Raw genomic sequence first — 72,089 nt, forward strand, 5'->3', positions numbered from 1 at the left:
TCATCAGGTAGTGTACGTACCTGGATCTGAGACGAATGGGGAATCATTCTAGCCACGATATGAGCGCGAAGATGGGGAACTCCACTGACATAATATCTGATATCTGAACACATTATAGTTTTATGCTCCAAACAACTAAGAGCATGTAGGGCGGTAATCGGACATCCGTCATTGAGACGATTGTAAGCGCTTGCGTTCAGTTTTGCAGAAAATTATGCAATTATTTTTAGTCACGTCGCCGTCTTTCATTCTGGTTACGCCCACAATTTCCTTGTTCGGTCTGTGTCTCTACATCCTTGCGGCTTGCAGTTCCGTGCATAGTCTTTCATGCTATTCACATATTATTCACTTATGACAGTATTCAGTCATCTCCTTATTAACGGCGTGTGCTTCCACATCATCATTTTTTACTAAATCTCTTATCGTGCAGCCCTCTACTCTCCTCAACATTCCCATCTCTGCTGTTTGCATTTTGCTGTCATCTTTCTCTTTATGTATTCAAGTCTCGCTTTCGTTCAACGGTAAAGTTATCGCCATAGTTTGACAAAATTCATTTTTCATGTCTTTTCGTGCTGTACAGCTTAGTGTTGTGTTTACTGTTGCAAATATTGCTTGAATTTTGTGCAGCGTTTCATGGCATCGTTATCATTATCGTATCTCGTGTCGCAACCCAGGTATTGTGAATGTGACACCTGTCCAATTACTTCGATTTTAATTCCAGTCTTCGATGGCAAAAGTAAAGCTGAACACAACCACTAGGTTGGACTGAGCAGTGCAGCACTTTACTCGGCGTGGTCCTGCTGCATGTGGTATACCGTTGCCTCCCTCCGACCCTCGAACTGACTTACACTGACAGTTATCCTCCTCTCCTGAGCTTAGATTTTATGAATGATAAGTTTATGTGGGTTGTCCATGTACTGTTCTGAGACTAAGTGAGATCAAAATATTAAACTTAAAAAAGCTTTAGAGTGTGTTCGAAGCGAATACTACTTATATTAGAAAATATTCAGAAAACCTAACATTAAACGCCTAAAACTATGAAAAAGTGCCACTAGAATGTGAAAGTATAGGTCGTTGTTTCATGTAGTTCCAATGCTACAATATATATATATATATATATATATATATATATATATATATATATATATATATATATATATCGCTGTATTGTCATGATGAAACCAACAATCACTTATTCGACAGTGTAGGATATATTAATATATTACAGCATTTTCTAAAGATATCGTAGTTCAGGATTACTAAAGACAAACATTGCCTTTCTTTCTCTAATACATGCTGATACTGCGATTAGCAGCTTTCTTTAAGCAGCTCTTACAATCCACTTTAAGCAGAGATGAAAAAAGAAGTGAGACATTAAAAACAGAAGGTGTGAGGTATATGTTACAATCAGGCACAGTGAGTTTACTTTATTACCGTAGCTAAAAGAAGTAAAAAATAAAATAATTAAAGGAAAAAATTATATGTAGTATGCATGCTACATAAGGACAGAGGAATTTATAGGGGCAACTACAGTCTAAAGTGGACTCCGAACCATGCATTTTTCGCATTAACAAACATTAAAAAAGGTGAATAAACAAACATTAATAAAGGTGAAAAAAGGATAAAAATGTTAAGACTGTAAGAAATCGAATCCAAGGCCCGGCCATCCACAGTCTGGCACGGTACCACTGAGCTACCGTTTCGGAGATTTATCTTGAAAGGCCGTATAAGTTGCGTTATGTAATGAAATTTCAAGATTGTATTCTGTACGTATTTGTTTTAGCCGATTTACCGCTAACTGGAGGTCATCTTTGTCCTGCATCAAAAACCTTGCCGCCGATACTTAACTTCAGCGCAGAAACAGTTGGATGTAGAGGTGGGTGCTACCAATGTTTGCGTTACGTCATCCCCGGTATAATTTCACGTACTCGCTTTGCAAGACCGTTTGGCGGGAGAATAAAAAAAGACTTGTAAGGAAGGAAACCTGCTGCCATTCGTAGGCTACCATAACAGGAGAAGCTGGATGTGTTCCAGACAGTCGCCGACACTCCTGTCTGATCGCTTATTATGCGGAATCGGCGGTTAGCGGGGTCCGGCATAACGAGACCGTATTTCTCTGCATGCGCTACCAACTCGGCCAGTGATTCGGCCGGACGCCGCCGTATCAGCTCCATCTCTTGCCGCCATCGTATTTTTATAATCGCCGCGCGAGGGACGTCCGGCTGTGGTGGAAATCACTGCCTCTCCACTCCTACGCAAAAGACAGGTGCGCTCTCTGCAAGTCCGGCGACCGGCGGCGCCAATTTCTTGCAAAAGATTTTCACTCTCGCAGCTTGGCAGCCGCCATCGCCGTTTTTACTGTCCGTATTTCACGCCTAGTAGCAGAGAACTGGACACCCCCCGCCCCCTACCCCTCTGTCTCTGGAGCAGCTCGACTGCGCTGGCGGTCTTCCAGGCCGTCTGTCAGAAGGCTTTGGCCTCGGCGGGGAGTTGGCGCTAGCCGCGAAGCCAGGCGAGGAAAGTAGGCGCGCTGCTCCGTCTAGACTCTATCCTAGACCGCTGCTGCCCGGCTGGGCGCAAGCGTCGAGCCCGTTTCACAGTGCCGGGATGATCCAGAGTACGAGGGCGTCTTAGAAAGTAATGCCTCACAATGTTTTATTCTGTTCTCAGTATCAGTTGAGGCATTAAAATATCATGCATACCACAGGGGTTTACCAGTTCTCCTTCCAGCCTGTCTGGTCCTATCTCCACCAGTTGAACCTGTCGTAACGGAGACACAGATGCACATGTATGCTGAAATACAGTTTTGGAGCAGGTCAGCCTGGGTTTCCGCGAACCTGGCAAGTTTCACATACCCGCTCAGCCTGCAGCATCTGACCGCAGGATGCAGTGTCAATCCAACGTGACTAGCGAGGTGTATACTGAGGTGACAGACGTCAGAGGATAGCAAAATGCATATATACTAATGGCAGCAGTATCGTTTACACAAGGCATAAAAGGGCAGTGCATTGGCGGAGGTGTCAGATGTACTTAGGTGATGTTGTTTTTGTTGTGGTCTTCAGTCCAGAGACTCGTTTGATGCAGCTTGAAAGGTGGCTACACTGAGTCACAGCGCCAGAGATTGCGCCAAAGATTATTATTCCGCCGCCTCCTCTGGGCGCAGTAGTAGTTCAGAGGATGTCGAGAGCTGTCGTTGTTCTGTTGGGCGAAGGAGTAGACGATCTGAGTGTTGACTGAAATGTTGTACTGTTCGGTTGGTGTAACGTATAGATGTAAGAAGATACAATTGTTGGGATATATTTGAGAAAGGAGATGGGCTTTTGATTTATGCTGCAGGTGTAATGGAAAATTTTCGTCGATATATAATGAGGTAAAAAGGTATTAAAGTTTTCTTTAATGACAATGCCTCTTGCTTACAGGTACAGTCAACAAGGTATCTGGCTCGTGTTCATTTATTAGACTTGTAATTCTGGTTTCTGTGTGCAATTATAGTATTTCTGGTTTTTCAGTTAGTTCATTGTAAATGGTGTTTAAAATATTTTGTCGTATTGAGAAAGAACCGAGCCAAATACACGTACGTTGAGTCACACTACGACACATAGAACAGTTACACTTGTGCTTTGTTGTTTCGTAGCTTTTATAGTTGCAGGGGGCTTACTTAATCAATTGTGTTAATGGAAATCGCTTGTCATTCTTTATTTTTATTTTTTGCAGTCAGATTGCGTGCTAATACTAGTTAGGGCCAAGCAGTTACGAGACTTCGTAACCGGTCACACAGCTAGTAAAATTATTTCATTTATTCATTAATATTAGTCTTTTCTAATTTAATTAATCCCCCTTGCAAGCTCTCCATGCTACTCTATCATGTGCAAGGTTCTTCATCTCCCAGTACCTACTGCAACCTACATCCTTCTGAATGTACTTAGTGTATTCATCTCTTGATCTGCCTCTACGATTTTTACCCTCCACGTTGCCCTTCAATACTAAATTGGTGATCCCTTGATGCCTCAGAACATGTCCTACCAACCGATCCCTTCTTCTGGTCAAATTGTGCCACAAATTTTTCTTCTCCCCAATTCTATTCAATACCTCCTCATTAGTTATGTGACCTACCCATCTAATCTTCAGCTTAGGTGATTCAAAGTAAAAAAGTTTCCGACGTCATTATGGTCGCACGACGGGAACTAACACACTTTCAAAGCGGAATGGTAGTTGGAGCTAGACGCATGGGACAGTGCATTTCGGAAGTCCTTAGGGAATTCAGTATTCCCAGATCCACTGTGTCAAGAATGTGGCGAGAATACCAAATTCCAGGCATCACCTCTCACAACGGGCAACACAGTGGCCGGTGGCCTTCACTTAACGACCGATGTCAGAGGCGTTTGCGCAGAGATGTCAGCGCTAGCAGACAAACTACACCGAGTGAAACAACCGCAAAAATCTATGTGGAACGTACGGCGAACGTATCCATTGAGACAGCGCAGCGAAATTTGACGTAATGAGCTGTGGCAGCAGACGACCGACGCGAATGCCTTTGCTAGCAGCACGTCATCGCCTGTAGCGGCTCTCCTGGGCTCGTGACCATATCGGTTGGACTCCATACGACTGGAAAACCATGGGCTGGCCAGATAGTGACGATTTCAATTGGTAAGGACTGATGGTAGGTTTTGAGTGCGGCGCAGACCCCACGAAGTAAAGGACCCAAATTTTCCGCGACCAACTGTACGAGCTGTTGGTGGGCTATATTTACACAGGCTGTATTTACATGGGATGGACTGGTTCCTTTGGTCCAGCTGAACCGATCGTTTACTGGAAATGGCCATGTTCCGGTATCTGATGACTATTTTCAGGCATCCATGGCTTTGCGTTCCCAAACATGTCACCAGGCCACAATTCTTCGCGATTGGTTTCAAGAACATTCTGGAGAATTCGATAGAATCATTTGACCACCCAGATCTCCTGACCTGAATGCCATAGGACATCTATGGGAGGAAATGGAGAGGTTAGTTCGTGCACAAAATCCTGCACCAGCAACACCTCAGCAGTTAAGGGCGGCTCTGGAGGCACCATTGGTCAGTATTTCCGGATGGACTTGTTGAGTCAGCAGGAGGTCCGACACGATATTAGGAGGTATTTCATGAGTTTCAGCGTATGATCAGCTCGAGCGAGTGAAAAGAGATATCGGCCGAGGGCGCAACGAGGTTGGCAGCGGCCACACGCCGTCACAGCAGAGCGTGGGTGTCGCGTGTGATGCTTCCGTTTCCTGCCTCGCACGCTCCTAATGCGGCTGCAACGCGCGCCTGATAATGTGCGAAACTTTCGCAACGCTTCGCCAGCGCCTTCGTATACCAACACGTACGTGTCGTACGTATCCAAGTCGTGCCGTGAAACAGCCGGCGATATTAGACACAAGAAGGGACAATTCTCCTGTAATTCGCGGCAGTGCGTGCTGTCGCTGTTCATTGGCACAGAGGGAGGAATTCAGGTAGCAATGCGGTTTTCGGAAAAAGAACGGTATGAACAGCCAACTAGTATGGCACAGTTTTGCACCCAAACTAGCCTGAAACCCAACTAATGGGCACAGATCTTAAGCGATGGTCAGTGTGATTTTTTTATACACTGAAGTAAAAACGTAATGACGAAAGTAGCTTTCGCATGATGTGCTACTGTGCAAAGAAAGTCCTGTTTCTTTTTTTTTTGAGTCATCAGTCTTCTAACCGTTTTAATGCTGCCCGCCACAAATTCCTCTCCTCTGCCGACATCTTTATCTGAGATTAGTACTTGCAATCTACGTCCTCAATTATTTGCTGAATGTATTCCACTCTCTGTTTTCCTCCACAGTTATTGCCCTCTACAGTTCCCTGTAGTACCGTGGAAGTGATTCCTCGATTTCTTGACGGGTGTCCTATCATCCTGTCCCTTCTCCTTGTTAGTGGTTCCCACATATTCCTTTCCTCTGCGATTCTGCATAGAACCTCCTCAATCTCACTTTATCAGTGCAACTAATTTTCAACATTCGTCTGTAACACCACATTTCAAACGCTTCGATTGACTTCTTTCCGGTTTTCCTACAGTCCATGTTCCACTACCATACAATGGTGTGCTCCAAACGTACAGTCTCAGAAATTTTTTCTCAAATATCCTGCAAATATCAAAGAAAAACTAAGTAAAAATAGTGGTCCCAGATTCGCACAGCAGTCACTAATGAAAAGAAACTAGGCACTCTGGAATTAATTGAAAATAAGTATTCGCTCTGTAACACATATTGTCACAGTGAAATAAACGATCTACCGTTGAACTAAGAATCTGTACATATTCTGTCAATACTAATACGATTGCTGCACCTCGTAAAATTAACACTCTATGTTTTTGAAAAATAATGAAAAAGTGCAATATCTGGCGCGCATACAGGGTGAGTCAGAAGGGAAGCTACAAGTTTTAAGGTATGATAGTATTTGTGACCCTGAAAAAAGAAAAAAAATGCAACTTCATACGTACATTTGCCAAATTCCCAACAGTTTACGAAGTAAGATCTGTAAAGTCAGTTTCGTACGTTTTTCCTGAATCACTCGACAATCGCGACCTGTAGCGAAAACGTTTCGCAGTACAAAATTAAATTACATTAAAATGAAAACGAGAAAAATTAAAACACGATACATATAGTGGCCATTTTCGCAGCAGTTGTACATAAATTGCAGTTGTTTCAAAGAAAATGCCTTTTTCATGCTGCGCATTGAAATTTTTATTTTTATTTGTGCACCCAGACGCGTCTCGCCTTTTTTTACAAGGCATCTTAAGTGGGTGTCCTGAAATATTACATGCCTTGTCATTTTTACACATAGGTTACGGTTTCACATCTAGGTTATAGACTTAAAAATAGTTCCTTAACGTGTTTTTACGAAATGGAAAAGTACTTACAGGTAACTTCTAATTCACTGCATCCAAGCAAACTGCTTTTCTCATCTTGCAACCAGGTGGACATCTTACAGTTCACTTTCAGTTCACTGTTTTCGTTGCACATCACTGTAACTGCCGTCTTTTTAATACAGAGATTCATTTGTTTTTCTAAGTGTTACCAACTGTTTTGTGAATGTATGTGTGTGTCTCTGTGTGTGTGTGTGTGTGTGTGTGTGTGTGTGTGTGTGTGTGTGTGTTAGAGAGGGAGAGAGATTTTTTATTTTTTATTCTTAAAAATAATAATATTAATAATAATAATAATTATTATTATTATTATTATTATATTTTCCTGTATATACTTATGAGAGGAATCAGATGTGTACTCGTTTGTTGGGATTTCTGTCTGTTATATGATCAATCAGTGTAAACAGTGAGTAGTTAGTCATATTTACTTGGTCATTTAGTAGTTATTTCTTTTCAGCCTTTTTTTTGTATATATGATAATTTTCCTGTAATGTTAGGAAATGTCTTTCATTATTTATTCTAATTATTTTCGTATCATTTTCTCTTGTAGTAGGTTTGCGGTTATTTTCTCTCAAATGTTCTCTAAAAGTTGAGTGGCTCGATCCATATTTCCATGCTCTGATATGTTCTTCGTAGCGGGTGTCAAATGTTCTGCTGGTTTGTCCTATAATACCTTCCATGAGCAACGAAAACAGTGAACTGAAAGTGAACTGTAAGATGTCCACCTGGTTGTCAGATGAGAAAAAGCAGTTTGCTTGGGTGCAGTGAATTAGAAGTTACCTGTAAGTACCTTTCCATTTCGTAAAAAAACGTTAAGGAACTGTTTTTAAATCTATAACCTAGATGTGAAACCATAACCTATATGTAAAAAGGACAAATCATGTAATATTTCAGGACACCCACTTAAGATGTCTTGTAAAAAAAAGGCGATACGCGTCTGGGTGCAGAAATAAAAATAAAAGTTTTAATGTGCACCATGCAAAAGGCATTTTCTTTGAAACAACTGCAGTTTATATACAGCTGCTGCGAAAATGGCCACTATAAGAAACGTGTTTTAATTTTTCTCGTTTTCATTTTTTCTCTCATTTCCTCACTTTTTATGATGCTCGATTTGAAATTAATTTTCTCCCTAGGTGGCAACCTAGTCTTGCCTGACGGTAGAAACGGCCTCGATAGGGAAGCGTGCAAGTAGTTGCCTCCCTACAGGCATAAAGCAACATCCAGTCGGATACCAGTGCGAGAGCATTTCCGCGGTGTTGGGCGGCAGTCGATATTGATTTGGAGGTCCGGCCGAGCGCGAAGGCCGGCGGGGTCAGTCGACCGTCATCGATTAGCCCGCGCGCAGCCGTGCGGCCGCCGGCGCGGCTCTGGAGGTCGCGCGTTCGAGTCCCCGCGGGGCCCCTGCTTGCGCCCCCACCACGGCCCGCGGCGCGCCGTCCCCCACTCCGGGCCCCTGGGCAGCAGCGGCAGCGCGCAGCACACGCGGCCACCTCCTGGGGCCGGCTGCTCGCCTGGTGCGCCGTATGCCCTCCTAGATCATACGGCTGCCGGCGAGGCGCGAGTACCAAGGCGTCGCGGGCGGTGGCGGGGTGCGGGGAGCCCGACTGCGGCGCCTAGAGCGCCTAGATGCACCCTGCACTTTGGTCTAGGACAGTCCGGTCCCCTGTCTGTGGCCACACGCCGCCAGAGACCGTGTTCCTTGCCGGGAAAATCTCGGGTTCGCTGCCCGAATGGTGCGTTTTCCGCCCATTCCGCTGCGCCGGAACTCTTTTTTGCGGTCGCCAGTGCCCCCTGCCGAATTCTTTTCGGAGCCGGGGCCCGCGACTAGGTGGGCCAACTACCGAAAAAGGGTCACTGCACACACATTACCGAATCTGTCTCGCGTGGTCCGTCCCAGCAGAAATTTCCTCCAAGTGCCGCTCAGTTCGCTCGCGATTCCTAGGGATCGTTTCGTCACTCCTGCCAAGTGAAAGAAGGCGGGCCTGCTGATTTTTAATCGGCGACGGGCAATTTTTTTTCTGCAATCGATAGGTGTTGCCGAATTTTATTTTGACGGCGATTTTCTCTGAAGAGAGACGGGCTGGGAAGAGGATCCACACGCGTCTATGTAGAGGAGTACTCGCGAAATTCAGAAGAGTCGCAGCTGGCAATTTTCGGGGCCACCAGAGTTCGCCAGACTGCCAAACTGAGAGGGCCAACTGCCGAAAAACTCTCGTCGGCTTCGCCCCGGGACGTATAGCTGACGAGGCAACGCTTCAGAATTATCGGCGAAACTTTGGGCGTGTTTAGGCTTGTGCTGGGAACTGTTGGTGCAACGCGGCGAAGCCGACTGGCCGTCTCTGGCAGGGCCAGGCCCCCGAAATGACCAGAAGAGCAATGTCGGTGCGGTCCGGGGAGTAATTGTGAGGCGTACGCGCGTGTACCTGGCCGCCAGCGCTGCATCGCGCGCCTACTTGCCACCAGGCGAGCAGCCGGTGCCGGGAGGTGGCGCGCAGCGGCTGGCTGGCCGGCTGCCCGGGCCGCGGCCGTGACGTCACGCCGGCTGCACCGAGCGCCGGCGGCGCTGGCGCGGGGCTCGAACGCGCGACCTCTCGCCGCGCGTGGCCGCCTGGCCGCCGGATGCAGCCTCCCGGCCCCTCGCCACTCTGCGGTCGATAAATAAACAAACAAAACTGTTCAAATTAACTCACTGGGAACGACGGACTGACGCGTTTGTGACGCCCTACGCCTACAGCTATACTCCGCGAGCCAACAAGCAAAGTGTGTGGCGGAGAGAGCTTCTGCTGTCAAAAGGATTTGCCCACACCCCGTTCTTACCTGTTCCATTAACGATTTGTCCGCTGAAGGAACGGCTGGCTGTTGTGATTGGTAAACCTCCGTCATCATTTTCATCATCACGTCAACGGCCGTGCCGATTGCTCGTTTTGTTCATCTTGTTGCCGGTGTGTGTGTGTGTGTGTGTGTGTGTGTGTGTGTGTGTGTGTGTGTGTGTATGTATGGTGGATGGGTGTGTAGGTGGGTGCGGGGCAGGGGGGGGGGGGGGGAATCACTCCTTTACCTTTCAGCATGCTTACTGCATACTAGGAAACAAAACACGTCGTCAGTAAACATAGATTTATAAAACGAGCATTAAAGATGTATATATTTTGTACACTACTTAGAATGTGACAGGCTCGATGATTTGCCGAGCCTTCAGAAACGAAATAGCTAGATGGTGGGATCTCCAACACAAATCACTGATCTCTCCTATTTTCTGCTTCTCCTTATTAAGTAAAAAATTCTTGTTATTTTAGAAATTTTTCCGAAGTTAGAATATGTCAAAAAGTGATAACTTGTCAAACCTATTTCCATCTTCCTAAATTTCTGTCTTTCGTTCATAAATCTTTAATGTTAAGATCTTAATTTCTTATTTGCTTTTAAGTTAAGAAGTATTTATAACTGCAGTTACATTATTCCTTGATACAAATAAGAATATCAAATTAGATTCACATTCTCTCCATGCAAAATTTCATATTGCGAAAAGATGACCTTTCTAAGCGGCCAGGTGGCAAGTTGTAAATGGTAGTAGCAAATAAAATAATAAAAAATGACGGAACGTCTCGCAGTTGTACCGATACCAGGACATTTTTGCTAACACGCGGAATAAAAAAAAAAAAAATGGCTCTGAGCACTAGGAACTTAACATCTGAGGTCATCAGTCCCCTAGAACTTAGAGCTACTCAAACCTAACTAACCTAAGGACATCACACACATCCATGCCCGAGGCTGGATTTGAACCTGAGACCGTAGCGGTCGCGCGGTTCCAGACTGAAGCGCCTAGAACCGCTCGGCCACACAGGCCGGCCTTGCTGAATAAATCTCATGTTTACCAGACAGGGTGTGGCCCTTATACGACAGAGATATCGAGCTGTCCTACTGGGGCACATGATCATTACTTTTCTCATTTCTAACTTTGGAGAGCGACCTCACTTATTGTGCTCTGTTATATATAAGAAGAAAAGGAAACAAAGAAAAATAAATTCGGTTAGCGTTGAAGCTCTGTCGTCCGTGGATTCAAAATTAGTTTATTGTTTCGTACCTATGGAGTTTGAGGTACCGCGTCTATATAGGGACGCGTGTGTCTGCGTCGCCAAATAAATAAATAAAAAAAAAGTAAAAGGAAGTTTGAATGGTAGAGGAATAGGCTTGGAAACGAAGGGTTGAAGAGAACAAAAAAGAAAATAAGAAAAAGGCGAGTAACCGCTTGTTTCACAGGCGCTTGTCTTTGAATCGAATCTCACTGCTGCTTTTTTTTTCTCATTTTTGTGTGATTCTGACAGCAGCCATGCGTGGTAGGCCCCGACAAGAAGAACAGGTGTAATACTCTGGTTCCTGTCAGATCACTGAAGTTAAGCCCCACTGGGCATGGCCCTTAGTCGGATGGGTGATCTTTCGGTCGCACCGCGTGGTGATAGCAATTTTCCCTTTGGATTTACGGCAGAGGAGCTAGGGGAGGTGGTACTGCGAAGTCCGTGATCAGCAGTCTCCAAACCTCTCATGAAGTGAGGGCATGTGACACTGTCGATAGCCCTCCGTCCTTCGAATGGTGACGACACTTTCGGCGGCCCACCTTGGGGCTATTCGAGGGCAGGCCCTCACACTTCGCGACGGAAAGGTGTCCGCGGGCGTGAAACAATAGGGAAAAATAATTTCCTATTAGGTGGCTGAACCTTCCTTTCGGTGTCTCGCAGCCATTCATAGCACATGACTTCACATTTTTATCACCATCATCTTCGCTTCCATGGATCAGGCTGACTGCTCGAGCAGTCTTCCAAGAGTATTGTAGAGCCCACCTCATTTTGAGCCTTGCAGAATTTCTTCTTCATCTCGGCCTTTAATTCCACAGCCGTTTCGTCAGCCTGTCTTCTGGAATTCTGCTCACTCGCTCTTTCCAAATGTTTCTGTATGTCTCTGTTGCTTTGTTAACCCCTTCGGCATTTAGTCCTTCTCTAATTTGTTCATTCCTGATCCGATCCGGGAGTGTGCAGCTTATCTCTGTTCTTGGAAACCTCGTTCCAGCTGCCTGTACCTCACTCTTTTTCCTCTTTGTTAGATACCATTTCATTCCCGTGCGGCAGAGACGTCAGAGACTTAGTTACATAAAACTTTATTTTTGTTTCCTTCCTGTGCTATTTGTTGTTGTGGTCTTCAGCACTACTTTAAACTGTGCAAGCCTCTTCCTCTCCGAATAAGTACTACAACCTTCATCCTTCTGAATCAGCTTACTATATTCATCGCTTGGTCTCCCTCTACGATTTTTAGCACCCAGCCCCCATACTTCCCAACAATAATAAACTGGTGATCCCTTGATGTCTCAGAATGTGTCCTATCAACAGATCCCTTCTTTTGGTCAAGTTGTGCCACAAATTTCGTATCTCCCCAATTCTGTTCAGTACCTCCTCATTAGTTATGTGATCCACTCATCTAATATTTAATTTTTTCTGTAGCACCAAGTTTCTAAAGCTTCTATTCTCTTTTTGACTAAACTTTTTATCGTCCATGTTTGACTTCCATACATGGCTACACTCCAGACAAATACTTTCAGAAATGACGTCCTGACACTTATATCTATATTTGATGTTAACAAATTTCTCTTCTTCAGAAATGCTTTTCTTGCCATTGCCATTTTGCTTTCCAAAGAGCAAAACTCGTCTGCTACTTTAAGTGTCTCGTTTTCTAATCTAATTCCCCTAGCATCACCTGATTTCTATGTTCTTTTAGGTTCTACTAACACTTTGAAGACCAGTCGCTTAGAAGAACTTCGAGCTAAGAAAACCCCACGTTTATGACATTGTTTACAATTTTACTCCCACATTTCTGTTTGAGACATCTGAAAGAGCACAGCATACTAAAAAAAGACCAAGCTTCAAGTTTTATTTTTAATATCTATTTTATTTTTGTGGTAGATGACAAATTTTAAAATAATTTGACAGAAACTATAAGTATTCTTTAAAAAACGAATAAACAGATAAAAGTGTGGTGTGAGATACTGACTATTTTCACAGCAAGTGGGTTTTGTTTCTTTGAAAGATTCTGAAGTACTGTGACACGCAGAGAGGTATGTCGCAATCAAGGCAATAATGATTTGTTTCTTTCCTGCTCGTTTTGCCAGTAAATCGTATCCTTCAAACAGACCTTGGTAACTATTGCTGAGTGCTGCTTCGTCATGCTGGAGTATCCAAGAAGCGATGAAGAAAAGAGGAATAAATGGGATGGGGATAATGGCGAGATAGAGTTGTATGGCGACAAAGATGCGGGATGCGGCGACATCTGTAGGACCCTGGAAACAAGAAGAAGACACGGAAATAATCCACGAAAAGAAAACCAAGAAGAGGACCAAGAACATCCATATTACAAAGCATTATCAGTGGAATGAACTGCGGTAACTACAACCAAATGGCGAAGATGATGAAAGAAAGTAAAGAATCGCTACATAAAGAAAGGGACTGCCTTTAGCGTCATGACGATGATACTAATAAAGAAACTGCGAGTTTCTTAAGCATTTCTGTAACGCTTTCGTGCTAATGGATCCCGTGATGAGGCGTGCCGCACTTCGTTGTATCTTCTCTATCTCTCTCTTCTATTAATCCAACCTGGTCAAGGTCACAGGAGGATGAGCGGTACTCAAGAATCGGTTTTACAACTGATCTGTGCCTCACTGCTTTCATCGATGAATGAAATTTCTCTGAGATTCTCTCAATGAATCTCATCCTGACATGTGCTTCTCCTACAGTTAGTGCTACTTGCTCGTTGCAGTTTAAGTCGTGCCGCATGGTTATTCCTGGGCATTTCACGATGGTTCCAGTTTCCAGTAACTCATCGCCAGTAGTGCAATCGAACGGTACTGAATGTCTTCGCCCATTTATGAAGAACACGCAACCTTTATTCACGTTCAAAGACAAATGTCATTCCCTGCATCAATCATTGACGTTTCGCATGCTTTCCGCATTTCGCTACGGTATTCTGGAGTTGCAATAGCTTTGTAGAGGATTCAGTGTTGTGTCTGAACCCTGTCCCTGCTGAAAAGGTGCGTTTCGTAGTAATTAGGTATATGTATCCGAGGATGCCTCTGTAACGGATTTCCTAATAAAAAGTCGCCGAGTTGGTATCTTTCCTCGCTATAACAGATGAAAAAATTTAGTACATAATCATTGAATAGTGTAATAACTTCCCATGGAATCATATTCTTTGGCTTGGGCAACTACTAATCAAGTTACCCCCTTTAATGTTACCTAGAACTGGGGTTAAGATATACACCAATGTACTATCATAATCTTCACTCCAATCAATGGCTTCTTAACGCACCACATTCCTTAGCTCCGCCAACTCAAGACTAAAGAAATGAAAATGCAAAACCGTGTTACGCATGTAATATTTACGAAACAATTACTCATGAAGATTTGTTAATAAAGGCGAAACGTGTCTCTTGTAACAATCTTAAACTACTGTATGCTGAAGCCTGAAAAAGTGAAATAATAATAACTGAAATATGGAGGTACACAGCCGTCCAAAGGTGCACCTCTCGGTTCAGTGCCGCTAAAAGCTCTATTTTGAATTAATAGAGTAGTTAATAGCGGTCATTACTGTCACTAGGAAAACAACTGGGATTTTCACACTGACAGTAAATGCCACTTATGCCTGTGTTCGACAAGATAGCAACCTACTTAACTCACAGTTTGGAGGTACGTGATGTGAGAACACAAAGGAAAGGCAAGACGAAAAGTACCTTACGTTGAGCTATTGCAACAGCTAAACTCCGTCACTACATGTTTCTTTGTTAAAAGGTTACAGCCATCGTTCAGCCTGGCTTTTATCGACCAGTGGATATGTATCGAAACGTGTAGGACAGGATTATGTCCTCTGATATCTTTCGTATCTTCCTAATATCATCCAAAAATTACCTCTCGGCCGAAGTTGGTCAGTCGTCATACGAAAATAAATTACAAGTAAATAACAGCTGCCGAGTCTGATGTTTAAAAGTAGCGAAATCGGCTAATTGATGTTCTTGTACTGAAGCACGGCACGTGTCGCAGTTACAAAATTTTCTGCACCAAACTTCGAAAAGGAAGGAAGACTGAGATGTAACGTCCCGTTAATAACTAGATCATTAGATATGATAAAGGAGCTCAGACTGACGAACGACAAGGGAATACATCGGCCGTACCCCTCCTTGTGAAATCATTCTGAAATTTGAGGTGAGCAATTTAGGGAAATTATGGATAACACAAGTTCCTTTCAGACGCAGTATTCATCACCAGAACCCACCCAAAAAACATCCAGGGCTTCCTTACACCTCCCATACTACTGATCTCACGTACTCGCAGCATCGTAGCATTACCCTTGAACACTTAAACAAATTGTTATGCTGAAAATTTTGCCAAGGATCGGAATATTCGAAATAATGTGCCTCGCTACATTCTACGTGTTTATGACAATTTGAAATATGAATATCTGCATTTTTTTAGCCCTAAAGCTGAACAGCTGGCTGAATGGTTTTGGTTGAGTATAATTAAGCATTTTAATTCGTGACGAAATTGGTCTCATCTTTTGTAACCCCGATAAAAATTAACAGGTTTATAGTTATCGGCCTATGCCACAGAATAAGCGCAACAAGCAGAGCATTATTCCTAAGAACCATCCGTTCAAATGGTTCAAATGGCTCTGAGCACTATGGGACTTAACATCTGAGGTCATCAGTCCCCTAGAACTTAGAACTACTTAAACCTAACTAACCGAAGGACAGCACACAACACCCAGTCATCACGGGGCAGAGAAAAGGAACCATCCGTCTGATTTCTACTAAGGAAACTGCACGAGATTGGAAAGTTACACTTTTTCCTCAACCTTAAAATGCGAATGCATCAACTTACAGCAACTATCGACCTAATCTTAATTTTCGTGGCTCAGAAAAAAAAACCATTATCCATTACTATATGACGGACTAACGGATGCCAAACGTTTGAATTAATCAATAAGAACGCAATCTTTTATTCCTGTTTGGAGTCATCTGCCTTCTTATTGGTTTGATGCGGCCCGCCACGAATTCCTCTCCTGTGCCAACCTCTTCATCTCATAGTGGCTCTTGCAACCTAACTTCCTCAGTTATTTGCAGGATGCATTCCAATCTCTGTCTTCGTCTACAGATTTTGCCCTCTACAACTCTCTCTAGTCCCATGGAAGTTATTCCCTGATGTCTTAACACACATCGTATAATCCTGTCCCTTCATTCTACATTTTTTTCCCCTTGTCGGATCTGCAGGGAACTTCCTCATTCCTTACTTTATTGGTCTACCTAAATTTCAACATCCTTCTGTAGCACCTCATCTCAGACGCTTCGATTCTTTTCTTTTCCTGTTTTCCAACTGTCGATGTTTCGCTACTATACAATGCTGTGCTTCAAACGTACATTTCCAGAAATTTATTCCCCAAATTAAGCCCTGTATTGGATACCAGTAGATTTCCCTTGCTCAGGAATGCCCTTTTTGCCGGTGCTGGTCTGCTTTTAATGTCCTCCTTGTTCGTCCATCATGAGTTATTTTGCTGCCTAGGTAGCAGAACTCCTTAACTTTATGTCCTTCGTGACCCCAACTCTGATGTTAAGTTTCCCTGTATTTTCATTTCTGCTACATCTCATTATTTTCGTCTCTCTTCGTCTTACTCTTAGTCCGTATTTTGCTGCGCATGGAGCAGAACTGGTAAACTTTTATTTACTTTGTGACCGCTTACCCTGAGGTTAAGTTTCTCGCTGTTCTCATTTCTGTTACTTCTTATTATTTTCGTCTTTCTTCGATTTACTCTCAGTCCATATTGTTAGCCATTAGACTGCTCACTCCATTCAAGAGGTCCTGTAATTCTTCTTCACTTTCGATAAGAATAGCAATGTCGTCAACGAATGTTATCACTGATACCTTTTCACCTTGGATTTTAACCCCCTCCCCCTCTTGAACCTTTTTTTTATTTCTGTCATTGTCTCTTCTATCTATAGACTGAACAATAGGATCAGAAGACTGCAGTCCTCTCCTGCATCCTTTTTAATTCGAGCACTTCTTTCTTGGTCTTCCAGTTTTACTGTTCCCTCTTGGTTTCTGTACATATTGCATATTAATCACCCGTCTTTTCCCGTAGTCTGCGCTCCTAGTTTTCTCAGAATTTCGAACATTTTGCGCTATTTTACTTGTCAAACGCTTTTTCTATGTCGAAAAGTAATATGACCCTGTCTTTACTTTTTATTAGGTCACAATCGATTATCGATCACAACGTGAGAACTGTCTCTCGTTCCTTTAGCTTTCCGGAAGCCAAACTGATAGCCTCAGTTTTTTTTCTGTTCTTCTGTACATTATTCTTCTCAGCAGCTTGGATTCTTCAGGCGCACAGTTGATTATGCGATGCGCACGTAACTTCCCTCGCTATCTTCGGGACTGTGTGGATGGTACTCTCCCTCAAATCCGATTGTACGTCTCCATACTGACAAATTCTAAACACCAGTCTTAGAAGTCGCTTGTCTGCCACTTGTTAGGAGAACGAAACAAGTCGTCGTTGTGTATCATATGATTGTTTAAAACGAGATGCTTTATACAAGGTCTCACGACTGTCAGTTTTGGTTAAAAAGTTACTTCAGTCAATGCTCAGATAAACTGTATAATGGCTGCAATGATTTCAAATGACTAGTCATAATCAACAGCGCATAAGCACTTCTTAAATGATGGCTGCGTTAGTGCATGCCTCGATTCGACGTTTACTTTAGGCTTATGCTGTACGAACATGTGAAGTTCCAGGGATTATTCGATTTTTGAAAGTTCGGATGTTGAAACGCGCAGAAATTTACCGGCAACTAAAGGCAGCTATTGCGATGAGATAATGGGAGAAAGAAATGTAAGAAAGTCGTTTGAAATGTGCAACAGTTGACAAATCAGTGCGCTTCACGAAACACGTTTCTGACTTAGGTTACTTATCACAGACGACTCCGGACATGGCTCTTAGGAAGCTTTGTAACGAAAGTGAAAGACTTCCAATGTGCAAAATGTTTCGGAAGTAATATCGAGGTGAAGAACGTAATGAAGAACAAGGTTAATCATCTGCTGACTGCCGACGTTGAACAAGCATTCTAAAACTTCGGGACAAATATAGCAGATTCTTAAAATAACAATGGTGATACAGTAGATTTCTAAAGTAAGCTCTAATTTCGTAAATGCCATATCTTTTGCTAGTTACATTTATTTCTTGAATCTAACAAAGCAAAATGTAGTTACATCCCGGAGTAACGCCGTGTGCGTAATGTGCTCGCAGTCCATTCCGTCGTCTTGATGTGCGGCGTATTTCAAACTGACGGAGTGGATTGCTGGCACACTAATTAAGATATCTTTCTGAAATTCGCCTGGATTACTCCTTGGGCATGCCCTCGAAGACTAATAGGCTATTTTTTATTTTCAGTATTTCATTAGTTATTGTAAAAATGTTACCAAAACCATGCGAAAAACTGTGCTGTTTCAACGTGCACAATATCCTATAGATTTAGAAAATTGTTTGCTTTTTTATTTAAGATAAGATTTTCCGACTGCAAGACTTGGTCATACACACCTCATTTTGGACAGAGCAACTGTAACTCCTCGGTTGGGAGGCTTCCTGACGACTAAATTTCTTTTAAAAAATCAGAACATATTTTCCAAGAATCAATAAATAACGTGTAAAAAGATTTACCTAGTTTGCTTCATTAGTTTTTCCAGAAAAAAATTGTAATAAAACGCTTATTTTATTGGCTGACTGTGGAGAATGGACCCGTAAAGTATGAGAGGAATTAGCTACGAGCTACTTCTCTTTGATTCCATAATGGTCCAAATTCTGCACTAGTGTATTTCTGATCAACAGATTGTGACATCTTAGTTAAATCAAAGAAGACACCTAGGATCCGCTACTTTTTGTGTAACTCGTCCAGAGCCTCACACAAAAGACAGAATATAACATTTTCAGTTGTTAAATCACTTCTCAAACTAAACTCTATATTTAACAGCAAATCATCTGAATTTAAATGATCAATTACCCATATATATTCAGTCTTTTCAAAAACTTTAGCTAACACCGATGGCATAGAATTACAGTAGGTCAAATAGAATAGGTACATCATACCTTCTCCTTTTCTACAAAGTTGTTATAGTTGTGACTAATTGAATAGCTCAGGAAACTAACTATTCTTGAAGGAAAAATGAGAGATGTGGCTAATTATTCGGGCATATAATCTATCATCAATAGTATATACTTGGTGTTTCACAATTCATGTCACACATTTCTAGAGTTTGTACACTGGAGTTAGTAGATCAAATTTTATCTAGGAATCTATGTCCGGAAACGTCATCCAACGACGCAACAGGACATCAAAGCTATAGTCACTGGCCCCTGTAAATGAATGTATATCTAGCTGGGTGATTCCGTGATGATGTTACAAACTTTCCAGGGTAATGGAGACGGACAAATATATCAATTTGTGGGTCCCTGTACCGAAAACGAACGAGTCGTAAGTTACAAGCGAAAACCTTTCTGACACCTCTGACAATGAAATACATGTAGGCTACTGGTATTGTTGTTGCTAAGACTATAGGATATGAAACTTTCAGAGATGGTAGTATGGACCAAACAAAACAACATGTCTGTTCTAAAATGCAAACCTTAAGAGCTATGAGTAATTGTTCAATAGAGGAGATTCTTTTCACAGTAGCGGAGATGAACAAGTGATTATAACTCCTCAAGTATGCATGTTAGAGCCCACGTTTATTGACATTTTTTCCTTGTTTTCGTCCATACTACGAACTCTGTGAAGTTGATACCCTACAGTCTTAGCAATAACAGTACTAGTATATGTGTTCAACTGCTAGAACTATCAGAATGATTTTCGCTTGTCACTTTCGACTCGTTCTTTTCCGAACCAGGAATCATTAACTCAAATTGATACATTTATCCTCCCCGATCATCCTTGAAAGTTTGTAACATCATCACTGAATCAGCCTGTACACGCACACACATACAGTCGCCGTCGTCTGTAACTTTGGCGCTCCGCAGCTTCGTTGGATGACGTTACCGGATGTGGCTTACTACGTAAAACTTGATCTTCTTAAGTCCCAACTACAGCCTCTAGAAGCGTTTAACATGAATTGTGAAACACCCTGTATTTTCTGTATCACGCGACGTCTATGTCGAGTATGGAACCTTTATGATTGTCGAACTGAGGTGGAACTGAGTGGTACAAAGGTTGTCGTTTGTACTCGTTATAGCTGTCCATCAATAAACGGCCTTGTTTATCGGTCGAATTGAATGGGATTGGCAACTAAATACTTTTACATGCACGTTGTGGCATACAGCAAGGTGTGTTTTAACAATTACTTACGAAGTACTAGGCACCAAGCATAGACGACTTATATGTATCGTGTTCGCCTGCTGGACAATCACAAAATATGTTCGCCATTGCACTCGAAAGTAAAATAACAAATGAAGTTTATATGGATATAGTTTGAACAAGTTGGATGCTATATTAACGAGATGAGTAACGGTCTTTTTTTCAGTTCTGAGAAGAAGAGTCCAAACGAAGCGCGTCCCTTTCATCTAGTTTCTTATATATTGTCGTGTTCTAAGTCCGGAAGGGAAACTCGTGAAGGGGGACAAGACGATTTGGTGTTGGGGGACGTCCATTAATTACATGAGGTCGAAATGGGGTGAGAAATTTTAATTTAGAGAATATACATTTTTAAAATGGACAATATTTTATTTTATATAATTAGTTCTGAGCCTAGACAATATTAAAGTGCTCACCAGTCTTTGCGGCCTCTCTGAACATAACTCAGTGCTTTACACAGTATGTCTGGGATTCCCCGATTTGAAACAAATGCCACGCAGATGTTAGATTTGATTGGGGTGGGGGGTGGGGGGGATGTCCTCTGCCACGCCGGTCAGAATCACCGCAAGTGATATTATGCTAAGCAAATAAAGTCGATGTTATTGTGTTCAACGTGGACTTGTATCTAAGCTTTTAAATGTATTTGTCAAGCGATATGCCGAAAAGTCAAAACAGATGTGCGAGCAAGTCGTTATTAGTTTGTGGAGGAAGCAAAGCCAGTGTTCACTGACAAGAATGCTCTCAGTGTTCACATAAATCTAGAGACTCAAAAGCTTTGTAATCGTACAGTTCAAAGGAAGGTACGGACAATGTCGTCTTTCATGTGCAATGTAATTAAAGGTTCAATTGCATTTGAAATTGAGGAAAAAGGGTACTATGAACAAGTGTCCTGAAATGGACGGTGCGCGTGCAAGGACAACAAATCGTCCGAGAACACAGTACAGGGCTGCATCGCATCCACGTCTAAACACATGTTCAAAGTGGCCTCGACGGGATGCAACGCACGCTTTCTCGCGTCATGTCGTGGACTCCAGCACTCATTCACAGTAGAGATACAGGCGTAGAGCCCGGTGCTCCAGATCTGGTGTACCCACAGTCCACCACCTCCCTGCTCCTCCATCTACCTGAAAGGACCCATGATAACAGAAACGGCCAATGTGTGATGTGGTTGGTGCCTGTGAGGCTAAACGTTTCGGCAGAGCCGTGCTGCCTCTTAACTGTTCCCATGTGCTTGGTCGCACATCTCGGCTTGTTGCTGACACGAATACCGGACTACTCTGCAGCTTACATTACGCTGCGTCAATCACACAGCCTGCAACGCACGAGGAACACACAGCACGTGGCCAGGGGAACTTTCTGTCGTCAGCGCCATCTAGCAAGGCAACGAGGCATTCCCGACACATATTCATAGGACCTTTCCTCTTCCACTTCCAGGCAAGAATCCGTCCCTGCAGTTTGTCGGGTTTATAAATGTTCACCTTGTATATTATATATCAATAAAATGTTAGTTCCTTAGGAATCCGCCAAACGGTCGATGCTATTTTCGTGGAGCCTCTTTGTCCACCTGCCCCTTGTCTGTCTGTCAGTCCTAACACTACTCAGGATTGACATGTTTAAAACAGTGTTTTTAATCACGTGTTAAAAAAAAACGATCTCATACACTCTACGAATGAAACATGTTTTTATTAAGGTTTTTAATCAGTGTTTGAAGCAAATAACTATTCCTTGTTACGTTTTTTTTACCAGATTATGGGTTAAATTTCATTTGAGAGGGAACGGTTCGCACCACATCTCACCAATGTGGAAGTCCAAATTTTAAAGTAAACGCCTCACGTAATTAACGGACGTCCTCTTGCCAGTATTCTCGCAGAAGTGGTAGCTGTAACTTCTTTCCACTCTCCGACAGTTTCTCCTATTTTTCTGTTTTTTTTTTTTTTCGCCAAAATGGTGCGCTGCGCAAGTAAACACCTCCTGCGAGAGTCTAATTTTTCGGTTTGCGCTACCGGTCTGCAGCAGTCTGCGCAGGTTCCGTGACGTAGCCGAGGGGTGTTTCCCGGCCCCGTGTGTACGACCGTGGGAGGGGCGGTGCTAGGGAGCTATGCAACTATTGGCGGCGCAGAGGTGGGGCGTGTGTGCTAAGAGAACGCGCCCGGCCAACTCTTCGCGCGGCATGTTTTCCTAGTACAAGTAACTATTCTGCAATATGCACCGGCCTGCAATTGCACTTACTCTATGAAAACCTAGACCGCTGCAGAACGCGGCACCTAGCATCTACGATCGTACCGACTGAGCCGGCGCGGAAATGACTCGGCCTATGTCTAGCGATCCCGCCACTAATTAAACACGCAAGAAATACCCCTCCGTTAGCTTGTCGATTTTCCTGCGGTCTCCCGTATTCTCATTTCCTTCCCCTAGCCGTATCCGGTACGGTAGTTACTGGGCCAGTGGTGTTTATCAGTATTTTTTTTGTCAAGCATCTCCGTCGGAGAAGAGGAAATCAATTCCCCAGTACGAAACGCATATACCGCGCTGGCTTTGAAATCCCGGCTCTGGTGCATCGCTGCCACGCGGCTATTGGCTGGTCCCGCTGCTGTGGTGGGGGCGAGATGCAACGAGCGAATGCACCCGGCCGCGGTGCATGTGTGTGTGTGTGTGTGTGTGTGTGTGTGTGTGTGTGTGTGCTGCAATCGCCCGGTCCACCTCTTTAGCGCACGTGCTACCCTGTTCCGCGCAACTATTTCCAAGGGAAAACTGTGTCTCCTTCGCTGCGCTTTTCGACGGCTTGAGAGGGTAGGGATGGAACTCCTTCGCAGACGTCACAGTTCATAACCCTGCAACCCGTAAAAACAGAAATATACTTTCTTCAGCAGATATATATGTATCCGACGCCGCATGTTCTTATTACTAAACGAAAATTAGAAGCAAATATTTACACACTTTTCTTTCTTTTCCTAAAAAGCTTTTTTTCTTTCGATTTGAAGAATTATATTTAATAGACTGAGAGATATTAACGGTATTAGCATTGTATGCTACAGAGCAAACTTGGAGACGTGGTTGTTTTTTAACGAACTCGAAGGAAATATGCACTTCACACAGAAGACGAGTTATAAACGTGTTCAATTATCGCTTGCAGTATCTGAAAAGAATAAGTGTAGCAATTAGAAATTACGTCTCGGCCTTCCTCATTAGCAAGGGAAGCAGGAGAAATTCTCACCATACGTAGAATACAGCACTGAACTATTGAACAGATGACGGAATTATATTCTTCGCAGAAATGGGCCTTTTTAACTGTTGAAACTGGAGAAAAGAGTAATAAGAAATAGTGAAGACGCTATTGAAGAAAATCACAAAACGGTCTTTCGCAACACCCAGAATGGACGCTCTTAGCAAACTTGACCGTGCAATATCGCCAAAAACCAATCGTCTTATCATCCACAGATACTAAGCTTCTCTGAAGTCTATATACCTACCTAAGACAATTTCCGCGCAAGTTTAATACGCCATATACTAATTCCTTTTTGTTCCGCGTCAAAGAAATGAAAGACATAGAGACCATTTTTTTTAGGCGAAAATCCGATTTTCTGGTTTATTACGACTGATGTGCCGCTCCCATGGATTGAATCGTCATTTCGAATGCGTGGCGATGTTACCTCCTCGACGGTCATGTTCCCCTGGTCGCTATTAATTTATCTGCACATTTGGAATAACAGCTATTAATTGTTTACAACAAAGGCGCTCAGTACTTGCAAGTCAGCAGATGGTAAACAAGTGTTAGCTTCAGATACTTCCATCCATATGTGACTTTTAATAAGCGGAATTACATTTTTATGCTGTGTAATTGTTCTCCACAATAATTTGTAAACCTCTTTCCGTCAGAGACAAATGACTACCTAAGCTATCGGTCTACGTTTCACCACACGGAAGAAAATGTTCATTACTTTTGCTTCGTTTACCTATCAACAACGTGTGCGCGTTTTTTTTTCCTCGATCCTGAAAGACGTTTCTTAAGAACATGAAAAGTACTCAGTATGACGAATGCGAATTTATGACTTTGTTATTGAAAGCGATGTAGTATTCATCTTTTCGGTTTCATTTCTGGAACACATTAGGGTCTTCTTACAAATTTTTAAATCACAATTTTTCTCCATCTGTTTCTTTTTCTCTTTCTTTACTTTTGAAGCCGAAAAATATTTTAAGTTCCTTCCAACACTACGCATTATATTTTTCACGAATACGTTGCTTTGCTTTTAAAAGGTTGAAATTGCTAACCCTCCGGCTGCCTGAGGTTTCTAAGACAAATGTTTCTTTAAGAAACAGTAATTAAGAAGCGTTCCTTCTCCTTATTTCAGCTTTTTCAGTACAGAAATTTTTATTTTAGGAATCTTATGCGGCCGAAGTTGGTAAAAATGAGTGTCTTCCATCCGCGAACGCAAACACGAGGAAATTACGGTGTTGCTTTGCGTCGGAGAACGGCTGCTCGGCGCATGCGCAGATGCAGCCAATGTGCAGCGCAAACCGGTCTCGCGGGACAAGTCTAGTTTTTCTCACTGTCGGCCAGGCTCGACTAGTTGCACGCTCAACTTTCGTACACCTCTTCCCCTCCCGTGTTTTCCTGTCACATCTAACTATTCACTCCGCCGACGGGGTCTGTTTCTAGCGCAGTTTTAGAGTTAGAAACGCTGGCGGGGCGGGCTAATGCTGCTTGCTACTGGCTGCAGCAGTAGTTGCAGTAGCTCACGTAGAGCCGTGCAAAACTAGAGAAACCTCTTCGGCTAGCATGTTTCCCTGTTCCGTGTAGCTACTGCCGAGGGGTGAGAAGCACGAATTTCTATCCTAGACCGACGCCACAGTTGCGGCAGACCTCTTCGCTCCTCGTGGTTTCCTGATATGCCAAACTCCGCAATGTGCAAGCTTTCCGTTCAATCACTTGCATGGCGGTTTCGTTCTTTACAATTTCATACTTACTCTTACGATATAGGGCTATAATTTTTTTCTGTAATTGTGTACATCATCCACTGTGGGTTCAAAAGAAATGGAGAACGTACAGGTAAGAAAATATCTTCTTCACTTCACGCGTTATAGATTTGTTGTGCCCCTCTGCCGCTTTCATTCTTTCAAATGCAAGCAGATATTAATATTCGATTTGTAAATGAGAAACTCCTTTTTCTCGCTCTGTTGTATTTTATTTGTTCCATACTCGTTTCGCCGTTTACATTGAGGCACCGTCACTGGAGATACAGATTTGTTTTGATATGCGGTACTTGTAGACTATAAAACAGTTCACAGCTTACTGTAACTACTGAGTGTTCTCTTTACGTATCTTCCTATTTGGTTTGTTTATGTACTTGTTGCCAATGTTTCGAATTATACGCTCAAACCTATTGTCTGCCTAGTTCTGTTCCTTTTTTATATTCGAATGTGTTAAAAAAAATGGCTCTGAGCACTATGGGACTTAACATCTGAGGTCATCAGTCCCCTAGAACCTAGAACTACTTAAACCTAACTAAACTAAGGATATCACACACATCCATGCCCGAGGCAGGATTCGAACCTGCGACAGTAGCAGTCGCGCGGTTCCAGACTCAAGCGCCTAGAACCGCTCGGCCACCACGGCCGGCTATCTGTGTGTGTGTGTGTGTGTGTGTCCATGGCTCGTTAAACTTGAAGAGTGCAGAGAAGTTGTCTTAGATAGGTGTACAGGCTTAGGATGTGCTTAACATCTTTAGGTAACAACTATATCTTTCCTTGTTTTTTTTTTCATTTGTCGGTCATTCGTCATTTTTCTGCTTTGATGCGGCGATCCCTCCACTGTGTCAACCTCTTCGTCTCACAGTCCCACTTGCTCCCATCGTCCTGGATCACTTGATGTATATGTTCCAAACTCTGTCTCCGTACATTTTTCACCCTCTACAGCTCCCTCTAGTAACCTAAAGTTATTCTGCGATATCGTAACACATGTCGTTTCATCCTGTTCCTTCTACTCGGCAGTTTTTCCATATATTTCTATCCTCGCCCATTCATGTGGAGAACCTCCTCGTTTCTTGTCTCGTCAGTCCACCAAATTTTCGACTCTTTCTATAACATCACACTTCAGACTCTTCGATTCCCTTCTTGTCATCCTTCCCCACTGTCCATGATTTGCTGTCATACGATGCTGTGCTTCAGACGTACATTCTCGGAAGCTGTCTTCGTATTCCAGAGAGACATTCAGTATCTGTATTTCCTTTCAAACTGCTTCAACTTGAAATTGTGCAATGTTCTCTACCTCCTTCTCTTTTTTTTCTCTCTCTCTCTCTCTCTCTCTCTCTCCCTACAACTTAAGACGCGTGTCAGACGTGGCTCTGAGCACTATGGGACTTAACTTCTGAGGTCATCAGTCCCATAGAACTTAGATCTACTTAAATCTAACTAACCTAAGGACATCACACACATCCATGCCCGAAGCAGGATTTGAACCTGCGACCGTACTGGTCGCGCGGTTCCAGACTGTAGCGCCTAGAACCGCTTGGCCACTCCGGCCGGCGTGTCAGATGTAACCAGCCAATGTATCCGTAGAAGAGATAATAATACTGCTCACGGAAAAAGGCCCTCTGATGCCTCCTTTCCGAATTATGTGTTTGGATTTCAGTAATAAGGGTGCAGATAAGTACCATTACACCACAGCCTTAAACTACATTCCTAGATTGGAATGACGTACTCTTCTGCTTCCAGAATACACCAATTAATCAAATGACTGGACTAGTAATAAACGAGTTTTCCCCTGACAAATATAGCTCGCAGGAGCTTGTAGATGGCCTTCATGTTTTCCTGCAGAAAAGTATTGCATACGTTATCTGTTCTTCGCGACTTCTCAAGGATTCCTTTACAGTGCCGGTTTCCACCACTGAAGGAAGACGGGGAGGGGGGGGGGGGCGGGGTAGGAGGGGGTTAACATTTCGTCGATGACGAAGTCATTAGGGACAGGAGCATAAACTCAGATTGGGGAATTATTGGGAAGGGAATCGGCCGTGCCCTTTGAAAGAAACCGTTCCGACATTCATTAGCGGAGTCATGGGAAACCTGGGTAAGAATGGCCGGATGGTGATTTTAAACGCTGCCCTCCCTAATGCAATTCCTGTGTCTTACCAGCTCACCCCACAACTAAAATACTGAGGCAGTTTAGAAAACAAAAATGGTTCAAATGGCTCTGAGCACTATGGGACTCAACTGCTGTGGTCATAAGTCCCCTAGAACTTGGAACTACTTAAACCTAAATAACCTAAGGACATCACACACATCCATGCCCGAGGCAGGAGTCGAACCTGCGACCGTAGTGGTCGTGTGGTTCCAGACTGTAGCGCCTTTAACCGCTCGGCCACTCCGGCCGGCGCAGTTTAGAAAAGATGGCCGTGAAAAGAATGCGGCAAACGTTCGGTACTTTTTATACATGTGACATTTCGTAAGTTAAATTATTTTATTTATTCGGCTTACATGGTCATTTTACAGTTTTATTTAAGGACTTATTATATAAGCGGTTAAATAAACACAAAAATATACGAGGGTAAGTCCTTGCATGTAAATGCCACTCTTGCCTTTGTTTCCTACTTCTTCCGCCGTCAGCGCTGAAGTCGTGTGTGTGAACGAAAATAATATCGGGTCCCATGAATAAAATAGAGGACGCACGTAATTGTCGGAATTTCGTAGAAGACTCTCAGATTCCCACGAATAAAGCGACTCGGAGAAAATACTTCATCTCAGAATATACTCAGTTCGTGTAAAATGTGGAGGAAATTGCTCAACGCAAAAAAAACATTCTCCGATTTTGTACTAATAAAATTAGAGAGAACAGTATCCGGACTTTTTTAAAGTAAGCGCTGTAGATCCTTCAAGCTAAATAAGTTCTGCTGAATACAAGTTTTATAATGTTTTTTATTTATTTATTTATTTAGCAAAAATGGCACAACTTCTGTTGCTCGGGAGGGAAATAATGATATGGGCAGCTCGAAGAAATACTGAGGAGAGAAATTACAAGTTTATACAGGTTTAACAACAAAGACATGACCTGGCTGGCGAGCTTCCTTCTCGAAAATCATGTAAGAAGAGGGAACGACCATTCAATCGAAGCGAAAAGGAAACCATTTATGAGCTCTTCGGCAGACCCAGATTTTCAGACTGGAGTAGGAGAACAGGTTAAGTATACAACAGACAACTGTGTCACTGACATTTTCAGATGTTCATCACTACATTTTCTCAACGCATAAATCTGATATTTTACTACGTTGGAAATAAGTAGATGGATCAGAAACATTAACGACTGGTTCATCAGAAACCTAGCGATCTATTTCTCGAAACGAAACCGCAGGGGCAACCGCCTAAGTTGTAAGTAAGCTATTTAGGTTCTTACATTGGTAACGCCACCGCCACGTAGCGCTCTGTATGAAAATCACTGGCTGTGCTGTGTGCAGTCTGTGGCTGGTTTGCATTGTTGTTGGCCATTGTAGTGTTGGGCACCCGGATGTTAACAGCGCGTAGCGTTGCGCAGTTAGAGGGTGAGCCGCCAGCAGTGGTGGATGTGCGGAGAGAGATGGCGGAATTTTGAGAGCGGACGTGTCTCATTAAGAAAGAGTAGATTTGTAAGACTGGATGTCATGAACTGATATATATAATATGACTTTTCAACAATATTAAGGTAAATACATTGTTTGTTCTCTATCACCGCGCGACTGCTACGGTCGCAGGTTCGAATCCTGCCTCGGGCATGGATGTGTGTGATGTCCTTAGGTTAGTTAGGCTTAAGTAGTTCTAAGTTCTAGGCGACTGATGACCACAGATGTTAAGTCCCATAGTGCTATGAGCCATTTGAACCATTTTTTTGTTCTCTATCAAAATCTTTCTTTTGCTAACTATGCCTATCAGTAGTTAGTGCCTTCAGTAGTTTGAACCTTTTATTTAGCTGGCAGTAGTGGCGCTCGCTGTATTGCAGTAGTTCGAGTAACGAAGATTTTTGTGAGGTAAGTGATTTGTGAAACGTATAGGTTAATGTTAGTCAGGGCCATTCTTTTGTAAGGATTTTTGAAAGTCAGATTGCGTTGCGCTAAAAATATTGTTTGTCAGTTTAAGCACAGTCATGTATAATTGTTCAAAGGGGACGTTTCAAAGTACCTAACGCGTATCGGACCATTATGCGCCGTATTTAACAAAAATCATCTCGTGTTAGAAATCCCGCACGGCGTTGCGGTTTGGAGTGGATTAAAATATGGTGTGTTCTTAAGATTTAGTTCGCATAATGTGTTTAATCAACTGCAATAACAAAAAGGTTTTCCTAATGTGGAAAATTCGACAACATCGTCAGAAAACGCATTTTCGTAAGCTGTGCGTAATGGTCTTAATAATTAGTTGTCGAATACAAAAGTAAAATCGAAATGTAGTGCAACTCCTCCAGAACACATTGAAGCCAGTTCCATATTTGTATACTGAATAGGTCGTCTGTATGAGCGCGTTGAATCGAGTGTAAAGTTAAGCGTGTGGCTGTGACAGTGTGTGATGTCCTTAGGCTAGTTAGGTTTAAGTAGTTCTAAGTCTAGGGAAATGACCTCAGATGTGAAGTCCCATAGTGCTCAGAGCCATTTGAACTATTTTTGACACACACTGTCAACCTTCTCAAGGAGGAGACAGTTACAAAGAATTTCTTCGATAGAGAGCCTACTTGGTATTTGTCTTTCATATGAAACTGGGAACTTCCTTGGAAAATTTTATTTTGCTCTAAAAATCTTATGCGAAGAATGTTCTCATTTTTTTAATTCGTATGACCCGACATTCCGTTTTTGCTCGATAGTTTGCACGCGTACATGTTGTTCTGTTAGTTGTGTATTGTGAAGAGGTCACGTACAGCAATGGAGAAGTGGACAAACGAGAGAACTATAAATGCGAATCACCCACGACCAGAGCTATGGGACGCCAAAAGAAATGTATACAATAACCGCATTCTGAGAAAGGACAGTTCACAAGCACCTGGAATTACGCTCAACTTTGTTGCGAGGTTAATCACCTATGTTTCCGTGTACTGGCGGGTGAAAACAAAATGTATTAAATGAATACACAACTGCAAATACGTATAACTATAAGCTGTACAATGGAATGACGACAGTGAAATTTTGTGCCGGACCGGGAGTCGAAGCCGTATTTTTTTTTTTTTTGTTCTAATTTCGTTCGTTGTTTTTCGTTCGGGCCAGACATCACATGACGCTCTTTCATGTTCATCGTTGATCCATTAACTCAGTATTTTTAATTACAGAGGGCAGCTAACCCTCTGACCGAAAACGCTGAGCTACCTTGCAGGCTGCCATTTGGCTACCCGTGCACGACTCACGGCCCCACCCAAACTTCCATATCTCCTGAACCAAGCTTCTACGACCTGTACTAGTAGCCGGCCGGTGTGGCCGTGCGGTTCTAGGCGCTTCAGTCTGGAACCGCGTGACCGCTACGGTCGCAGGTTCGAATCCTGCATCGGGCATGGATGTGTGTGATGTCCTTAGGTTAGTTAGGTTTAAGTAGTTCTAAGTTCTAGGGGACTGATGACCTAAGATGTTAAGTCCCATAGTGCTCAGAGCCATTTGAACCATTTTGAACCTGTACTAGCACATCCATTATGTGTATTCCCGTACAAGTCAGACACTATACTTGAAACTCGCTTGCCCGGTGTCGGCAGATAAATAGGGTACTGCAGTGCCTGTGTTGTTGTGATTACGATGCAAAGTTCCTTTGGACATGCATGCATGTCCAAAAGAGCAGGTACTGAGGCGACGACAGCCGTTACGAAGTACATTAAACGAATTCGCAATTGCCAACAAGGACAGTAATCTTCGGCATAAATTTTCATTGTCGTCGTCCCATTCTACAGCTAATGGTTGTCCTTACTGGCAAAAAATGGTTCAAATGGCTCTGAGCACTATGGGACTTAATATCTGTGGTCATCAGTCCCCTAGAACTTAGAACTACTTAAACCTAACTAACCTAAGGACATCACACACATCCACGCCCGAGGCAGGATTCGAACCTGCGACCGTAGCGGTCACGCGGTTCCAGACTGATGCGCCTAGAACCGCACGGCCACACCGGCCGGCTCCTTACTGGCAACTATGAATTCATTTAACGTACTTCCTAACAGCTTTAGTTCCCGGCAGTGCCTGCTCTTTTGGACACAGGCACTGCAGTATCGTAAAAGAAAATGTGATCCTACTACTATTCCAGGCTTCCGTGATGAAAACCTTCAGTCCTTCTACCAAAGCACTGCATATTTCAGATGCCATAAGGCTTGTTGATGAACAGCGAGTTTTAAATAGGTACGTTAAACTTGCGTACGAATCACATGTTGCTAAAAACAAAAGCGTGATCGCCGATCTGGTTATAGCTGACATACGGTCTGTGATATTTCTACCGGTTTAACAATTCTCGGAGCAAATGCTTGTACGAGATATTCGAAATCGTGTTCCGAATTCTGTTAATATTCTGGAAAATGGTATACATACAGTATCAGTTCATGAGATACATTTTCTGAAGCATTCTGTTTACCTAAGAGAGAACACATCCACCAAGCAAGAGTTCTCGAGGCCTTCTTAACTTCATTTCTTGCGTGATGTAAAAGTATAACAGCCGTACTCACTTCCACTATAGCTCGCGTTCGTCTATTTCGTGCCAGTTCTGGGACCCCAGAAACGTACTGCCGCAAAAATTGCAAGGGCAATAGCAACCGTTAGAGTTGTACTGCATCTGGCTGCAATTAGTGCAGCCGCATTGTTCCCGGACAACATCGTCGGGATATATTGACGGCAATATATACACTTTGTTTTTTTTGCGTGTGTAAACGTAACTACAGCTAGCGGCTGTCTCCTTACCCTGTTGCGCTAAGGCAGCTTCTCCACGGCCGGCGCTCTTGCATTGCACTCATCTGGCTCGCAAAACGTTGAATCACGATTCCTCGAAGACTAGAGCAGTGTTTCTCATATTTAAACCATGCGAAAGATGAGGAAAGTCGGTAATGGGAGATCTACATGCTTCACCTGCTAGCGAAATCAACAGTTCACTCGTTTGCTGAAACTCTCAGCTAACATAGAAAAATTGATTTGAATAACTCTGCTTCAAATGTATTTTCTCTCATTTTCACCAGGAGAACATTAGCAGTCGTACATATAAATTCACTGAAGAGCCAAAGAAACTGGTACAGACGTGCGTATTCAAACACAGAGATATATAAACAGGCAGAATACGCCGCTGCGGTCGGGAATGCCCATATAAGACAACAAGTGTCCGGTGCAGTTATCAGATCGGTTACTGCTGCTACAATGGCAGGTTATCAAGATTTAAGTGAGTTTGAACGTGGCGTTATAGTCGGCGCACGAATGATGGGACACATCATCTCCGAGGTAGCGATGAAGCGGGGATTTTCCCGTACGACCATTTCACGAGTGTACCGTGAATAATAAGAATGCGGTGTAACATCAAATCTCCGACATCGCTGCGGCCGGAAAAAGATCTCGCGAGAACGGGACCAACGACGACTGAAGAGAATCGTTCAAGGTGACAAAAGAGCAAACCTTCCGCAAATTGCTGTAGATTTCAGTGCTGGCCCATAAAAAAGTGTCAGCGTGCGGACCATTCAACGAAACATCATCGATATGGGCTTTCGGAGCCGAAGGACCACTCTTGAACCCTTGATAAATGCACGACAGAAAACTTGACGCCTCGCATGGGCCCGTCAACACTGATAATGGACTGTTGATGACTGGAAACATGTTGCCTGGTTGGACGAGTCTAGTTTCAAATTGTATCGAGCAGATGGACGTGTACGGGTATGGAGGCAACCTCGGGAATCCATGGACCCTGCATGTCAGTGGGGTGTCCGCAGCTCGTGGTCGTGCGGTAGCGTTCTCGCTTCCCACGCCCGGGTTCCCGGGTTCAATTCCCGGCGGGGTCAGGGATTTTCTCTGCCTCGTGATGACTGGGTGTTGTGTGGTGTGCTTAGGTTAGTTAGGGTTAAGTAGTTCTAAGTTCTAGGGGACTGATGACCATAGATGTTTAGTCCCATAGTGCTCAGAGCCATTTGAACCATTTTTTTGTCAGTGGGGGACTGTTCAAGCTCGTGGAAGCTCTGTAATGGTGTGGGGAGTCTGCAGTTGGAGTGATATGGGATCGTGATGCTTCTAGATACGACTCTGACAGGTGACACAATACGTAAGCATCCCGTCTGATTCCCTGCATCCATTCATGTCCTCTATGCATTCGTGCAGTCTTGGGCAATTCCAGCAACAATGCGACACCCCACATGTCCAAAATTGCTACAGAGTGGTTCCAGGAACACTCTTCTCAGTTTAAACACTTCCGCTGGCCACCAAACTCCCCAGGCATGAACATTATTGAACATATCTGGAATGCCTTGCAACGTGCTGCTCGGAAGAGATCTCCACCCTCTCATACTCTTACGGATTTATGGACAGCACTGCAGGATTCATGGTGTCCCCTCCAGCACTACTTCAGACGTTAGTCGAGTCCATGCCACGTTGTGTTGCGGCTCTTCTGCGTGCTTGCGGGGCTCTACACGATATCTGGCAGGTGTACCAGTTTCTTTGTCTCTTCAGTGTAGCTTTTTCTCCTCGTGCTTTCCTTCCGTTTGTTCCACTTCCTTGCTCTCACTCGCTGTTTGGAAATAGTTCAAACGGTACATGCTTCACGGCTAACAGCAAAAAAGACTTGAAAAAAGGAGATGAAACCACAAGAGGCAAGCCAGGCGCCATCGCAGCGTGAAAGCGGCGCTTTTGTTCGCGTGCAGGGAGGGCAGTTAATGAGGCGCAATAAACTGTGCATTACTTACGCTCCGTTCGCCTACCTGACTTCTGTCGCAGCCTGCCCCGTCATTTCAGCTCAGGGATCATTCCTCACTCGAAGCGACGCTAATCTACACACCGTGTGGCGAGTGACACATCACAGCCGTATTCGTGAACACTCCGCTCCATATGGAAATTTTTTTTTTTTTGAGCGCACCTTAACACTTGTCCTTTTCCAACGGCAACGTGTGACGTGGTAATAGCATTCATGTTTATTCAGCTCGTCAGCTGAATGCTTTCAGATGATTCCAAATGAATGGATATCAGTAGAGAACGGGAGGACGAGGGCTAATTAGAGACCGTTTATTGCAAGGCGTGGAGGTGCAATTTGCCACGGTATTCCTGACTAGTAGGTTCTGCAGACATACGATGCGCCAGCATATAATGTAACAGGAACACATAGATGTTTGCCAGCTACTTTCGAATGTTTTGTGAATTTATTCCCGTCTAGGTTTTCTATATGCGCTGATAGTTCGTTAATTATCATCACTTAAAGATTTTGAGTCCATCGAACAATGAATTTTACTGGGGAATATTTCCAGGATATTATTTTTTACCATTTTAAATCGTCATTATCTCCTAAACAATGTGAAAATCGCCTTAGTAAGCCGTCTGACGAAGAAACCCAATCTAAAGCAGATATTGATATAGTTGATGCAGCGGATTCAAAACTGATCGGTGTTTCCCTTAGTGATAAGTTTCGTGAAGCACCCACAAGAACAGTTGTTACTCATTCAGATATTGCTGCTGTTCGAGCATGGCTTGAAGAAGATCAACGGACGTCTTATGACTTTGGGAATTGGCATCATTCAGATCAAAAACATTTTACGTGAATAGTCAGACGTGAAGAAACTATAGTGCCGATGGATTCCACATTAACTTATTTCCAATGAACAACAACAACCCATTATCTGACTCACGAAAACTCTGCAAAAATTCCAAGGTGGCTCTTCAGATTTGGTTTGGAATGTCATTGCTGGTGATGGATGTTGCAATTGTTACAGTGATACTGGAAAGGAAAGTCAATCTGCTCAACGGGTATTTCCAACAGAAATTAAGCCTATAAAAGTACGACGAATTTGCAATGCTTGTAAGAAGATGGTTGCTAGTATTTTTTTTCTGAAACAGACTATATTGCTACTACTGACTGATACAAGCTACAAAAATGTCTGTTTACCGCAAAGTTTATAAAAAGCACGTGAAAATCACGCAAAATGAAAAATAATTTTACGTCACGACAACGCATCGTCGCATACAGCAAAACTACCGAGCGAGATGGAGCAGTGGTTAGCACACTGGACTCACATTCGGTAGGACGACGATTGAAACCCGCGTCCGACCATCCTGATTTAGGTTTTTCGGGATTTCCCTAAATCGCTTCAGGCAAATGCCGAGATAGTTCCTTTGAAACGGCACGATCGACTTCCTTCCCCATCCTTCTCTTATCCGTTGGGACTGATGACCTCGCTGCTTGGTCTACATCTACATCTACTTCCATACTGCGCAAGCCACCTGACGGTGTGTGGCGGAGGGAACTTGCAGTGCCTCTAACGGTTCTCCCTTATATTTCAGCCTCGTATTGTTCGTGGAAAGAAAGATTGTCGGTATGCGTCTGTGTGGGCTCTAATCTCTCTGATTTCATCCTCATGATCTCCTCGTGAGATATACGTAAGAGGGAGCAATATACTGCTTGAATCCTCATTGAAGGTATGTTCTCGAAACTTCAACAAAAGCCCGTACCGAGCTACTGAGCGTCTCTCCTGCAGAGTCTTCCACTGGAATTTATCTATTATCTCAGTAACGCTTTCGCAATTACTAAATGATCCTGTAACGAAGCACGCTGCTCTTCGTTGGATCTTCTCTATCTCTTCTATCAACCCTATCTGGTACGGATCCCACACTGGTGAGCAGTATTCAAGCAGTGGGCGGACAAGTGTGCTGTAACCTACTTCCTTTGTTTTCGGATTGCATTTCCTTAGGATTCTTTCAATGAATCTCAGTCTGGCATCTGCTTTACCGACGATCAACTTTATTTGATCATTCCATTTTAAATCACTCCTAATGCCTACTCCGAGATAATTTATGGAATTAACTGCTTCCAATTGCTGACCTGCTATATTGTAGCTAAATGACAAAGGATCTTTCTTTCTATGTATTCGCAGCACATTACACTTGTCTACATTGAGATTCAATTGCCATTCCGTGCACCACGCGTCAATTCGTTGCAGATCCTCCTGCATTTCAGAACAATTTTCCATTGTTACAATCTCTCGATATACTATAGAATCATCCGCAAAATGCCTCAGTGAACTTCCGATGTTATTCACAAGGTCATTTATATGTATTGTGAATAGCAACGCTCCTACGACACTACCCTGCGGCGCACCTGAAATCACTCTTACTTCGGAAGACTTCTCTCCATTGAGAATGACATGCTGCGTTCTGTTATCTAGGAACTCTTCAATCCAATCACACAACTGGTCTGATAGTCCATATGCTCTTACTTTGCTCATTAAACGATTCTGGGGAACTGTATCGAACGCCTTGCGGAAGTCAAGAGACACGGCATCTACCTGGGAACCCGTGTCAATGGCCCTCTGGGTCTCGTGGACGAATAGTGCGAGCTGGGTTTCACACAATCGTCTTTTTAGAAACCCATGCTGATTCCTACAGAGTAGATTTCTAGTCTCCAGAAAAGTCATTATACTCGAACATAATACGTGTACCAAAATTCTACAACTGATCGACGTTAGAGATATAGGTCTATAGTTCTGCACATCTGTTCGACGTCCCTTCTTGAAAACGGGGACGACCAGTGCCCTTTTCCAATCCTTTAGAACGGTACACCGCTACAAGAATGGGGAAAGTTCCTTCGCGTACTCTGTGTAAAATCTAACTGGTATCCCATCAGGTCCAGCGGCCTTTCCTCTTTTGAACGATTTTAATTGTTTTTCTATCCCTCTGTTATCTTTTTCGATATCTACCATTTTGTCATCTGTGCGACAATCTAGAGAAAGGAACTACAGTGCAATCTTCCTCTGTGAAACAGCTTTGGAAAAAGACAATTATTATTTCGGCCTTTAGTGTGTCATCCTCTGTTTCAGTACCATTTTGGTCACAGAGTGTCTGGACAATTTGTTTTGATCCACCTACCGCTTTGACATAAGAAAAAAATGGTTCAAATGGCTCTGAGCACTATGGGACTCAACTGCTGTGGTCATAAGTCCCCTAGAACTTAGAACTACTTAAACCTAACTAACCTAAGGACAGCACACAACACCCAGCCATCACGAGGTAGAGAAAATCCCTGACCCCGCCGGGAATCGAACCCGGGAACCCGGGCGTGGGAAGCGAGAACGCTACCGCACGACCACGAGATGCGGGCTCTTTGACATAAGACCTAAATTAATCAATAACCAACAGCAAAACTAGCAAATGTGTATCTGAATGCACTAAATGTCACCACCATGAAACCTCTGCCATACAGTCCTAAGCTGTCGTTTATCATTCCTTAAAATACGTGGAGTCACTTGTTCGTCATCAGATGAAGCAGTAGAGCTAAAAAGAAGGGTGTGCTTTCTGATACGAATCAGGAAGACTGAGTCGCATCATTGCTTTAAGGGCTGTTTTCATCGAATGAAAGAAATATGTCAATGTTAAAGAGAAATGAGAAAATTGGAAATTTTTTATTTCGTACGTTTCAGTTCCATTAATATAAAATTCTGCTGCAGTGGTTACCGGTTTCGTGCTCCAAGCCCAATCTCAAACCACATATCTTGCTACTAACTATAAATTATTCATACAATATGGGGCCAAAAGGCTTGAACAGCTTCCTACATCTACATCTATATCCATACTCCGCAAGCCTCCTGACGGTGTGTGGCGGAGGGTACTTTGAGTACCTCTATCGGTTCTCCCTTCTATTCCAGTCTCGTATTGTTCGTGGAAAGAAAGATTGTCGGTGTGTCTCTGTGTGGGCTCTAATCTCTGTTTTACCCTCATGGTCTCTTCGCGAGATATACGTAGGAGGGAACAATATATTGCTTGACTCCTCGGTGAAGGTATGTTCTCGAAACTTCAACAAAAGCCCGTATCGAGCTACTGAGCGTCTTTCTTGCAAAGTCTTCCACTGGAGTTTATCTATCATCCCTCTGTCTCCCAGAAAGGATATTATGGGCAACAACTACCCTGATTGACTTTGCTTCTATGTCTGTTGCAACTGACTGATACAGCCAAAGAGAAATACATTGAGGAACAATAAAATCATTAAATTCTTTAAAACTAATCCTTATTTTATTTACCAAAAATTTTCAAAGTTGCCTTTGTAACCCATGCTCGCTGTTGACAGGGAGCTGCTTGTGGCCACCAGAGCCGTGTAAGAGGCGGCCTGGACCGCCGAGCACAGGGGGATCAGATATTCTGGCGGGAAGACCCCGCCTCTCCTTTTCGCACCCCTGCGGTTCCGACCACCAATTCACGTCGTATAACTCTGGCAGGGCAAAAGGCGCCGCCCGGGTGGCGGCCTGTGCCAACAGGCAACTTTGTAACCGAAAAGTTTTGTAACACAAAGTCGTCGCCTCCCCACGTTCTGTTCCCCTTGCCGACGTCTAGTCTACGGCCATCATAAGTTGTCGGCAGTCGGCCGCGGTGGGCCCGCTTCCAAGTTCTGACCCTCCCCTCCACTCTCCTCCTAATATCCCATCCCCCCCCCCCCCCCCAATCCTCGCCCACTCGAACTGCTACAGCTATCCAGCCGAGAAGCCAGCTCAGCGATTGAGAAAGAAAAAGAGAGAGAGGAATTCGTGTAATGTGTCCATTACGGCAGGCCATCCTGTCACGGTCGCCAGTCGCACAGCTCTGCCGCGCGGGCAGTAAGGCGAGAAATATTGGAGGCTGTGCTCTCGGGGCCAGGCATTCGGTATGCCGAGTGGCGGCAGAAGGGGAACCTGGGAAGGGGGGCTTTGGCGGGACAGGATGGGGAGGAGCTAAATTATTTAGCGCGTCGGCAGTAGTTGTCGCTGTACGTCACCGCCGCCGAGCGGCCAGCGGGAAAAACAACTTTTTGGTTAATTTAGGCGCGGGCACTATTGTAGCGTCTTTATTGAGGCGGCCTCTTCCCAGAAGACGGCGCGGTCGCGCAGTCGCAGTTGGAAGACAACCACACGGGCCGAACGGGAGTTTCAGCCCACAGTTCTAAGGTCGGCTTCTCGTCCCACGCTTGCTTCCTCCGTCTGCAAAGGTGAAACAACCTACAGGCTGTTCGTAAAGCCCCGCTGTCATTTCAAAAACTTAGAAAATAGTGCAGACAGACCATCAGAGTCAGTTGTAAAACGTCTAGCAGCTGTCAAATTTTTTTCTGTTATGCCATAATTATAAACGGCGATAAAAAGTTTCCATATGAGGGCGTTGCTGCAGCGTTTTTGCAACATAGTGCTATTCCAACAAGGATATACTACCTTTTTCAGAAAAGTACCAGGATAGATTTTTATAAAAATGGAAAATTGCGCTTACCAAGTAATGAGCCTAGTTCATATCGAAGCAGCCCGCTTGGCTATCCATACACAGTTGCAAACGTTTGTGGTGGTCTTGGAGCAAGCAGGGAAATTTTCGACTGCGATGCGTGGAAGCTCATTTGTCACAGCCCGTTGGATGTCTGCGGTACCTTGATGTAGCTTTGCTTTCAGTTGCCTTTTCTCTGACGGAAAGAAGAAAAAATCTCAAGGCGAGAATTCTGACGAATATTGTGGATACAGGATGACAATAACAGAACGTCTGGCTGGATACTCGGTGGCAGATAAAGGAGTATGGGGTGTTGCCTTCTCATGCAGTAATTTCTGAGAAAGCCACAAATCAGACCGGAGACATCGAATGGTTTGTCCCAAACGTCTCTAGACTTCGTTGTAAATAGTTTGGTTCACTCTCTGACTTAGAGGCATACTCATGGTGAACTAATCCTTTACTATCGAAGAATGCGATCGAGATTGTCTTTGTCCTCGCCTTGTGTGAGGGTCATACTGATAGCACCAACTTTCATCATCAACAGTAGTCTTTGACGCAAATGTAGGATCACGTATGGCTCTGTCCGGCAGTTGAGCAGAAATTCTTCGTCTTTCCTCTTTCTGTTCATCTGGTAGCGTGTGAGGGACGAGCTTTGCAGTAAGTTCCAATTTCCTTAAATCTTCGCGCAAAATCTTCTGGCACTCACCACGATTCAAATTAAGTTCATCTTGCAATAACTGCCTCACACGCTTTACGTTTGCATTGGTATGTGCTGTAGGCGAGCGACTAGCTTTGGGATCATCTTGTACGAGTCTGTGCCTTCACGAAACCTTTGGTGCCACTCGAGGAGGAGGAGGATATTAGTGTTTAACGTCCCGTCGACAACGAGGTCATTAGAGACGGAGCGCAAGCTCGGGTGAGGGAAGGATGGGGAAGGAAATCGGCAGTGCCCTTTCAAAGGAACCATCCCGGCATTTGCCTGAAGCGATTTAGGGAAATCACGGAAAACCTAAATCAGGATGGCCGGAGACGGGATTGAACCGTCGTCCTCCCGGGTGCCACTCGAAAGCATGACTTCTTAAAAGTGTCTCGCCCGTATATGCTCACTTAATCATTGTTCATGTTTCGCTAGGGAATTTTCCCGATCTTAACAAAGAACTTAATGTTCCCTCTGTGCTCATAATCAGCATTTATTGTGTCACTGCAACTAAAACGCCAGGAATCCGAACAGTGTGTGCTATCCACAGCCCTGCCTCCAGTGAGTTATCACGGAAACATGGTCAAGGGTCATTTCAAGTGGCATGTACCAGGTAACATAAAACCTTTTCTTGGTTTTTAGTATTTCAAACTGAGAAATAACTTTTCTGACAAAGGGAGTATAATCTTCTATTTGGCAATGTTGCTCTCCAGCAACATCAAAGTTACGTTCTGTTTTGTGCAACATGTTTCAAGTTGCGTCCTTGACCACTTAATGGTGCTTGCAGGCAACATCTAAGCTCTCGTATATTTGGGTATTCTGTTGCCTCTGGGGAAAAGTTTCTCAAAAGAAGCATTTCAGCAGACATCTTGCAAGTTTATGTGAGTACCAATTTCCGGTGTAGCAGATTGTGGCACTGTGTTTTACTGTGAAAAAAAAGACTGCTTTTAAAGGAAAGACGAAGCCTTGACGGTGAGTTATTGCAAAAGTGTGTTAGCAGATTCTCACTCGCGACATTGCAAATGGACTTATCTTTTCCGAGAAGACGAAGCCTGGCTCTGAGAACTGGATTGAGAACAAGTTCAGAAGAAGAAATATGTAGGAATTCCTATACCGATGAATGATATACGATATGACAGATTTGGTCACTGGTCAGAGTATGGACAAAATTGAAGATGGAGACTTTCCCCTCAGGAATAGTCGACTATAAAATACGGAAAATGTGGAATTGTTGGGTGCTTTCTAGCAAAAAGGCGCTGTTTTTAAGACGTCTCATATGTAACAGCGCAAAATGTAACGGTTTTTATAGCCACATGGGCAACATTGTAGTACTTTCGTTGTATCACTCACGCGCTTATTGTAGGGAACGATGCTTACAAGCAACATACTGTATTTTCAAACAGTGTACGTAAAGTGGTCATATGACAATATACATCTAATTTATTTAACTTAATACTTTAGTTTCACAATATTTCCTTGTCTGCCAAATGAAGGGATAAGAACCGAAATATAGGCGTTTGGGGCGGCATGTCTGTCGAAAATCAACGTTGTGGAATGGTGCGCCAAGATCCGCACTGATGCTAATCCTGTTTTTTTGACTACCTAACTCGGTCCATTACTTACTTATTTCGAGAAACCTGGTGTCTCCATCACTGGGGAAAGTTACTGCGCAACGTTGAAGAAATTAAGTTGAGCAATTAAAGCGAAAAGTCCGCGAAAATGCGAGAAGAGGCGCTGTAGCTTCGTGATGACGCACTTCCCCACATCGAAATGCCGTAACGCGGAAGTTACGTGAAGTCAAGTGGGAGACACCCGAACAGCCGCTCCATAGCTCCGATCTCTCTACGTGCGATTATCATGGCTGCGGTCCCTTAAAAATGAACTTGAAGGGGTTGTGATACGAGGATGTGCATGAGGCAGTAACCATGTTCTTTGCATTGTGTTTCACCAAACGTGTATCTTCAACCTAGCGCGCTGCTAGGATGGTTGCATCTGTGCTCAGGGCGATTTCGCCAGATTGGCATTCCGATTCTGAGCCGTACGGCCTTCTAACGGAAACTTTTTGACTGCCCCCTATGTGTGCACCACTCGTTGCTCACAGAACATCAAGGCGAAACTCTAGTCTGCGCATGTACCGGTGGCCATTGCGACATCAACAATTTTGATTGCTTCGCTGTACGCACACGAAGAGTATCAGTGTCACTGACTGGAGTTTTGTTCACGCGACACTTCACGTAACCCCACCAAAAGAAGTCTCATGGCAGCGTGTGGCGATGTGATAGGAGTATCAACTCTCAGAAAATGGCCATTCGTCTCATCCCACGCGTTCAGACTCCGATGTCGTGGTGCACCATAATACTCGGACGGCTGTCAATACTGGATGTGTGGCAGCAGGAACTGTTCCAGCGTCTACAGGGTTTCTCTGCCAAGAAAAGTCGGCCATCACCCTATCGTGCATTAGGCCACACTAAACAGTAAGCTTCGGGGTATGAGGGATGTGTTCACGTCTATTGTGTTGTTTTGGCCACCTGAAAACAGTCAGCTTTTCAGGTAGTCGTTGTTAGCATGTACGGAAACCAGTATCCAAGACGCTAGTGCATACTGTAGAGGATGATCGTTTGGCTGCAGAGCTTCGACCATTCACACTTTGTACGCAAAAAGGTGTAACCCCGTATTTAACACCTTACTGGCAGTTCACCTTGCTTCCTTCATTTCGCATGATGCACGACGAACTGACTTCAGGGAGCCGCATTGAAATGCAGCCTGCGCTGTGACACAGCGATACGTCCACTTCGAACAAGGTCTTTGACACTCCCTCTTTCCGACAGTTTTTAAACCGCCTCATTGTGATTGCTTTTGACGGTGGCGCCCTGCCATATCGCCGTCGATAATTATACAGTACAACTGTATATATCTGCGTACCGATTGACAACTGCATCTTCTCCTGGTCTGTCGCCATTTTGGTGAATCCAACTCAAATGCACGCCAAATGACAAAGGGAAAAAGAACTTTTGGAGCTGCTAAACGTTTTGCAACAAATCACGATCTTCTGTCTCTAATGCTTTCCAAGGTATGATTTTTTATAAGATAACGGGCCTGTTTGGAAACGCTGCTGACGAATGCGATCGACATTGTCTTTGTTCTGGATGGTTGTCGTTTTACTTTTTTCGAGGCTGGTTACGCTGGACCCACCATTCAGCACTTTGACGCTTTGTGTGAGGGTCATCCTGGTAGGGCGTCTTATTTATAGTAAATACACTTTTTCAGTTTGTCAATCGTTGTTTACTTTCTCAAAATTACTGGTTTCAGGAACGGTCGCTGATCTTCAGATCTGTTAAAAGGTTAGCTCTCCCGACAGATAATAGTCGCAGCCATCGTCATCAGCTAAGTGTCGTCCCGGCACCACTTTGCTCTCATTGCGAGGAACACCTAGAGTGCGCGTCTTTCTAAACCAGTGTCAGTCTTATGATCTCTTTCGCTTTACTATGGGGTTTCAGTATGAGCTGCTGGAAGCTTTAGCTGTTCGAGCACAGGTTACAGAACGCTTCCTGGCCTTCACTCGTAGCAGCGACATGGCGAAGGAGTTTTTATTTTCGACTGTAGACCTTCTATTATCAATGCACGGCCCTTGTAATTGTTCATTTTACCTTTCCACTCAGTTTTTGGCTTGTTAACTAGAGTCTCAGGTTCACTGCCATTATTAATTATAGCTTTACCCGCCGACTAATGCCGTTTAGGCTCCTATATGTAAACTAATTTCAAGAACCATGGAATTCTTTCCCTAGAAAAGGGCCCATTTTAAATCTGATTCCTGCGTTTATTATCTTAGCTGTTCAGCTAATTGTCTGGCTAACACCGTTAACACCGCCTCTACTCCGAATAAATATCTCAGTTCAGCGAGGAGGCCTGTCCATATGTTTCTCCAGATACTCCATATCCAGAGGAATCCACTCTTTGGTGGTTAGATCCCACAGAGTTTCGAGATTGCGGGTGTGTTGATTTACACATCACTCTTCGTTCCAAATAGTTCCAGACGTCTTCCATTGGTCTGATATCGGATGAATTAGCGGGCCAGTCGAGCTGCGACAGGTTGCCTTAGTGTTTGGTAATGGGCCAAATTTCAACTTCTCTCCTGCAGCAATGAGTCTAAGAGTATTAATAGATGAAAATCTAAATTGGACTGAGCACGTAACTGCAATGTGCTGGAGGGTTTCAGCATCTCTCCATGCCATACAAGAATACAAAAACTATTTGCTCTTGGCCTGAAAAAGCAACTTATACAAACGCTTATGCTCCCAATTATCGATTACAGTGATGCTATCGTACAAGGCCTTTTTTCAGCAAAGCTCATAGCGCCTGGAACCGGTTACGAATGCCTATGATCGTTATATCTTTGATGTTCGACTCTTTGATCGAATTTCACCTGATATGAACAGATATGCTGGCGTCATTACACGACGTCCATGGCGACATACTTGTACGCTCACTCTCAGATCAGAGATGATGCGGGACTTTTGGTCATCAGTTTCTTGATACGCACGCAGCTGTGTACAGGAGTGAAACAGCGAAGGGGTGGCAGAGATTTTTCAGGTGTCTATGGTTGGAGACGGTACATAATGACTTGGATGTTAGGCTAAGGAGGTAGGTATAGTGATGATAATGAAACGAGACTCTGGGTTGCCTTACTGATCTGCTTTTTATTGCTTCTTCACGTATTAACAACGAAAATGCACAAGGGCGCAGACACTAGTTAACAAAAACGTAGATGAGGCTTGCTAGAACAAATGGCCACTTCAGCCAGTAACTTTGTTAAGATGCGGTAATAAATGTGTGGAAGTGCCAGGTGTATTGTTCCAATCGAACACTTAGGTTCAAGTACCTCTCTCAATGAAAGTGAGACAGAGGTGTAGGTAAATGTACAATGGAAAGCAATAAACCTAGTCCAGACCTACGTACAGACAAGATTTTCCGAGTCCTTAGCGCAAAAAATTATCGAATCTGATGCTCACTTACGCAATATGTGCTGTAGTTTCCTTCGTCCAAAGCTGGTGTCGTTTGCTCGAACTCTCAAACTCTCAGACTCTGCCGAATGCCGCCAAACTCTGTCTTGCTTGGCGTTTGAAGGCCTATGTGTACAGTGTTTGATGCTGTTTGTTTACAGGTAATACGTGACTGCATACCTTTTTATCTCTAGTTCGCAATCAGTGAGTGTGAAATCAGAAGTTTCCCAGTGCGTGTGACCTCTTAATGGACTGACAAAAGTGGCTTGCGTTGTATGCGTCTACATTTAGTTGTAAGGGTCACATCCAATATTCATACATAGATGATTCTTCTTTTTCGGCAGCCTCTCATCGGTCATTACATCGCTATATCAGAAAAAATGTATTTTTTACACCTACGAATTCTTTTTATATCTGTCATTATCATTATTATCATTCTTTTATTCATCAGCAGTGACAGCAGTAGTAGCAGTACAGGTACTGCTAATATTGACTCTATTACTTCATAACAATATTCCTTATTTGTTACTGTTATTCTTAGGTAACTATGACATAAGAGAAGTACTGTATATGTGGAACGAAAATGTATATCGGTGCAGCTGACTGGGCGGGAAACCCTGAAATCGGGCCGCGAACTCGCATCTGAAGACAACAACAACAACCGGGAATTGAACCCTGGTCATACCTACGACAGTTACACACGCTGTCCACTTATGCAGGTGGAGGACTTGGCTGGATGGATGAGAGGGGTGGGGGGGGGGGGGGGGGGAGCGGATGTGTCATTTCCAAAGGAGCGACAACTTCAACTGAACGATTCACTTCCCTTCAGCTTGACGAATGACTTAAACGATTTGAGAAAACGACGGAAAGGACAAACGTAGATCGGAGGACGAGGATTTGACCAGCATTAGGCCCGAATAAGAGTCCTGTGTGTTACTACTGCGCAACCTTGCTCGATAAATTGTGAGGTATGCATATTATTTTGGTCACTCTGTAAATTCTGTTTCTTACGTAAATATCGATATGCATAACTCACAGAGAGCGAAACTATGTACCTGAGTAAGCATACACTATTCCTTCAATATCTTTGTGCTGCTGCACTGCCTCTGCTAGACAGCGCTAGCATAGTTACACACATTCTGAGTTGAGCAGTGTTGAGCAGCAAATGTATTTTGAAGAATGGTTAGGAAATTTTCTTTATAAGTGTGATTCTCTGAATTGGTATATGAATATTTTTGGTGCGATTGTGGTGAGAGAAGTTTAGCAAATGATTTGTGAGGCCGGCCGCTGTGGTCGAGCGGTTCTAGGTGCTTCAGTCTAGAACCACGCTGCGGCTACGGTCGCAGGTTCGAATCCAGCATCGGGCATGCATGTGTGTTATGTCCTTAGGTTAGTTAGGTTTAGGTAGTTCTAGGTCTAGGGGACTGATGACCTCAGATGTTAAGTCCTATAGTGCATAGGACCATTTGATTTGTCACTTTTTCTGAAAGGTTGAGAGATTGAGGTAAACACGCAAGTGTGTAGCATTGTTTTGTGTTATTGAGACTGTAGTAATGAAGGTCAGATACTAGCATTCTCGTATGGATTACACTGATAGGAAGATGAGATTGCCCTTGCTTGCAGTTATTTCTTAAAGTCGTGTTATGTGAATACAATAGTGAACGTACTTTTGATGTTTAAAGGTTTGCTTTCGAATGTAGAGTTTCGTCCGAATTTTGTCAGAAGTAATTTCTTACCAGTTAAAATCCCCATCCTCCATTCTCTCTATTCAATAAGTCCGCACATTGCACTTTGAGGTAAACAGTTTTCAGTCGTAGTTTTTTAATGTTGCTTTGCTGCTGTATGGTTTCGGCAGCTATCGAAATATCTACGAAAACATTTGTTAAGACACAAGGTAAGTGTAATTACAGTTTGGGCCAGGAATTTCTTTGAAAGTTCAGTTGCGCATTTATTTCAGAATCAGGTTACTTGTAGGGCAGGATTACATTTTTACAGAAAAAGTTATGTTGAATTGGTAGACGATTTTCAGTCAAGTTACAAAATGACTCCGTCTTCCAGATTGATATTTTCACTCTGCAGTGGAGTGTGCTCTGATACGGAACTTATTGTCAGATTAAAACTGTGTGCCAGACCGAGAATCGAACTTGGGACCTCTGCCTTTCGCGGACAAATGCTCCACCATCTGAGCTACCCAAGCACGACTCACGACCCGTCCTCACAGCTCTAGTTCAGCTTTAATTCACTGTTTCTTGGCGGAATTAAAGCCGTGAGGACTGGTCGTTAGTCATGCTTGGGTAGCTCAGATGGTAGAGCACTTGCACGCGAAAGGCAAAGGCCCCGAATTTGATCCTCGATCCGACAAACAGTTTTAATGTGTCAGGAAGTCTGAGTTCATCCTCTGCGGCGCGCTGTATGAACTATACAAGCTTTCATTACAGTTGCCGGCCGGTGTGGCCGTGCGGTTCTAGGCGCTTCAGTCTGGAACCACTTGACCACTACGGTCGCAGGTTCGAATCCTGCCTCGGGCATGGATGTGTGTGATGTCCTTAGGTTAGTTAGGTTTAAGTAGTTCTAAGTTCTAGGGGACTGATGACCACAGATGTTAAGTCCCATAGTGCTCAGAGCCATTTGAACCATTTGTCATTACATTTTTTCCCGTGAATTGTTTCTATGATGCTGAAGCACATTTCTAATACGCAGAAAGACGTCCAATTTGCGCAGTATTCTGAAGACGAGACATTTTGTCAGGCTACAAATTACGTCCCGGAGAAAGACTGCCGACGGGGTGGGGTCGTCCGCGCTTTCAGCCCGGCAACCGACTGCTCCGAGGAGCCCGGGCCACGCCGAATTCGTTCCCCGCATCTCTTAAAGGCTGCGCACTCCGTCCCGCTACGCCGCTCCACCATTACCGAATGCAATTTACTCTGACGGTAAAATGCTAAAATACCCGCCATAACTTCTTAAAACTTACTGTATAGAGCCCTCACGTCGGAGCGCAGGGCCCCGTAGGTAGACAATCTCGTCTCCTGCACCGCTCCTTCCTTCCTTTCTTCTCTCTCCTCTCTCTCCTTCCCTCCCCCTTCCGATCCCAGCCACGTCTGTGTTCGTCACCGGCGGGCCTCTCCTGCCGCATTAGGCGCTGCGCCCCTCAGTCTTACAACGTTATTACAAGGCGCACAGCTCGGACCCCGCGACATGTCCACGTCCCCCACATAAATAACAATTCTGCCCCCCCCCCCCACCTCTCCCTCCCCCATCTCTCAAACGACTCCTTTCATTTCTTTTTGTTATTCTTTCATTCGAATATCTTTTCACTTCTCTGGTTTTTTTTTTCTCCTCCCTCCCTCCTGCAGGAGGGAATATTTTCCCAGCCCGTGCCTGAGTCGCCGGAACTCTTACAGCCCGGAGGAAGTCTTAATGGAGCGATTCGTATGCCGGTCACTTCTCGCCGTGGAGAAGAGGAAGAACTGTCAGCGTGGCTGCTTTGGTACAAAGTATTCGGCCGCCACTGCAGTCTGCGTCCGCCCGGCGGATCATCTTAACCGCGGTGACAGAAAGGAGGAGATTCAGTGGCGACGAACAATGTTTCGGGACTAGGGAGGTGTTATTCGGTCTTCTCGCACTGATTCAACTTGTAACGATGCTTATTTCGATGTTAATGCCTGTTTCGTTGATTATAAAAGAAGCCTTTGACACTGTTCAGCGTGACAAACTGATGCGTAACGTTAGTGAACAGGCGCTGCATGGCTGTAACGTGCGATTGCTTGCGTAAAGTGTCGGTTGAACTGCTTAACATACGTTTAAGATGCTGGAAGTCCTGTACCTGGTGACCTGCAGGGAAGGGAAGCTCCCCATAAGGTCGTGCGAATTAAAGAGAAATAATGTCACGCAAAGGATAGACACGCCAGGATAGCCGAGAGCGCTAACGCGCTGCTTCCTGGACTCGGATAGGCGCGCCGGCCCCAGATCGAATCCGTCCGGCGGATTAACGACGACGGGCAGCCTGGATATGGTTTTTAGGTGGTTTTCCACATCCTAATAGGTGACTACCGGGCTGGTCCCCACGTCCCGCCTCAGTTACACGACCCACAGACATTTGAAACACACGATTTACACTAGACGCAGACAGCTGGGGTACACTGATTCCGTCGCGGGGGGTACGGGGTGGCGGCAGGAAGGGCATCCGGCCACCCTTTAAAATTAACCATGCCAGATCCGTACTTAACCCTGCCGACCATGCGCACAATGCGGAATGAAGACGGTAGCAAAAGAAAGAAAGAAAGAATGGCATGCAAAGGATAATGTATTATAGAAGAAAAGCTGCTAGGTGTGGCTCTTCTAAGCATGAAACTATAGATACCACACTACATGAATATATTAATGAAGGGGCTCATTTAACTATAAAATGAAACTTGTGGTCACTATTCAATTTACTTTATTGCCATAAGACATTGAAAAAATCATTTACCCATTGAATTAAATGTGTCATCATTTAATATGTAAAGTAAATGTTATAATTATGAAATATAAGCTTGGGACTGGTGCGTGCACACATGAAACCGTAATGTGAAACTACACTGAAGCGCCAAAGAAAGCGATATAGGCATGCTTATTCAAATACAGAGATATGCAAACAGGCACAATACGGCGATGCGGTCGGCAATGTCTATATAAGACAACAAGTATCTGGCACAGTTGTTAAATCGGTTACTGCTGCTACAATGGCAGCTTATCAACATTTATGTGAGTTTGAACGTGGTGCTATAGTCGGCGCGAGAACGATGGGACACAGCATCTTCAAGGTAGGGACCATTACACGAGTGTACCATGAATATCCGGAATCCGGTGTAACATCAAATCTCCGACATCTCTGTGGCCGGGAAAAGACCCTGCTAGAACGGGACCAACGACGACTGAAGAGAATCGTTCAGCGTGACCGAAGTGCAACCCTTCCGCAAATTGCTGCAGTTTTCCATGCTGGGCCATCAACAAATGTCCGTGTGCGAGCCATTCAACGAAACGTCATTGATATGAGCTTTCGAAACCGAAAGCCCACACGTGCACCCTTGATGACTGCACGACACAAAGCTTTACGTCTCGCCCAGGCCCATCAACACCGACACTGGACTGTTGATGACTGAAACATGTTGCCTGGTCGGGCGAGTCTCCTTTCAAAGTTTATCGAGCAGATGGACGTGTATGGGTATGGAGACAGTCTTACGAATCAATGGACCCTGCATGTCAGCAGAGGACTGTTCAAGCTGGTGGAGGCTCTGTAATGGTGTGGGGGGTGTGCAGATGGAGTGATATGGAGCTGCTGGTACGTCTAGATACGACTCTGACAGGTGACACGTACGTAGGCATCATGTCTGATTATCTGCATCCATTAATGTCCATTGTGCATTCCGACGGACTCGGGCAATTCCAGCAGGATAATGCGACACCCCACACGTCCTGAATTGCTACAGATTGGCTCCAGGAACACTCTTCTAGGTTTAAACACTTCCGATGGCAAACTTCCGGTGTGCAAACATGTAGTGCAGGGGGAACTGCGCGAGTGTCGGACTTGTCTGAGAGCGCTGTGCGTAGGAGTCTATGAAATAGTCTGTACTGCGGTCAATACAGAATTATCCATGAGCAGGAATTGCTTCGTGCAGACCTGCCACTAACACAAACGTTTGCCAGACACTACAGAAATGAGCATTCTTGAGCACATAAGGGATGCCTTGCAACGTGCTGTTCAGTAGAGATCTGCACCTACTCGTACTGATTTATGGACAGCCCTGCAAGATTCATGGGGTCAGTTACCTCCAGCACTACTTCAGACATTAGTCGAGTCCATGGCACGTCGTGTTGCAGTCCTTCTGCTTGCTCACGTGTGGCCAACATGATATTAGGCAGGCGTACCAGTTTCTTTGTCTCTTCAGTGTTTAACGCGGAGATAATATCTACGAATATGGTTAGTGATTTAAAGACAGAACACCGGAAAAGTTAGTACAAACACCAATAGAATCGCAAAACTAACTAATATTAGAATCTAGCTCGCTGCGAAAGTTAAAACTGCACAGATAAACCCTGAGGTAAATTACCTACCCGGACATCCCCCTTGGCTTGGTGATTGCATCGCTGGCCCGTGCTTATCACTCATACACACGTAAGAGTGGAAGTCAGTGGCGGTAGCGACTGAAGATTCAGAGTCCAGTTATATCTCTGCCCTCCTGTCTAAGATGGAGACACCTCCCTCCCTCCCTCTCTCTCTCTCTCTCTCTCTCTCTCTCTATCTTTCTCTCTCTCTCTCCCTCTCCCTTTCCATCCACAGCTGCCTAAAGTGAAGCGCATTCTCGACGGTTCATCTAAAGATGGTTGTCCCAGTGTATAACTCTTGCCATCCAATTCCAGCAAATCTCCCGAGTTGTGATCGATAATAATTTTATAAATGAGTTTAACAAATTCCTGCTCTTGAAGTTATTGTCATAGTTTACCAGTAACGCTATGGTGTGGGAAGCAAGACAGAAAATCTCTACCACTACGTCACAGGTTTCTGACAGTGGTCAACCAAAACACTTGCAAGTAGACACGCGTGGGAGACCATGCCTTTTGCGGAAATAATTATTGTGAGACAATAAGAGCCCCTGTTACTCGGACTTAAATGAACAGTCGTTTGTGGCGTTGGTATGAATAACTGCCTCTCCCACTGCTTCAGGTTCTGACTGCTACACCTAGATTTTCGGAATTTTATCTCCCTAGAAGGGATTAGTCCTACTGCCTCGCACAACGCAGTTTTTAAGGAACGCAGGCTGCCCCAACACGCTTGCTGTATGGAGACAGTGAATTCCTTGCCCTATACCTGGACGACTGACCACTTTCAGTGCGGCACAAGTTTATGTCAGCGTGGTCCTTTTAAGTTAACTTGAATGCTGTGAGCCAGCTAAGACACCTCCCAAGGCTGCAGAAAATAACAGGTCCGTCTGACTGTAACAAAAGAAAAGGAGAAGAAGAAGGAATTAGCTGTGCAGGCATTGGCAGCAGTGAACATTGTCTGCGGTTATCACGTAGTGCTAAAAAACCGGCTGTACTGACTATTGCAATGTGCTTATAATTTTATTTAATGGGTTGCGTGACAATCTGAAGATAAATGGCCATGTAATTATTGAAAGTCTGTACTGGAACTAAAGCCCAGGCGTGCGAGTCGATGGTAGCTCTCAGAAAAGGTATCAGTTAGGAAAGGATTAAAACTGTGTGCCGGACCGAGACTCGAACTCGGGACCTTTGCCTTTCGCGAGCAAGTGCTCTACTATCTGAACTACCCAAGCACGACACACGCCCCGTCGTCACATCTGTACTTCTGTCAGTACCTCATCTCCTACCTTCCAAACTTCACAGAAGCTCTTCTGCGAACCCTGCAGAACTAGCACTCCTGCAAGAAAGGAGGCAAAGGTCCCGAGTTCGAGTCTTGGTCCAGCACACAGTTTTAATCTGCCACGAAGTTTCATATCAGCGCACACTCCGCTGCAGAGTGAAAAATCTTATTCTAGTTACGAAAGGAGTTTTCCAGGGCTGATATGAAACTTCCTGTCAGATTAAAACTGTGTACCCGACCGAGACTCGAACTCGGGACCTTTGCCTTTCGCGAGCAAGTGCTCTACCATCTGAGCTACCGAAGTACGACTCACGCCCGGTCCTCACAGCGTTACTTCTGCCAGTATCTGGTCTCCTACCTTCCAAATTTTACAGAAGCTCTCCTGCGAACCTTGCAGAACTAGCACTCCTGAAAGAAAGGCAAAGGTCCCGAGTTCGAGTCTCGGTCGGGCTAACAGTTTTAATCTGCCAGGAAGTTTCATGATGGATGGTTGTCAACAGGAACCGAAATGAAATTTAGGGCGCTCTTGCGCTGCATAGAGATAATATAAGAACGGTTTCGTCATGCAAATATTTGAGGATATCAAATCAATCATCACTGAGAATTCTTTCAAGAAATTCGCTGCGGAATTGCACTGGCCAGTTGTTCTTTGCAGTAAATGAAGAAAGTTCTGCTTCACACTCAACTACTTCGATACGATGTATTCAATGTGGCACCCTATGCGGTAGAATCATGGACACTTACCACAGCATTACGTCAGAAACTGGAGATATTTCAAAAGCGTGCGTATCGAAGGACGTTCAGGATACGATAGACAGATAAAATGACAAATGTGCGGCGTATGAAGAAAGATTTACAAATGCTTAGTAGCGTCGAGAGAAGGAAACTCTAGTACTTTGGCCAAATGATGCAGAATGTCAAATACCCATGCTGCAAGTAATGCTTCATGGAAAGATCGGTGGCAGACACGCTCCAGGGCGTAGAAGACCATCCTGGCTAAAGAACTTAACGCAGTGGTTTGGATTGAGCACATAATCGCTCTTCAGAGAAGCCATCGATGAACAACATTAAAGAAGAAGAAGGAGAAGGAGAGTAAGGAGATAAACGATTCAAGAATTCGAGAACACGTTTTGTACTATCATACCCAAAGAAGCGCAAATTTTAAAAGGTAATTATAATTAAGGTTCCAGTTGAAAAACGCTGTATAAAGCGAGCCACTGCTCAGAATGACTTCAAATTTAAATGGAATACTATCGAAGAAGGGGTAGGTGTAATTCACGAAAATTTTACGACTAGGTGGAGCCGTAAACGGCAGAATATGCAGAATAGAAGACGCAAGGTACTCGGCTACTACTCAGTTCGCATCTGAGGCTCTGAGATGCTCGGCACGGCAAGATCACGTGGTGCTGGTGGAGCTCTTTTACAAGGACAGTGACTGTGCGCCAGTAGCTCTTCTGAAGCTCTGGACACTCAAGGCTATGAGAAAAGGCGCTGCGCCGCTGTCTGCCAAGTGTCTGGAAAAAAATATTACGAATTTCGAAAAGACAGGTTGTTTTGAAGTGTAGTGTGACGGAGGATGGGAAAATTAATCCGACGACGGTACAAGGTGTAGGCACAGCATTGAATGAAGGTTCTAGCGGTGGTGTGCAAACATGTAGTGCAGGGGGAACTGCGCGAGTGTCGGACTTGTCTGAGAGCGCTGTGCATAGGAGGCTATGAAATAGTCTGTACTGCGGTCAATACAGAATTATCCATGAGCAGGAATTGCTTCGTGCAGACCTGCCACTAAAACAAACGTTTGCTCTGGAATATCTCGCTCACATGGAAATGAACAATAAATGGCCATGGAAGACTGTTTAGACAGACAAGCCCCATTTCCAACTACAAGGACATCTCAAACACAGAAATGCACAATATGGGCAATGGAAAAGCCCGCTTTCACATCAGCCGCTATCCCTTCATTCTGCATATGGGTTGGTATGGGTTGACGGCATCTTTTACCTTAGGCCCATATTTTTCCTAGGAGATAGGTCGTGCGGGTACCGTTACGTGTGCCGCCACTAGTAAACGCTATGAGAGTCTGTTTGCGCACCAACGTCAGAAGCGTGGATGTGTGGGTAGGATCGTTTATATGCGATACAGTGCCCCCCCCCCCCCACCTAACATCGCACAACCAGTAAAGCGGTCTGCTGTAGAGGTTTTTCGGAAGCACTAGAGTTATCAGCCGTTATTCCCGTACAGCTCGGCCGTCCATATCACCCCAATCTTAATCCGTGTGACTTCCGGCAGATGGATGCTGAGTTCAGTGTTCTGTTTACAAATGCAGCTCAATTGAAGACATGCATTGCCCAACACGTTCTGAATGTGGCCCCTGAGACACGCCGTGTTGTGGAACATGCTGTTTCTCGATTTCAACGTATGGCCAGAAACGGTCTTGGGCCAATGTCGCGACACTTAAAAACCAATTTAAGTGTTAATTTTTGTGCAGGTTTTGGCCTCAGCACAATTAAAAGCCGATTTTTCCGATGCGATGTCGTACGACCTTGCCTTGCCTTACCTAACTAGCAGCGCCACAACTGTTGAGTGGCAAAGTTGTACAGTCATGCACATTACACAGTATGGTTGGTTTAATGTCCAACTCACACCATAGCTGTCGTATTACGATTCATCTGTCAATTGTGGTCGAACCTATTTACGTTATGATGCTTACAGCGCCAGTTAGTGGGAAAATTTTCGATAATTTCCTTTGTTTCCATAACGAAGCCACCTTCTTCGATAGTATTTCGTTCAAATTTGACGTTATTCTGAGAAGTGCTTTTTTTAGTTTCCGCCTGCTAAATTATTACCCATAGAAATTGTATTTCTGTACCCTGTATATTGACGAGCGAAAACAATATGAGCACCCGCTTAGTAGCGCGGTGCTCCACCTTTGCAATGCATTGTAGCAGCGAGTCCGCGTGGCGCGGATCCAACATGTGCTTGGTAGGTCTCCGAAGCAATATGGCACCATACGTCTACACAAAGGTAATGCAGTTCCCGTAATTACCGTTCCAGATGTGATCTGTCGGCTTCAGATGAGATGATGTGGTGGAAGAGACACCAGTGTGAGTCCACCATCACTCTCCCCGAACAGCTGTTGCACGACACCGGCAGTGTAGCTCATACGATATAATTAGGCCTGTGTTACAGTAGTACTTATGGTTTTAAAATACCATCTCTCATAGATGCCTTTGCGGTATTATTAGGCATGTAGTGAAACAAATACCCGCTGTTCCAAAAAACCTCACAGTCATACACCATCATGAACATGAACATTTTCACGTAACGCCAGCATCATCCTTGTACCACGGCAGCATTGTCAGTATTATCAGTGGTGACATTTTTATTGTAATGCAATATCTTTTGAAACAATTTAAAAATTATGAATATTCCCCGTTAAAGTGTATTTTGAAAACATAACTTACCTTCGTTTGCTTTTTTATATACAGGGTGTCCCAAAGTAATGTATACACTCTTTCAAATTAAACATCTCTTTAACGAAACGGGTTAGAAATAAAATGTCAGCGGTGTTATGTGCCTCATGGTCCGACGTAAGGGGGTAATTGTTCAAACTGATGATCTTCCATCGCAGTATACGGTCGACAACGACTTACGACTGAGAGACATCCCAACTTTATTGTTTCCAACGAAATAGCGTCAAAGGTTTGCTCAATTTTCTCTCTAAGATCATCCAGTGTGTGTGGTCTTGCAGTGTAAACCGTGTTCTTGAGAGTACCCCACAGGAAGGAGTTAAACTGGAGATCGAGTGGAATACTCCACACTCCCTCTTCGTCCTGTTCATCTGGCAGGGAATGTACGATTGAGAAATGCCCTCACATCCAGGTGAAAGTGAGCTGGCGCCCCATCCAGTCCAAACACAACGCTGAGACCAGGAGTTATCATTTCCAACATATCCAAGTACGAGTCGCCCGTGGCAGTGTTGTCAAAGAAGTACGGCCCTATAAACCTTCTAGAAGACAGACTGTTACTCCTGGTAGATTAACATGCCTTTGCTCGGTTACGTATCGATTCTCTCTGACCCAGTACACGCAATTATGGCGGTTAATTGTTCCAGCAAGTTTAAACGTCCCTTCGTCCGACCAAAGAATTCGATCTTGGAAACGTTGTTCTTCTTCACATCCGTTAATGAACCACTCACAAAATTCGCTTCGCCTGTCAGGATCATCCTCGTTAAGAGCATTGAGAAGTTTTGGAATGTAAGGCTTAAAGTTCTGAGACCGCAAAATTCTATGAACACTGCTTCTGCAGATCTCAGTCTCACGAGAGCATTGCTTTACAGATTTATTCGGGGATCGTGTGTGTGTCTGGATTACTGCGTCAACACTCTCATTGTGTGTTGAACTTCTCTTTCGTCCGCTATGTCCCTTCTTCGTATCGTGCACCGTTCCTTCGACTTCAAACTTATCTCTGATTCTTGTAATTGTTACTTTTATCGGTGGTGGTGTTCCAAATTCAACTCTCCGACGTCGGCGTACCGCACTCACTTTTTCTGTTTTCCAGTAACACTTTAGCAACCATTTCCGTTGTTCAAAAGATAACGCCATTTTCGCTGACAATCCTGAAACAAAAGAAAGCATTGTTATGTTTTTCACCGCCTTCTAAATTATTACCCATAAAAATTTTATTTCTGTTTCTTTTAATTAAAGATATATTCTGTTTCAAAGAGTGTATACATTATTTTGGGACACCCTGTATTTTAAAACCTTATGTTAAATACGTAACATCTTTGGCTGAAGAATGGTTCTATCCACTGTTCGCCGTGTCTTCGTGGGGGGATTGAAATAACAATAAAGAAGAAAATAGTTACAGAAACGGATTTGTAGATACTCTGAATGGTACAGGAAGTTGTTGCGCTACCAGCACTCAGTCATGAAGTGGCTAAAAGGAGCGATGTAGTTCAGCGCTTAAGTGTTGAGAAGGATTTTCCCCCGCGTGAGAGAGCTGTCTTCGGCGCTACTTACCGAAAAGCACGAGGGTGCCAGGCGAGGGTTAATTTCCTGCGCCACTTCCGGCACGACTTGTCCCCCAGCGTGTAGTCCGCAGCAGGGCGTAAGTGCGACCCTGTGTACAGAAGGCGGCCCAAGTGCCGGGCACTGGCGGACGGCGAGAGGGCGGAGGAGGCAGAGGGAGGAGGAGAATGAGAAACGCCGAGAGCTCATTGCCGGCTACGGGGGTGGGGCCGCGGCCGGGGGCGGCATAAAAACGGCGCTCGGTTGCCATGGAAACGCAGAAGTGCGCGCCGGGTTTATCCCGAGGGATACGGAGCCGGAATACATTCCTGCGCTCCCGGGACGTGCCGGCGCTGCTCCGGGCTTTCCACCCGAGGATCTGCCGCCCCCTCGCACTCCCACACTCCTGAACGGTATTTCTGACGTCGATCTGCCGCCATCGTACGAACTAAACTAGAATCGCCGTGCACTCGTCCTCTACTCCTGATCGATCCGTTTCTGCAGAAAAAAACAATATGACATTTTTGGCTTCGCATTAGCACTTTGCGCAGGTATATTCGTTACACTCACTGTGGCTGAAGAACGGCAACTTTGGTTTGAAATCGCGGTTGATGAAGGTGTGTAGTGCAACCGGTCACTTTTTCAATTTGATATGCCTTATTGTGCCATTAACTAGTTTTCGAGCCACTGCAGCCTCGTCAACGGATGAAAGTGTTACAGGAACATTGTGAGCACGAGGTGCAGCTACACGCTGATTCAAAAATGGTTCAAATGGCTCTAAGCACTATGGGACTTAACATCTCAGGTCATCAGTCCCCTAGACTTACAACTACTTAAACCTAACTAACCTGAGGACATCACACACCTCCATGCCCGAGGCAGGATTTGAACCTGCGACCGTAGCAGCAGCGCAGTTCCGGACTGAAGCACCTAGAACCGCTCGGTCACAGCGGCCGGCAACTAGACTCTGACGTCGTTGTGTTAACAGGAGGGGGGAATGGTATGATATCGATGGAAAAGAAAACATGCAGGAGTGGTAAAGTGCGGGAACATAAGAGAGTGGGCGCTTAAAAGCAAATATAAACAGAGCGTACTCAAAAATACTATACTATCATTTCTCTCAAGTCCGATAGTAATTCCGTGCCTAACGTATTTCTGCCTTTTTTTCAATATTTCCGTTATTTTTTATTTTACTCTCAACCCATATTCTGTGTACTCCTTCAGCAGATCCTTAATTCTTTCTCGCTTTTGCTGATGACAGTGATTTTTTCAGCGAATATTTTTCTTGATAACCTTCGTCCCTGACTTTTAATCCCACTTCTGCGCCTTTGTTTCATGTTTTTTCTTCATTGCTTCTGCGGTATACTGGTTGAAACGGGGACGAGAAAAACTCCATGCCTCACTTACGCCCTTTTTAATCCGGGCACATACAACGCACTGAAAAAAGTCGTGGGATATGACGGTAGTACCACGCACACAAGGTATAAAAGGGCAGTGCACCGGCAGAGCTGTCATTTGCACTCAGGTGATTCATATGAAAAGGTTTCCGACGTGATTACGGCCGCACAACGACAAGTAAAGGGCTTTTTAACACTTCGGACACCATGCACTTGGAGGAAACCGGTCACTTTAAGCGTTGCTGGCACGCATGTAATTAATGGATTTTAATGAGTAATACATATTAAAAAGGGGCTAAGCTTCAAAATTTATTTTTCATGTTTACTTTAGTTCTTCGATAGATCACAAATTTGCTAGATTTGTTACACGTAAGTTCGATGGACACGCGAGTGTTACGGAGATTCTTCGTCAACTCAAATGGGAATCACTGGGAGAAAGACGACGGTACGAAAGAGCAGACACAGCGCATTCATATAACTGATTCTCCCCAATGGGTATGAATTCCCAAAGGACAAAGGAAAGGATGCTCCAAACCAAATACAAAGTCAAGTATAGCGATAGACAACCATGCAGCAACAATTGTTTTTATTTTATTTTTAAACATTTTTTGGTGTATACATGAAGAACCAAAGGGGAAGACCTAGCCGGCTGATGTGGCCGAGGCGTTCTAGGCGCTTGAGTCCGGAACCGCGTCGCTGCTACGATCGCAGGTTCAAATCCTGCCTCGGGCATGGATGTGTGTTACGTCCTTAGGTTAGTTAGGTTTAAGCAGTTCTAAGTCTAGGGGACTGATGACCTCAGATGTTAAGTCCCATAGTGCTCAGAGCCATTTGAACCATTTGGGGAAGACCTATGGTACGACGTGCTGAGTCGAAGGGAGAGAACTAAATGACGCATCTAACGCGTGATGGACTTAAGGAGAGAAATGAAAAACAAAATAGTAACAGACACGCGGGGAGTGACGCAGCACTGTACGTGACGCCGGGTCGCCCTGCGCGTCTTCTCGTTTCAATCCGTGTTGTGCCACATTCGTTCGATAAAGTATATGATCATTCGTATCAGCTTCTCTCGCCAGGGACGTTCTTGCTATTCGGTGGATGATGCAAGACACTCCATAAATAATTTCAGAAAAGTTGATCATATTGTGGGTGGCAAACAATGCCGTGGTGGCGCTCGTGGAGATAACACCAGAAATCACGAACGTGTTTGCGGTCGTCACGGCAGAAAAATGGCTCAAATGGCTGTAAGTACGATGCCACTTAACATCTGAGGTCATCAGTTCCCTAGACTTAGAACTAATCAAACCTAAGGACGTCACACACATCCATGCCCGAGGCAGGATTCGAATCTGCTACCGTAGCAGCTGCGCGGTTCCGGACTGAAGCGCCTAGAACCGCCACGGTAGAGAATATTTGACTGCCTGACCACGGATCCACAAGACTACATTCGTCCGAGCCCTGGGGTCGAACGGTTTCATCCGGTAGAAGAGTCACACGTGCCGCGATACGGTACGACTCTGCACGAGAGATATACGTCTAAAATCTGGCGCACGAAGTACCACACCTGTCTCGTGACCACACAGCCGAGACAGTGTTGGTCGGCATGCTCCTCATGGCATGTAGCGCAAGTGGATGAACCCGCCAGGTGGCTCCTACAAAGGCGTTCGGGTTTCACATACTTCCTGTTGACTGCCACATACCTCGCGGCTTGTGAGTCAGTAAGTGATGATGTGCCGTTCTCCACACCACTCTCCACCGCGTATTTGGACTCGGCGGTATCGCAGTAGATCACCACAGAGTCGTTTGGGCGTCGCCGAAAGTGTAGTCGGTGTCACTTGGCGTAGACAGGTGTGGCCCACATAGTGCCCGTCGTGAGTGAAGGCACCCGGGGGGCGTAACCACTGAGTTAGGTGGGCGCACAGACTTTACCTGCTGAGCTAGTACTATTGCACCTAAACTTCGATAACGGAGATGAAATAGTGTGCGTCTGGGACGCAGTAATGACCGTCCGCTGCGCATCTGCATTTCCGTGCGGGATCTCCTCGCGAGATACGCGTCTCCTCGCCGGCTGGTTTATGGCTCGGGAATTTCCACCGGGATGATCACCCCGGCCCGCCTCCTCGCTAAATCCGAATTGAATCTGCGAGAAGCTTTTTTTCTTCTTCTTCCTCTTCTGGAGCGCCGCAGCGGGGGGCTAAAGCGGGGAGGAAGGTCGCCTGAATTGGCGGCTGTAAGAAGGCGGGCGGCGGGTGGAGGAGGGTGCCTTGCGCGAACCCTTTCCGGCCGGAGGAAGTGGGGAGATGCAAAGCAGCGATTGCGCGCGCGCCAGGGCGCGCCCGAGATTGCAGTCTGAGCCAGTAATCTGATAAGCCGCTCCTGCGAGAGGCGGGACGGCACGAAAAGCGAGGCGGCGGGCGCTCTGCGGGGCTGCTGAGCCGACACACCCACAAGCGGCTTCTTGGGAGACAGCCTCTGCCTCCTGCTGGCTGCCTGCCTCTCATACCAGCGAGCACAGCTCCCACGTGCTAGCTGATTCTTCCATTTCTGGTGTCCCGCACTTCTACAATAGCGGAGACGGGGGCTAGTTACTATTAACTGTGCCTTCTAATTATTTTCTACTCATTTTTTTTGCACTACTTGGTGGGGAGATACTGGTGAAAACGACGGATGGTCATCTTTTTTACTATAAAATCCCATGACTTGTTCGGCAAGGGCCTTGCCGCAGTGGCTACACCGAAGTTCAGCGCTGTCGGGCGTGGTCGGCACTGCGATGGGTGACCATCCAGGGCGCCATGCGCTGTTGCCATTTTTCAGGGTACACTCAGCCTCGTGATACCAACTGAGGAGCTACTCGACCGAATAGTAGCGGCTTCGGTCAAGAATACCATCATAACGACCGGGAGAGCGGTGTGCTGACCCCACGCCCCTCCTATCCGCATCCTCAGCTGAGAGGATGACACGGCGGTCGGATGGTCCCGGTAGGCCACACGTGTCCTGAAGACGGAGTGCTTTTTCCCATGACTTGTTCACCTCAGTATATTGCGTGAGGAAAACAATCTTTATGTCTGTGAGACAATTTCAAACTGATTCCACATTGAGCACAAGTAAACATTATGAAGTCGTGATAGATGACGCACTGGCTTTCTAAAATGATGAATGGTTCTTAGCAACATCGTTGAATGTGATTGTTGGACCATACTGTATACAGTCAAGAATGTTGCAAATAATTGCTTTGAAGAGTTCCTAGATAACAGAACGCAGCATGTCGTTCTCAATGGAAAAAAGTCTTCCGAAGTAAGAGTGATTTCAGGTGTGCCGCAGGGGGGTGTCGTAGGACCGTTGCTATTCACAATATATATAAATGACCTTGTGGATAACATCGGAAGTTCACTGAGGCATTTTGCGGATGATTCTGTAGTATATCGAGAGGTTGTAACAATGGAAAATTGTATTGAAATGCAGGAGTATCTGCAACGAATTGACGCATGGTGCACGGAATGGCAATTGAATCTCAATGTAGGCAAGTGTAATGTGCTGCGAATACATAGAAAGAAAGATCCTTCATCATTTAGCTACAATATAGCAGGTTAGCAACTGGAAGCAGTTAATTCCATAAATTATTTCGAAGTAGGCATTAGGAGTGATTTAAAATGGAATGACCATATAAAATCAATCGTCGGTAAAGCAGACGCCAGACTGAGATTCGCTGGAAGAATCCTAAGGAAATGCAGTCCGAAAACAAAGGAAGTAGGTTACAGTACACTTTTTCGCCCACTGCTTGAATACTGCTCACCGGTGTGGGATCCGTACCAGATCGGGTTGATAGAAGAGATAGAGAAGATCCAAGGGAGAGCAGCGCGCTTCGTTACAGGATCATTTAGTAATCGCGAAAGCGTTACGGAGATGACAGATAAACTCCAGTGGAAGACTCTGCGAGAGTGACGCTCAGTAGTTCGGTACGGGCCTTTGTTGAAGTTTCGAGAACATATCTTCAGCGAGGAGTCAAGTAGTATATCGCTCCCTCCAATGTATATCTCGCGAAGAGACCATGAGGATAAAATCAGAGAGATTAGAGCCCACACAGACGCATACCGACAATCTTTCTTTCCACGAACAATACGAGGCTGGAATAGAAGGGAAAACCGATAGAGGTACTCAAGGTACCCTCCGCCACACACAGTATGGATGTAGATGTAGATGTAGATCTCGAATGCACCGAGAGGGGATTATCGCATCGTAATGATATTTACTAGATTGGTGCTACTGATGAACATTCACTTAATCCTAAAATCAAGACATGTAAACAAATACAGTGAGTACAAGCAGACAAGTACAGTGCATCACAAGTAACGCGATGGACCACCTTTTGCTGCAATACATGCCGCAATATGGTCCTATATAGAGTAGATTAAGTGTCTGATGTAGTCCCGAGGCGGACTGGCCCGTTAATCTTGAACAGCCACGTCCAAATTATGTAAAAAGTAAGTCGGCGAGATCTGGCGTTTCAGCTGGTTCCGCAAATACTCTATAGCGGGCAAGTCGGGGGAGCAGGTTGGCCATGGAAGAGACAGAACAGGGTGTAGCACTTCTTGGTAAACTCCAACTGTAGACGGACGAGCATTATCTTGCTGGAAAAGTGTCCCTTGGTAGATGATGTAGGAAGCATCCTACGTAGGGTTGAAGAATGTCATCGACGTAACGCTGGTCCACTAAGATTCCACGTGCCACGAAGGGACCGACTATCTCAAGTTATGGCCCCCCAGACCATTACTCTCGCTTTGCGAACGGTGTGGTGCGCGACAGCACGGGCGGAACTGTGCCGTCCACCAGGCTGCCTCCACACTCGTATGAGGTTACCTTCCGTCCTCAGAAAGGAGTGGAGATTCGTCACTAAACGCCGCGTTTTGCCAATTTGTGGACGTCCACGTCGTTCTGTCCTGGCACAACTCTAATGGAGTCGAGTCGCCGATGTCCCGGTGTCAGCGGCGATATACGACAAGGGCATCTGGCTTGCAAATTCGCATCCGGAAGGCGTCTGGAAATGGTTTGTGCAGCGACTGCCACTCTTACATCTGTTTGTACGAGATGCGATCAAAAAGCAACGGGAATTTTTGTTTCTCTTAAAGAATCTTTATTTATTCATCAACATCGACTTTGCCACTTTCAAAATAATCCAATTCAGATATAATACACTTGTGCCAGCGCTTTTTCCGATCTTGGAAGGACTTCTGGAACTCACTATTCTTCATGGCGCTCAGCTCTTTCACCTATCCTGTTTTTATTTCATCAGTGGTGGCAAAACGACGTCATTTACTGAATCATATCCGGTGAAAATGGCGGTTGGCCCAACAACGGTTTCATTTTATGACAAAAAAAAAAATCAAGAACAAACGTTGAGATGTCAGCGGGAATATTATCGTGATGCAATTTCCATTTGTGGTTTTGCCTCAGTAATGGTCGTTCTCTTCGCACTACAGCGCGTAACTCCCAGATAGTATTCCTATTGACCGTACGTCCATCAGACAGGAACTCATGATGACTCATGGTGCACTACCCTAATATAATCGAAGGAAACAGTGAGAAGATGTGATGTAACTTGCCGAATTTTTTACGGTCTTGGCTCTTCAGACAGTTTCCATTGGGACGAGTGGGCCTTGCTTTCGACGTCATACCGAACAGTAGTTAGGACGCTGGAATCGCATTCGGGAGGACGACGCTTCACACCCGCGTCCAAACATCTTGATTTGAGTTTTCCGTGGTTTCCCGAAATCACTTAATATAAATGCCAGGATGGTTCCTTCGAATGGGCACGGTCGCTTTCCTTCTCCACGCTCCCCTATCCGAGAAAAAGCTCGGTCTCTAATAACCTCCTTGTCGACGGGACGTTCAACACTTATCTCCTGCTCGTCCTCCTCCTACGACGTTATACCCGTTTACCCACGTCCCGTCACCTGTTATGACCTTTTCTTTAGAAGTTCTGGACAGTTATCGACTTCATTCAGCAATTCCTGGGCGATGTCTACGCCACATCGTTTTTGGTCGAAGTTCAACAGTTTCGCAGCAAACATTCGAAAAATTGCTTGGCATGTGCTAGAGGATATGCAGACATCATGAGCAACCTCTCTGATGGTGATCTGGCGGTTTTCCAGAATCATTTTCGTTACTTCTTCCACACTATCGTCCGTAATTGATGCCCTAGGGCGTCAAGCGTGGTCTTCGTCTTCAACGTCTCTTCGACCCCTCTTTGAAACGTTTACACCACTTGTGAATTCTTGTATTAGTCACAGTAGATTCACCACAATCACTTTGGGCTTTATTCCATTTTTCAAGCAAAATTTAACGCAAATTCTTTTATACATCTTGTCCGACGGTACAATTTCGTCGAGCATTCGAAGTCTCGTATTACCTTTCCCACTGCCAACAATAAGCTGAATATTTCAAACAACTGAAAATGCAAACAGACATCAGGATCATGTGTAGCAAAAAGCTAAAAAACTAAATAAGTAAAAAAAACTAGAAATCGTGTGTATAAATCCGGCGAAATTAAAAATTCCCTTTACGTTTTGAGCACACCTAGTATCGTGGAGCGAGTGACTGTAGGATCTCTGATCGCTTGCCGTGCCATCCTTTGAGCCTCATGCCTGCTCGTCTTCTTGGTCGGTCCAGACACTGTGCGTCGCCCGTTGGTGCTGTCTCGTGTCCACTGTTCCCAACATAGTCTGACGAAACACTCGAAACTTTCGATCTGGCAAGCCACACGGCGTGTGGACAGTCCTGCTGGTTTCCATGTCGATGATTAGGCCCCTCTCAGACCGGTTGAACTGTGAGGAATGTCATCTCACACGTCTACCTGGCATCCTAACGTTCTCATCGAGTCGGGATGCGATCGTCATGTGTATGCCTCGTCCACTTGCGACGTTCACCTAGGGTCCCCCAACCCATGACAGTGGAACTGCAGGATCTGTAGGCATACACATTCACACCACACTTGGATCATTTGCGTATCAGATCTCACGGTACTAATTAGCGAAGTTACTCGTTTCTACTTTCATTCCCTCTGGGTGTGCTATTTTCAGTGTTCTAGAGTGTATTTTCAAGTCATTATATCAATAAAATAATTTTCACAAGAAACAGTTTGAAGTCTGCAGTGAGACAGTAACCCAGTGCTGAAGTGTCAGATAAAGCAGAGAGGCATAGTACGTTGTCCTCGATGGTGAGTGTTCATCGGAGGTGAGGGTATCATCTGGAGTGCCCCAGGGAAGTGTGGTAGGTCCGCTGTTGTTTTCTATCTACATAAATGATCTTTTGGATAGGGTGGATAGCAATGGGCGGCTGTTTGCTGATGATGCTGTGGCGTACGGGAAGGTGTCGTCGTTGAGTGACTGTAGGAGGATACAAGATGACTTGGACAGGATTTGCGATTGGTGTAAAGAATGGCAGCTAACTCTAAATATAGATACATGTAAATTAATGCAGATGAATAGGAAAAAGAATCCCGTAATGTTTGAATACTCCATTAGTAGTGTAGCGCTTGACACAGTCACGTCGATTAAATGTTTGGGCGTAACATTGCAGAGCGATATGAAGTGGGACAAGCATGTAATGGCAGTTGTGGGGAAGGCGGATAGTCCTCTTCGGTTCATTGGTAGAATTTTGGGGAGATGTGGTTCATCTGTAAAGGAGACCGCTTATAAAACACTAATACGACCTATTCTTGAGTACTGCTCGAGCGCTTGGGATCCCTATCTGGTCGGATTGAGGGAGGACACAGAAGCAATTAGAGGCGGGCTGCTAGATTTGTTACTGGTAGGTTTGATCATCTCGCGAGTGTTACGGAAATGTTTCAGGAATTCGGGTGGGAGTCTCTGAAGGAAAGGAGGCGTTCTTTTCATGAATCGCTACTGAGGAAATTTAGAGAAGCAGCATTCGAGGCCGACTGAAGTACAATTTTACTGCCGCCAACTTATATTTCGCGGAAAGACCACAAAGATAAGATAAGAGAGATTAGGGCTCGTACAGAGGCATATAGGCTGTCATTTTTCCCTCGTTCTGTTTGGGAGTGGAACAGGAAGAGAAGATGCTAGTTGAGGTACGAGGTACCCTCCGCCACGCACCGTATGGTAGATGCGGAGTATGTATGTAGATCGTGTATCGTTAGTGGCCATGTTGTACTACTGCATATTGCAGTAACTTGAATACCAAGAGTGGAAGGATGAGCACTGGAATTTCCAGAAATGTAAGCAGACGGAAACGACTTTGCCTGTGCGTCTTTGCGTGCAGCAGAAACTAGTCCCCATACGATCGTTGGTAATGAGTAATTAAGTGGTGCAGTCTCAGAAACGATGAGATGCAAGTGCGCCGTTAAGATAGAGCCACGTCAGAACGCTAAGTAATCCTTGCCTTCGCTTCAGCACGGCCTGCAGTACGGACAAAAAGATAACCATAAAAGCACTCACAGAAGGCAACTGCGTACTTAGAAGTAATTAACTCCGTGCCCAGCAGAGCACACACAGATGGATTACCATCCGACAAGATAAACGAGACTTTAAAGCGCTCTTAATTAACTGCGCAACAGAAGCTGGCATTTTGTGCGTAACGAGGTGGCGGACAAAGACTTTTACAGTGCCTCTGCATTAAAAACTGAAAACTCGTTACCGAGTCAACACAGTGAGCGCAAGCTGTTTAGCTAACCACTTTCTCAGAGCGCGCATAACTTTGTTTTCAATATCGATAGGTGCGAAAGAGTCAAACGAAAAGAGTAACAAAAAGTGTTAGCTAAACAGTAACTAGGACTGAAATTTCGCTATCATACTAAATATTGTGAGATTATTTATATATAACAGTATTCGCTACACAAATAGGTGTCTGAGGAATGAAGAATTACTGCCCTGACACGCACATGCTGGCGGGTTCTAGTTGAAAGCTACTTGCTTTTCTTTTGTTCGTCTTTTAGTAGTGGTCGACAAAAGAAAGCAGAGCATTAGTAGAGAAGATGAATGTAAGTGACCTTGTGCACATTTTACAGATCAGATGTAGAGGGTAATATGAAGTATGTACAAAAACCAAGACGGAACAATAAGAATGGAAGACAAAGAGCGAAGTGCTCGAAATAAAAGGGGTCCAAGACTTTTGCATGTGGTCTTTCGCCCGTTCTGTTCAACTATACGTCAAAGAAGCAATGAAGTATGTAAAGAAAGTTTCAGTAGTGGGCTAGGCGCTTCAGTCCGGATCCGCGCGACTGCTACGGTCGCAGGTTCGAGTCCTGCCTCGGGCATGGATGTGTGTGATGTCCTTAAGTTAGTTAGGTTTAAGTAGTTCTAAGTCTACGGGACTGATGATCACAGATGTTAAGTCCCATAATGCTCAGTGCCATTTGAACCAGTACTGGGCTCAACTTTCAAGATGAAAATATTCGCTGATGGCATTGCTGACCTCAGTAAAAGTGAAGAAGAATTACATGACCTTTTAAATGGAATGAACGGTCTAATGATGGCAGGGCATGGGTTAAGAGTAAATCGAAGGAAGGCAAAAGTATTTAAGAGTAGCAGAAATGAGGTTAATCACCAACTTGGTGACAATGAAGTGAAGAAATTCTGCTACATCGGAAGCAAAATAGCCCATGACAGACGAAGCTAGGAGGACCAGTGCAGGCAAAGAGGGTAGTCCTGGCCAAAAGAAATCCCCCTGTATCAATCGTAGATTTTAATTTGTCTGGGCACTGATTTGACGTAATGGCTACGTTCTTTACCGATTTACTACTGGCATTCTGAAATTAACTGTTCGGTTGATTTTAAAATTAATTCGCCAAACCATCTGATGGCATTGCACCTAGACAAACACGCCATTGGGTCCGGAAGTCTGAGGAAAGTTGATAGTATTGTATAAAGTTGCCTTTTAATTGTCTGACTCATTAAGTATTAATGCAGTAAGACTGTGAAGAGTATCGTTGGATTTGTAATTTAGCCCTCATTATGGATCTGTGATTGAAAATATTTGTCAGTCAACTAAGTATTTTTGTTTTGTGGGGTCAGGATTGTACAGCCACTGAGGGCTCTCAGCTTTACACAGTGATTAATTTATGTGTGCAGCAGACCAGCGAACATTTGTCTGGTGCACAACAACCGGAATGATGAAAGACTGTGGAATAAGGGGGGTGTCCCAGAAGGAATGGTCAGTTTTTAAGTGTATGACAGGAATGATCATTCGAAACAAGACTGTTTAATAAACATGAACTGTAAAATGAATATCTTAAGAGCTACGAGCCCATCTTCGACACTTTTATACAAAACTGCAAGCTCTTTGCTTTCTATATTTTGAGAGGAGGAATTGAGGACCAAAACAAGAAAAAAATTTCCCGTGAACGTGGGTTCTAAAATGCATACCTTATGGGCTAAAAGTACTTGTCCATCTTCGCTACAGCGAAGCACATCTCTGCTATTGAACAAGTGTTCGTAGCTCTTGGGGTAAGCAATTTAAGCCCATGTTTACTGGTCATTTTTTTCTTGTTGTGACCCAAAGCGAGGACTTAGTAGTATAAGACATTTGTTTCTCGGTATCGAAGATGAAGAGTGCACATTGCTCTTAAGGTCTGTGTTTTAGAGTCCATATCCACTAGACCTTTTTGCTTTGAAGAATGTTTCCAGTCATATCCCAGAATACTGAGCATTACTCCTGGGGTTGTTCAGGGATACGTTCTGAGTATTTTGACATAAGGGACCACGGACTCCAACGGACTCGCGATAACGTAATAATGCAATTAAGATTTCTTCAAAAATGGTTCAAATGGCTCTGAGCACTGTGGGACTTAACATCTGTGGTCATCAGTCCCCTAGAACTTAGAACTACTTAAACCTAACTAACCTAAGGACATCACACACATCCATGCCCGAGACAGGATTCGAACCTGCGACCGTAGCGGTCGCACAGTTCCAGACTGTAGCGCCTAGAACCGCTCGGCCACCCCGGCCGGCAGGATTTCTTCGGTTTGTTACCACAGTTACTCTAGTTTCTGTGAAAATACCTTCGCAACTGCAAAGAAGCCAGTAATATTGAATAAGCAAAACGTACACCACACAACAGGGAGTAATACAACAAACCAGTTGTACTTACGTGATAATTGCACTTACGTTCTCATGTTCAGGGAATTCTTTGTGTTCAAAGAGACAAAATTCTCTTTGGTCTTAACCGAAATGACATCTTTGATGACAACTGCGTCTCTGCACGAGAGACGCTCAGTAGCTCTGTACGGGCTTTTGTTGAAGTTTCCGGAACATACCGTCACCGAAGAGTCAAGCAGTATGTGGTGTCACCGCCAGACACCACACTTGCTAGGTGGTAGCCTTTAAATCGGCCGCGGTCCGTTAGTATACGTCGGACCCGCGTGTCGCCACTGTCAGTGATTGCAGACCGAGCGCCACCACACGGCAGGTCTAGAGAGACTTACTAGCACTCGCCCAGTTGTACAGCCGACTTTGCTAGCGATGCAACCCTGAGAAATACGCTCTCATTTGCCGAGACGATAGTTAGCATATTCTTCAGCTACGTCATTTGCTACGACCCAGCAAGGCGCCATAGCAGTTGATATTTATCTTGAAGCATGTACAGTCAAGAGAGATGTTCTCCAATTGTGGATTAAAGTTAAGTATTCCAAGAACTACGTTCTTTTCTTAATAGGATAATTACTTTACCTTGTTCCAGACCTCACGCCAATCTGCGTGAGCTTAACAGCGTGCATTTCGGCCTCCTCTAGCAACACGGTGTTGGCTCTTCTGCCAACACTTCACAGTATACTGCTTCCTCCTACGTATATCTCGCGAAGAGACCATGAGGATAAAATCAGAGAGATTAGAGCCCACACAGGGTGTGGTCGAGCGGTTCTACGCGCTTCAATCTAGAACCGCGCGACAGCTACGGTCGCAGGTTCGAATCCTGCCTCGGGCATGGATGTGTGTGATGTGGCTAGGTTAGTTAGCTTTAAGTAGTTGGCCAAAGGGACTGATGACGTCAGATGTTAATTCCCATAGTGCTCAGAGCCGTTTGAACCAGTTCTGGAGAGCCGATAGAGGTACTCAAGGTACCCTCCGATACACACCGTCAAGTGGCTTGCGGAATATGGGTGTGGATGTAGATGTAGAACACGAAAATAATGTTAAATTACATATTTATACGAATAAAATTCTAACTCTTCATTAGCCACGCCGAATCTCTACTGCGGTGATATAGTTCAACATGGTAAAAATAGTAAGAAATTAAATCAACTCATACTAGCCATCAGTGAATCTACAAAATACCCTATCTAATCAGAAGTATACGGACACCCCTGTGTAATTCGAGATTACCCACCAGATGTCACGACAGGCGGACACCTGGTCAGGAGGGGTCAGTGACTTCAATCGTCGACTAGTCATTGGATGTCACCTGCGTAACAGATACATCAGCGACATTTAGACCCTACAGAAGTTGCCCATGTCGTCTGTTGGTGATGTGACTGAGAAGTAGAAACGCGAAGGAACGACCACAGCTGAACCGAGACCAGGTAGTCTGCATGAAATGACGGGCAGGGAGCACCTAGCATTGCGGAGGGTGGACGTCAAGAATCGCATGAAATCAGTGGAAGGAATTACTCGAGAGTGTCAAAGAGTTACTAGCAGTCTAACTAACGCAACGACTCTGTCCAGTGAGGTAGGAAGAATGGTGTACAATGGTCAGCCAGCTGGTCATAGGCCACCCATTTCTGCAGTCAATGCTGAACGACGCTTGGGGTGCTGTAAAGAGCCCCGTCACTGGACACTGGATGGCTGGGAACGAGTGATTTCTAGTCATGAATCACACTGTACTCTGTGGCACTCCGACAGCATGGTCTGGATGTGTCTAAAGCTTGGCGAAGTGCGGAGGAGCTGCTGCTACGGTACATGAGTGTTTTTTGTT

Source organism: Schistocerca serialis, chromosome 12 (genome assembly GCF_023864345.2).
Source record: "Schistocerca serialis cubense isolate TAMUIC-IGC-003099 chromosome 12, iqSchSeri2.2, whole genome shotgun sequence".
Lineage (NCBI taxonomy): Eukaryota > Metazoa > Arthropoda > Insecta > Orthoptera > Acrididae > Schistocerca > Schistocerca serialis.